General features: G+C 55.5%; 6 protein-coding genes and 1 long non-coding RNA gene across 12 annotated transcripts; 3 read left to right on the top strand and 4 right to left on the bottom strand.

Annotated features, from left to right (window-relative positions):
• Nucleotides 1-16,920: 16,920 nt before the first annotated feature.
• On the bottom strand, nt 16,921-18,923 carry ERICH4 (glutamate rich 4). The gene is made up of 2 exons (XM_045988134.1): nt 18,672-18,923; nt 16,921-17,602 (listed from the first exon to the last, which is right to left on the bottom strand). Exons 1-2 carry the CDS (start codon nt 18,843-18,845, stop codon nt 17,366-17,368), a joined length of 411 nt encoding a protein of 136 aa, XP_045844090.1. The 5' UTR covers nt 18,846-18,923; the 3' UTR covers nt 16,921-17,365.
• Nucleotides 18,924-20,815: 1,892 nt separating this feature from the next.
• Nucleotides 20,816-26,943, top strand: DMAC2 (distal membrane arm assembly component 2). Of its 4 annotated transcripts, XM_045987049.1 has the most exons (7): nt 21,069-21,110; nt 21,808-21,877; nt 22,289-22,485; nt 23,989-24,069; nt 24,934-25,070; nt 25,161-25,323; nt 25,766-26,943. In XM_045987049.1, the coding sequence occupies exons 3-7, from the start codon at nt 22,301-22,303 to the stop codon at nt 25,941-25,943; spliced, it is 744 nt and encodes a 247-aa protein (XP_045843005.1). In that variant the 5' UTR covers nt 21,069-21,110; nt 21,808-21,877; nt 22,289-22,300; the 3' UTR covers nt 25,944-26,943. The 4 variants fall into 4 exon arrangements, with proteins under 4 accessions (XP_045843002.1, XP_045843005.1, XP_045843006.1 ...); XM_045987046.1 differs by lacking the exon at nt 21,808-21,877 and having other exon boundaries at nt 20,816-21,110; XM_045987050.1 differs by lacking the exons at nt 21,069-21,110; nt 21,808-21,877 and adding an exon at nt 21,160-21,532.
• LOC123930773 lies at nt 26,560-28,931 on the bottom strand. The gene is made up of 3 exons (XR_006816141.1): nt 27,781-28,931; nt 26,936-27,661; nt 26,560-26,668 (listed from the first exon to the last, which is right to left on the bottom strand). It is a non-coding gene; the product is annotated as an uncharacterized LOC123930773 (long non-coding RNA).
• Nucleotides 28,932-29,580: 649 nt separating this feature from the next.
• On the top strand, nt 29,581-31,818 carry B3GNT8 (UDP-GlcNAc:betaGal beta-1,3-N-acetylglucosaminyltransferase 8). The gene is made up of 2 exons (XM_045987051.1): nt 29,581-29,712; nt 30,094-31,818. Exon 2 carries the CDS (start codon nt 30,126-30,128, stop codon nt 31,317-31,319), a length of 1,194 nt encoding a protein of 397 aa, XP_045843007.1. The 5' UTR covers nt 29,581-29,712; nt 30,094-30,125; the 3' UTR covers nt 31,320-31,818.
• Nucleotides 31,819-31,898: 80 nt separating this feature from the next.
• Nucleotides 31,899-51,170, bottom strand: BCKDHA (branched chain keto acid dehydrogenase E1 subunit alpha). 2 transcript variants are annotated; one of them, XM_045987044.1, is made up of 9 exons: nt 51,019-51,170; nt 42,669-42,851; nt 42,479-42,565; nt 38,575-38,683; nt 35,630-35,791; nt 33,837-34,043; nt 33,414-33,555; nt 32,970-33,141; nt 31,899-32,404 (listed from the first exon to the last, which is right to left on the bottom strand). In XM_045987044.1, exons 1-9 carry the CDS (start codon nt 51,130-51,132, stop codon nt 32,234-32,236), a joined length of 1,347 nt encoding a protein of 448 aa, XP_045843000.1. In that variant the 5' UTR covers nt 51,133-51,170; the 3' UTR covers nt 31,899-32,233. The 2 variants fall into 2 exon arrangements, with proteins under 2 accessions (XP_045843000.1, XP_045843001.1); XM_045987045.1 differs by lacking the exon at nt 51,019-51,170 and adding an exon at nt 44,618-44,770.
• A 374-nt stretch (nt 51,171-51,544) lies between these two features.
• On the top strand, nt 51,545-60,016 carry EXOSC5 (exosome component 5). The gene is made up of 6 exons (XM_045987052.1): nt 51,545-51,763; nt 55,857-55,970; nt 56,468-56,589; nt 57,769-57,909; nt 59,053-59,142; nt 59,840-60,016. The coding sequence occupies exons 1-6, from the start codon at nt 51,628-51,630 to the stop codon at nt 59,930-59,932; spliced, it is 696 nt and encodes a 231-aa protein (XP_045843008.1). The 5' UTR covers nt 51,545-51,627; the 3' UTR covers nt 59,933-60,016.
• A 1,471-nt stretch (nt 60,017-61,487) lies between these two features.
• TMEM91 (transmembrane protein 91) lies at nt 61,488-66,292 on the bottom strand. 2 transcript variants are annotated; one of them, XM_045988779.1, is made up of 4 exons: nt 66,131-66,292; nt 64,935-65,173; nt 62,571-62,720; nt 61,488-61,871 (listed from the first exon to the last, which is right to left on the bottom strand). In XM_045988779.1, the coding sequence occupies exons 1-4, from the start codon at nt 66,141-66,143 to the stop codon at nt 61,776-61,778; spliced, it is 498 nt and encodes a 165-aa protein (XP_045844735.1). In that variant the 5' UTR covers nt 66,144-66,292; the 3' UTR covers nt 61,488-61,775. The 2 variants fall into 2 exon arrangements, with proteins under 2 accessions (XP_045844735.1, XP_045844734.1); XM_045988778.1 differs by having other exon boundaries at nt 61,774-62,059.
• Between the last annotated feature and the right edge of the window lie 208 nt (nt 66,293-66,500).

Below are 66,500 nucleotides of genomic sequence, written 5' to 3'. Positions count from 1 at the left end.
TAGTCATAGGAAACAAACTGAGGGCTTCTGGAAGGGAGAGGGCTGGGGCGGGGGAGGGGGGGCGGGTTGCTAACTCGGTGATGGGCATTAAGGAGGACGTGGGATGTAATGAGCACTGGGTAGTATAAAACACCGATGAATCACAGACCGGTACCTCTAAAACCAATAATACATTAATGAATTAATTTTAAATTTTAAAGTAAAAAATGCTGAAGAAAAATATCTGGCTTGTCCTAAGAACTCAGAAAATGTGAACTGTTATTATTTGTCTTTCCCACACCCAGCTAGGAAGTAAATAATCGTGGGGAAGTAATGGAGAGCATGGCGACCGTAGTTCATCCTGTTGTATTGCATACTTGAAAGCTGCTAAGAGGAGATCTCAAAAGTCCTCACCACAAGACAATAAAACGTTACAAGGATAAAAACAAAACAAAACCAAAATCACCTGTGCTCTTATAAACCCATTCCATGGAGCCTCCCATGTAGATGCTCATATCAGGCGCTCTTGGTAAACTGCAGTATTGATTGGAAAAATATGTCGGATTCTTTTGAGTTTTCTATCCAGGCAATAATACTATGAACTGGGAACGGGGACGTCGTTTCTGCATTTTTCCTTCCTTGTATGTTTCTGTCTTGCTGCATGGCAAGGACCCCCTACAACCCCTACGTAGGGACAGTAGCCACCCGAGCCTTGCCCCTGATCTAAATATTATGTTGGCTATAGCATTTTGGAGATACTCTTTATCAGATTAAGGAAGGTCCTTTTCATTTTTGGTTTACTGAGTTTTTACCAGGAACATGAGGCTGAAGTTTAGGTAGCGTTGTGTGTTTTTTTCTCTGTTTGTTTTGGGGGAAAAAACACAGACATAAGGCTTTCCTCCTTAAGCCATTGATGCTGTGAATTACATTGACTTTCCAATAGAGTCAAACCAACTCTATTCCTGGAGTAAACTCTACATTTCATGCACATTATCTTTTCCATTTATTGCTGCATTGTGTCTCCTATTCGTGTCGGATGTTCGTATCTGCTGACGTTAGCCTGCTTTTTTCCCTTCTGTGTTTTCTCCGGTTTGGGGGTCAAGGTTTTTCTCGCCCCACGGTAAGAGTTGGGGCTATGTTCTCTCTCTCTTCTGTAGGAGTCGGAGTGAGATGAGAATGGTTCATGTTTCTTGTTTAAACATCTCTCCCACCAGTGGATCTAGGTTCCAAAATACTAATTCAGTTTGTTTGTTGGTTCATATGGCCACTCGTGTGTTTCTTCCTTTTTGACTCAGTCTGGTCCATTTTTAGAGGTCATCACTGAATATCGCGCTTATTCCAGGAATACAGTCAAACAGAAGACAATCAGTGTAATTTGCAGCATCAATGCCTCAAAGGAGGAAAGGCATGTGATCTTTCTTTTAAAAGATGCATTAAAACATAAGCGTACACAGAGAGAGAAACAGAGCCAAACTTGGGGCTCTCAGTCCCCCAGCATTATCACCCAGATAAGCCTTGTGTTTCCCAGCTTGCATTGCGAGAAACAAGACTGGACTTCCCCAATACTGCTTCCAGGTCAGCGGGTTGCTGGGACACGTACAACAAGCTGATTGGCCAGGAGCCCTTCCTACGGATGACGCTGTATGACTCACTGCGGAGGTTATAAAAGGCCAGGTCTCCGCTCGATAATCCTTTGTGCAAAGGAGTCAGACACACTGCACACGCCCTTGTCCTATAACAATTCAATTATGTCCAGTATCAAACATTGGGTCCTGGAATTAGCGGTGGAAATTGTAGCTACCTATGTCCTGTCTGAGGTACGAATTTCTGTTCCCGAATTGTTCGTGACATTACCAGAGAACCCATGGGACTTGACGGATTGGTTAAAAGAAGCGGGCCAGTTTCTGTTGAGGAAGACCGTTACTTATGTCCTGTGCGATCTTGCTTCCGTTATACACAAACGGATCGTCGGAGGAGTCGTCATACATAGGCCATATCGTTTTCGACACAAGAAGACGTTTTCTAAACCCACAGTAGTGGTTGTGGTTTAGCTACTCTTACGTGTAAGCGATCTGGGTGCTCTGGGGAGGACTTCGCACCAGGAGGAGAAGAAATTACTTTCCTAGCTTCTCTACGGCCAGAGGAGGCTTGTGTGTGTGCTCAGCTCTCCCTGAGGCTGGCCCCGTTGTGCCAAACTCACCGAGAAGACCGGCTCACAAGGTAACGAAACGGAAACACTGAATTTGAATCACTAATGTTAAGCAGTCCTAACAGGGCGCCCGGAGTCCACGCCCACCTCTGGACGTCCCATGAACTTCCAGCCTGTGCCTACCGCCAACGGCTCCATTCTGCCCTGGTTCTCTGAAGGAAGCTCATTCTGCTGAACTTCCCCCAGCGACTACCATCTATATATAGTACAGCGGACTATCTATGCTGCGCCAGTCATCATTCTGTCCCAAGAACTTACAGGAGCCTGTGGTTTTACCTTCATCCCCTTTTTCCTTCCCCGCCACCCCCGCCTCCCCCAGAGCCCATTTCCCGTTCCTCTTGAATCTGTGCCTCCCACATTTCCAAAAAGTTCTGTTTTGCTTTGCAGCCTCAGTTTCTTGTTTTGGAACACAAAGGAACAAATAAACTTCGTTTCAACAAATGGAGAGTGTCTTGGAGTCTTATTGCCCCATTCTAGGCTGACTTCTTTCTTCTGTGTGGTTTAGGGTCTGTGGCCAGGATCCGAGGAGGAGTAGGAAAAAGCCATGGTGATGAGAATGAGCGCTCCATGCCATGGGGTCGGGTGGGGTGGGGTGGGAAGGAGGGGTCCATAGCCCAGGTGAGATTTGCTGCGTGGTGGACGGGCGTGGGGGACTGGTTTCCGAGGCTGATATCCTGGGGCTCCCTCTTGGTGGGGGGGAGAGGAGGAGGGGAGATTTGAAGATGTCTCCCCTCCCCAGGAGAAGTTCACGGTGAGAGAAGTGCAAACCATGAACTGGTTGAAGGAGTTGTGGGCATGTATCCCAAAAGTGGCTCAAGTAGAGGCAGCTGTGTCAAGGACTGAGCCGAGGAAGGAATAGGGCTCCGAAAACTCATGTTCCAGGGGACCAACGTTGGGATGTGGGGGGTGGTGAAACTCAGAGGGCTCACAAGAATGCCGCCCTTGGGTCAGGAAAGACCCTGTGGAGGGAGAGACGGTATGAGTGGAACAACCCTCCCCGGGGGAACCCTGAAGGTCCTGGGGCTGACCTGGAAATGTGGAGCCTGCCTGCATCAGCCTCCCTGCTCAGCACGGAGTCTACTTCTCCCTCTCCCTCTGCCCCTTCCACCACTTGTGCCTGCCCCCTCTCTCAGACACATAGAAATACGTAAAATCTTAAAAAATAAAAAAAAGTTCATACCCACCAAGTGATGTACACATTTCATGCAATCCACCTTAAAATCCTAATGGCAGGGCGCCTGGGTGGCTCAGTGGGTTAAGCCTCTGCCTTCGGCTCAGGTCATGATCTCAGGTTCCTGGGATCGAGTCCGGCATCGGGCTCTCTGCTCGGCAGGGAGCCTGCTTCCTCCTCTCTCTCTCTGCCTGCCTCTCTGCCTGCTTGTGATCTCTCTCTGTCAAATAAATAAAATCTTAAAAAAAAAAATCTTAATGGCAGGGGTGCCCGGGTGGCTCAGTGGGTTGAGCCGCTGCTTTCAGCTCAGGTCATGATCTCAGGATCCTGGGATCGAGTCCCACATCGGGCTCTCTGCTCAGCGGAGAGCCTGCTTCCCTTCCTCTCTCTCTGCCTGCCTCTCTTGTGATTTCTCTCTGTCAAATAAATAAAAAAAATCCTTAAAAAAAACCAACCTAATGGCATTTTGGGCAGGAAGTAGATAAAATTCATCCTTCAAATCATATGGTATCTCCACAGACCCCAAGGAGCCAGAGCAATCTAGAAATGGACAAAGTAGGAGGCTTGCACATCCCGATTTCAAAACATATTACTGAGCCACAGGAAACAATAGAGGGAGGTCCCGGCACGGACACAGAGACACAAACACAGAAGGAACAGAACAGAGAGCCCTCAGATGAAACTCTCCACACATGGCCAAATGATCTTCTGCAGCGTGCCATTCCCACTTGAATGGGAAAGGACAGTGTCTTTAATGAAAAGGCTTGGGAAGACAGGGTATCCACATACAGAGAAGGAAACTGGACCCTTGTACCCCACACAAAGATTAATTGAAAACAGAGAATGCATCTCCGCAGAGGACCTAAGATCACGAAGCTGAGAGAGGGAAACAGGAGAAGAACTTCATGACCTGGGATTTGGCAATGAGGTCTAGGACATGACACCAAACAACACAGGCAGCAAAAGCCAACTAGAAAAACGGGGCCATTTCAAGCTTACAAACTGTTGGCCCCCTGAAGAATCAATCAACTCAGTGAAAAGGGAGCCTACAGAATGGGAGAAGGATTCGCAATTCCTATGTCTCTTAAAGGAGTCATAATTACAAGATGTAAAAAACCCTAAACATCACAACAACAAGGAAGACAAACTAGACAATTAAACAGTGGACAGAAGTCTTGAAAAGAGGGGCGCCTGGGTGGCTCAGTGGGTTAAAGCCTCTGCCTTCAGCTCAGGTCATGATCCCAGGGTCCTGGGATCGAGCCCCACATCGGGCTCTCTGCTCAGGGGGGAGCCTGCTTCCTCCTCTCTCTCCGCCTACCTCTCTGCCTACTTGTGATCTCTGTCTGTCAAATAAATAAATAAAATCTTTTTTAAAAAAAAGGCTCAACCCTTTGCCAATATTCTTTAGAAAAAAAAAAAGAAGAAGAAGAAGAAGTCTTGAAAAGACATTTCTCCAAAGATAGACAAAGGCCACCAAGCTCCCGAGAACAGGCTCAGCACCAGTACTCATTACAGAAAACAAATCAAATGACAAAGACAGATCATGGCATACCTGTGAGGATGGCCGCTAGCAACAACAGTAGCCCGAAGATCCCAAAACCAAACACCGTACAACAGCTTGTGTTGGCGAGGATCTGGAGGAACTGGAACCCTGGCACGGTCTTGGTGAAAATGTGAAATGGCCCATCTGCCTTGGAACACAGTGCCGTTTCCTCCCAAGGAGGAAACAGACTTACCCCGTGACACAGCCATCGCACTCCTGACTTGACATCCATAAGAAGCGGAAGCAACGTTACAAAGGGCTACTCGCACATCCCCGTTCACTGCAGGGTTCTTCTCCAGAGTCAAGAGGTAGAAGCACCCACATGCCCACACTGAGGAATGGAGAAAGAACGCCTGGCATCTACATACAATGGGACGCTATTCCATCTTAGAAAGGAAGGTCATTCTGGACTTTCTGCGAAGTGAAATGAGCATGTCACAGACAACGATCCTGTGATTCCACTTCTGCGTTGTATCTAAAGTAGTCAAATCTACAGAAACAGAAAGAACTGTGGGAGCAGTGTGGGCGAGGAGGGGGAAACACAGAGCTGTGGGTACAATGCGTCATACAACCATGAGAATATGTACATGCCACTGAACTATATGCTGGCTAATGGTTTAAAAGTAGTAAATGTAATGTATTTTTTAATATAATTTTTAACAGATTTCTTGAAGGGAGAAATTGGGGTGTAGAATCTTGGGGACTTTGAAACCTTCCCGCCTTCAAAGAGGAAGCTTTGGATGTGACAAATTCAGTGTGTTGGTCCGTGAGGTTCATTTCCTGTTCCCAGTCAGCCCATTTTACTCCTGATGGTTTCTTGTTGGGTCTCTGAGCCCCTCAAGAGCCCACAGTGGGGAGGAGGCTCGAACTCCAGTGATGATCGGGAGATGAGGGGCCAAGGTGGGAGGGGAAGGGGCAGTCAGGATGGAAACAAGGGTAGAGGAGGGAGCAGTGTGGAAGGGGGCAGATGAAAGGATTCAGAGAGCTGAAGAGTTCAAGATGTCACATTCAAAAAAAAAAAAAAGAAAGAAAGGAAAGGAAAAAAGGGGTGCCTGGCCAGCTCAGTCCATAGAACATGAGACTCTCGTGTCTCTGCAATGGGTTCAATCCCCACATAGACCTTTCTTTATTTAAGAAAAAGGGGGGGGGGGCGGTTTCCTGGTTGGCTCAGTTGGTTAAGGGTCCAACTCTTGATCTCAGCTTAGGTCTTGATCTCCGGGTTGTGTGTTTGAGCCCCCTATTCTTCTCCACACTGGGCATGGAGCCTACCTTAAAATTTTTTTAATTAAAAATAAAATACAAATTAACAGAGGATGTTGAGGAGGGAGAAACCTTAGGTGAGTTGGTTGGGAAGTTCCTGAGTCAGCTATGTGGCCTTTGACGTTCCCTTGTGTTCAAGAAAATATTTGCCTTTTCTGGAGACACTAAATGGAATTAGCACCCTAAAGGTGAAGTGTCTAGCAGGCAGCGAAGAGGAGAGAGGAGGAGGGTCACTCATGGTACTGACAGATGGTTAGGGCAAAGAGGACACTTTGCAAAAGAAAACGTATCTCTTGATGACATTCCTCCCACTCACGAGCTCCAGGACAGCCATCGAGGGAACCCTCCAAGTGGGTAGAGCTGCCATGTCATGGGAAAGGGGCCAGAGCAACTGCTTCTTAGAATATCAATCATCCTCACCCAAGAGAGCCAGATGGTGCCCTGGGGCCTGTCCTCATTCTGCACTCAGGAGTACCACTGGGCTTCATGTTAAGAGACGGGATTTCTTACCACGGTTTTTTACCCTCACGCAGCCCTGGGCCATGGCAGCCACACTGGTGAGCCCTGGGCGCGTTGGACGGACCTTCCCTTTTTCTAGGAGTCTTTGCAGCTTGGGACCACGAACCCCCAGCCTCCCTGCCTGCCGATGGCCTGAGAGAGCTTCCCTGCAGGGGCTGCCCTCCTGGGTACACACGGGCTGGGATGAAGGCACGTGATGAACCTGAAGACCCAGAGGAAGGATCCCGGCTTGAGAGAGACCACGGAGAGGAAAGGAATAAGCACCCAGTGGGGAGAGACATCTCTCCCGGGGCTCCCTGGACACATGCAGCCTGCCATGTTCTGGCTCTTTTGCCTCATCATTCTAAACAATTTATTTAACCATCAGCACCTTTTACAGCTACAAGAAGCTCTGTTACTTTCACACAAAAGACAGGGACGCAGTCCTGATGGTGCTTTTGCTCTCTTGAATCCACCGCTCCCAAGTGGCCGACACTTTACAGGTAGCTGTAACAGGAGGCCGCTGTTGAGGGTGAAAAGTCTGTACAACTGCACTACTGTGAGCACATCCACTTCATACAGATTCTGAATCTGAGTAGTTTCACATCAAACCCACTGACGGCGGGAGACATAGGCCCTCAATGGCAAGTCTGGTTTAGTGTTTGAAGTAGCACACACACTCTGAGAGCTCTTAGCGGATAAGGAAGGAGAACTGTGTGGGAACAGGTCTGATGCTCGGAGAGGTGCCCCCTCTCGGAGTTTCTCCCTCATCCTCCGGAGTGGCCACCTTTTCTCCCTTTTTGGGACTCCACACACTCTAAGGTCATCAGGCCCTCAGTCCCCACCCCAGCCCTCCCATTCTTGAATGGATCCATGGATCAGTGAAGCAGAAGAGCCCAGAAAAAAAACCCACAGATCAATGGCCAAATAACTGACAGGAAAGGAGCCACGAATATACAGTGGAGAAAGGGCGGGTCTCTCCAATAAGCGGGATTAGGAAAACCGGACAACCATATGCAAGAGAATGGAACTGGACCACTATTTTGCACCATAGTCACTCACTCACATGGGATGCAAGGCTGGGATGTAGGATCTGAAACCACAACACTGTAAGAAGATAGCACAAGCAGTGAGTTCCTTGACATCAGACACAGTGATGATTTTTTGGATGTCACAAGAAAAGTAAAAGCAGTAAAAAAATCAACAAGTGCGACGACATCAAACTAAAAACCTTCTGCACAGTGAAGGACACCGTGAGCAAAATGAAAAGGCAACCTACCCAATGGGAGAAAAATTTTAAATCATCTGTCTAATAAGAGATTGATATCCAAAATATAGAAAGCAGGGCACCCGGGGGGGTTGCTTGGATGGCTCAGTCCGTTGGTCATCTGACTCTCGATTTTGGCTCAGGGTCATGGGATTGAACCCCGTGTTGGGCTCTGCACTGAGCATAGAATCTGCTTGGGATTCTCTCTCTCTCCCTTTCCCTTGTCCCTCCCTCCCCACTCATGTGTTCTCTCTCTCTTAAAAATAAACAAATAAACAAATAAATAGCACTCCCAGTAGCCTCACTGTAGGGCCTCTGGGCTGTGGGGAGAACTTTGGATTTGGGTGTGACTGAGATGTGAGTAAACAGGAGGGTTTTCAGCAGCAGAAGAATGACCTTGGGCTTGAGAGGAACTGCTCTCTGAGGATCAGAGATCTTACAGTGAGGAGACTGTTGTATGGGAAGGTGGGACAAGGAGGCAGTGGGGAGACCACTCAGAAGACTAGGAATACCCTCATTTAGGAGTGATGGCGGTTTGGACGAGGGTTTATATTTATTTATATATTATTTATATATTTATATATATAAATTTATATATATATTTATATATTATTTATATATATATTATTTAGAGGTTGTAGGCAACTTGCAGGGTTTGTTGATGGAGCAGAAGCCTCCCGGATAAAGCCAAGTTTCCTGGACTGAGGCCCCATAGGATGCACTTGACTCTCTACCTGAGAAGAGGCAGACTCAGGGAGCATCAGGCTGGGAGGTGGCAGGAATAAAGGTCTCGGCTGAGATGCCCCAATGAGGTCTAGGAGAGATGCCCCAGCTTGCCTTAACTCATTCTCCTCCAGTCCCCTTGGAAAGTACCTGCTGACAAGCCACACACAGCAGTTTCTGGGCTCACTAACCACAGAGTCACACATGTGGAGTGTGGATCTATGACATGCTGGTTATGCCTCCCGGGCACTCAAGGCCATGGGGCCAATGGATCCCAACCTTGTTGCTACCAAGAGACTGCAGAGGTCTGTGGCACAAAGCCAACACAGTGTCTTGATTTCCTAGTGTTTCCCCTCCAGGAAGTAGTGACAGCTTTCTTACCAAGCCGTCTCTCCAATCCCACCTTGGTCATTCTGAAAGCTACAACTTGAGCCTGTGTCCAAATATACAAGTAAAAAATAAAAAATTCAGTTAAAGAAGCGATATTTCTCCAAAAAAAGGAGAACAGGCCATTTGCGGACTGGTGATGATCCTGCATCATGAATCAACCAAAGAGTATGAGTTTGTTTTTTTTTTTAAGATTTTATTTATTTATTTGACAGAGAGAGATCACAAGCAGGCAGAGAGGCAGGCAGAGAGAGAGGGAGAAGCAGGCTCCCTGCTGAGCAGGAAGCCTGATGCGGGGCTCAATCCCAGGACCCTGGGATCATGACCTGAGCCAAAGGCAGAGGCTTAACCCACTGAGCCATGCAGGCGCCCCGAGTATGAGTTTTTAATTCCGACCTTCTGATGGCAAGATAGAGACAGGGAAAGAAGTCAGCCCCCATCATATATCCGGTGGACAAAGACTGAAGAAGTTTGGGCTTCTTGAACGAATCTTAATCAGGTGTACAAGGCTGGCCCAGAGAAGGCATCTCATTTTGATGGGGATCACCCACCACCCCAGGGAGATGTGCCCTTGTGGTCATGCAGCCCGGCTGCCGGTCTAGTTGAAATGTACTCCAGTCCCGGTACTCACACTGTGAGCAAAATCAGTCTGGCTCGCTCCCGTCGGATGTTCCCTTTCTTATATTGGTGACGTGGCTGTGTGTTGTGTCTCAGATGATCCCAGGAAAGCCCCAGCTTCTCCGTCGGCGACCACACTGGGGAGATCTGCGGGGAGCAGCACCAGCGCCCTTGGATCAAGCCCGGATCATCTCTGCTCGACAGGCTTTGAGGCTCCTTAGTGAAGTTTCACCTTTAAGCGCTAAGTCTTCCCTCTTGGAAAACGGGGACTCAGACGGATCTCCCCATCCCCACAACATCTCCCAATCCCTGTCTCTGCAGGATTTTCCTGAGACCAATATTATGTGTGGACGTTATTATGTCTATTTAATGCCGTTCGTATTTGAGCCAAATAGTTGTGATCACCCGGCCCCCAGCCTTGGATTGTGGAGTAAAAAATGTATATCCCTCCCCCCCACAAAAAATGTGTATCCCTGAAGTACATCATGGCCGAGAATATTCCCTCTGTGAGCTGGGGAGAGAGAAGGGAAGGGGTGGAGACAGAGACCTATGAGGACCCAAAGAGGTGAAAAAGCCAAACTGCTGGTGCTCATCGCCAACCCTCCAGGCTACCCTGCGGTGGTACCGCCCTCTGGTGGCTGAAGTATGCATTGCAGCCCCTAGTGGCCTCATAACCTTTCTTTTTCCAAGAGGAGACTTACCTCTTACCTCACTGTCACTGCTGGGGCAACCAGCTACATCAACAGCAGGACCCCATGTAAAGTGAAAATGCAGCGCTCCTTGCTCAAAAATCGTTAAGAATTTCACGATGGCAAAAGCACAGCATTACACCCGGCCACAGGCCCTTGTAAGTGCTTTGAGTGGTTGCACAGATCGTCAGCCCGGGAAGCCAGCCCTGCCTCACAGGGCAGATGGGTATGTTCGTCCTCCATGTGAATTCCACACCAGCTCAAGCCACCAAAAACCTACAGAAATGCTGAGCCTTGAGTGCCTTTAATTCCACAGCAGGAGAGTTTTCTTTCTTTTTGAAATTTCTCCTGGTGTTTTGCTCTGGCCAAATCAATGACCAAATTGGAGATGATTCTAGGATCAAAAAAAAAAAAAAAAAATCAGTGAAACACATTGATTATATGAAGATCTATATAAACATAGATTATATGAAGATTATATGAAGATCTATAATTACCCTCAAAAAAGAGGGAGCAAGGGGCGCCTGGGTGGCTCAGTCGTTAAGCCTCTGCCTTCAACTCGGGTCATGATCCCAGGGTCCTGGGATTGAGCCCTGCATCAGGCTCTCTGCCTGACGGGTGGGAGCCTGATTCTCCCTCTCCCACTCCCCCTGCTTGTATTTCCTCTCTTGCTGTGTCTCTCTCTGTCAGATAAATTTTAAAATCTTAAAAAAAAAAAAAAAAAGGGGACACCTGGTTGGCTCAGTGGGTTAAAGCCTCTGCCTTCGGCTCAGGTCATTATCTCAGGGTCCTGGGATCGAGCCCCACATCGGGCTCTCTGCTTGGCAGGGAGCCTGCTTCCCCCCCCCCTCTCTGCCTGCCTCTCTGCCTACTTGTGATCTCTGTCTGTCAAATAAATAAATAAAATCTTAAAAAAAAAAAAAAGAGGGTGCAAAAACCATCCTCTAACCTGTCCCACACTGGAGGTGCCAAGAAGCAACTCTTCACCCTGAAATCCTGGGTCCTGTCCTTCCAGCAGAGACCAGGTTCCAGGGATGAGGGAAGCCCCTCTGCACAAAGGTGCCTGTGTCTGAACCCAGGAGGGATCACAGTGACTGTCCTTGTGCACAACGGGCTCGGGCCAAGAACAGGATGGAGGATCAGGGTAGGGGGTATGGGGGCGGGAGTCTGGGGAAGTGACATGCACAGGCATTAGGTGTCCCCTCAGGGTCCCGCAGAATCAGAGATTAGGGAGATAATGATGAGGAGATAGATCTTCCCATTCCTAGGGGGGATTGTTTTCTCGCCCTCAAGGGGGACGGTGCATCAGTTTCTTGTGGCTGCCATAAGAAATTACCACACCCTGGGTAGCTTAATACAAGAAAAAGTTTGTTCTACCACAGTTCTGGCAGCCAGAAATCCAAAATAAAGTATCGGCAGGACCACATTCCCTCCAGAGACTCTGGGAGAGATTCTGTTCTTTCCTCTTCCGGCATTTGGTGGCGGACAGCATTCCTTTGCTTGTAGCTGAGTTACTCCAAACTCTGCCTGTCTTCACGTGGCCTTTTCCTCTGTGTGTCCTTTGTGTGTCTTCTCTTCTGCTTCTTATAAGGACACTTCTTATCGAATAGAGGACTCACACAGATACCCTGGGATGATTTCATCCCAAGATTCGTTGTATCATCGAAGAAACATTTTCCAAATAAGGTCGCATTCACTGGTTCTGGGGTTTAGGACATGAACATATCTTTGTGGGGGGCGGGGTCAGCATTCAATCCACTACAGCCAGCCTGACTCTCTGGTCCAGTCCCAGATGGGAGTAGGAGTGCTGTTCAGAGCTGCACACATGGGGCTTCCCCTAAACTGCAATGAGTCCCCCTGAGTCTAGGCTTCCCCTACAGTCTAAAGGGGGGGGGAGTTGGAGAGGCAAGAGGGAGGTCCCAGGAGAAATCTGCCAGACAGACTCAGACATGGACCCCCAAAGACCACCAGCCACCCACACAAAGTCAAGCTTTTAGAAAAAGAAGGACTTTCTAAATATCACATGCAATATCACATGCAATGTGGGACCCTTGTGTAAATCCTGATTAGAGAAAAATGGCATGAAATATTCCTGGGGTCAAGCAAGAAAAGTGAAAATCATAAACTCTGAGTCATCCAAAGTGAACACTTTTTTAAAAAGATTTATTTGTTTGACAGAGATCACAAGTAGGCAGAGAGACCAAGAGAGAGGAGGAAGCAGGCTCCCCGCTGAGCAGAGAGCCCGATGCAGGGCTCGATCCAAGGACCCTGGGATTTACCCGAGCAGAAGGCAGAGGCTTTAACCCACTGAGCCACCCACGTGCCCCAAAGTGAACACTTTTGCGCTTCAGAGGACTTTGTCACAAAAGTGAAAAAACCCGCTGAACAGGTGAAAAAATTTTGCCAACCACGTATTGGATAAGGGACTCATATCTACAATACACAAAGAGCATACACAACTCAATTTAAAAATTTTTTTCATATTAAAAATCAGCAAAGGAGGGGTGCCTGGTTGGCTCAGTGAGTTAAAGCCTCTGCCTTCGGCTCAGGTCATGATCCCAGGGTCCTGGGATCGAGCCCCGCATCGGGCTCTCTGCTCAGCGGGGAGCCTGCTTCCCCCTTTCTCTCTGCCTGCCTCTCTGCCTATTTGTGATCTCTGTCAAATAAATTAATAAAATCTTTTAAAAAATAAGAATAGAACTGTTCATATATTTTAAACATACCCTTTCAGCAAGTCTGGGGCATATCCTTATCACTCTGTTACCAATGACCACAGACTTGTGGGGAAGTTTGAACATGGACAGGGTATTCGATATTTGGGAATTATGATTCCGTCAGGTGTCGCCAGTGGCATGAGGGGGACTGCTCGTCTTCGAAGAGAGACAGCTGGAAGCATTCAGGGCAAAGTGTGGTGACGTCTGTAATTAAGTTGTAAATGTTCCCGGAAAAAACTAATAGATGATAGATGGGTGGAGAAAGAGAGATGACAAATATGACCCAAAAATGATGACAGTTTTATCTCTGTGTGGTTATGTGACTGATTTTCTTTCTGTTTGTATGTGACACATTTTTCAAAATTAAGATACATACTTTCCCTTCTGTAAACAGCGACATCAGGCAAATGTATGTCTGTACCCTATTGAGAGAGGAAAACGGAATGGGAATTCCCAATTTAAGTAAACTCTGGGGAGGGCACCTGGGTGGCTCAGTCTGTTGAGCACCCCACACTTCATCTCAGCTCAGGTCTGCAGCTCAGGGTCATTAGTTCAAGCCCCACACTGGGCTCCACGCTGGGCCAAAGGAATAAACTTTGGGACTATCAGATGCCAAACTCCTAGCTCATGAAATGTAAGCTCTCCAAGAGCCAGAGTACCTGAAGCCCTGACTGCTGAGATCCACCCCCAGCCTGGCAGTGGCCCCTTCCCCAGGCAGTTGCCCCGGTCTCTCCGAGGGCAGCCGGCATCCAGGGCAGGCCTGGCACAGGGCGCGAGAGCCCAGAGGGAGGCGGGCTCGGGGCTGCACTGCGTGCTCCAGAGCCCCATGGTCAGGTGCAGCCTCTCTCCATCAGCCCTCAACCCTGCTGATTTCATTGCCCTGAGCTGTCGGTGTGGGCGCCCAGGTGGCCCACTGTGCAAGGATCTGCCTATCCACTAGAGCTGCTGTGTTTTATGACAGAATGTCTCCTGAAGTCAGTGGGATTTCCCTCGTTGAGGGTGAAGTGAAAACATCTGTGCATTCGAATACTGTTGGAGTTGGGGTCGCTGGGGCTGGCATCCCTCCAGGTCTCTATGAAGTCCTATGCCTTAGCTCACGCTGCTTCTCATATCCTGGGGACAAAGGCCAGCTGCAAGGCCACCTGAGGCCGTCTGAAGGGTCTGGGCCATCCGGCCCCCTCCTGCTGTGGACGCCAACTCAAGAGGGAGGCAAATTGGAAATGTGGGTTTGGAGGATGGAGCCAGATAAGGGAAGAGATTGGAAGATTTGAAAAGATGGCCAAGACGGACAGCGCGTGCAAGCTCAGCTACCGACAGGCAGGTCATCTCAGTAAAATCTCTACCAAAAAAGCAAAGAGGTGAGGAGGACTTTGATTCAAGGCCAATGCAACAGGTGAGGATGACTGAACTGAGCCCTCCTAAAGCACAGCTGCAGAGATTTTAAATTAGGGAGAGGGACTTAGAGACCATCTGCTGACTGATCAGCCTCACTTGAAAGAGCAGTGGAAAGTTCTCATAAAATCCTGGTGGAAGGTAGTTTTACATCGCCGCCTGGAAGGTAACCCTCGAAAATTAGGCTCCTGCTTTCCTTCAGAGCCTGGGAGGTAAAGGTGCTGTCTGCAGGAGGATTACATTTTGGAGGGATAGACTCCAGAGCCATTCCCCGGATCCTAAGACTGACATGAGGCTTTTTAAAAAAATTTTTAAAGATGTTATTTATTTGAGAGAGAGAGAGAGACCATGGGGGAGTCGCTGAGGGAGAGGGAGCAACAGACTCCCTGCTGAGAAGGGGGCTCGACTGGGGGGCTCAACTTGGGGCTCCATCCCAGGACCCCAGGTTCATGACCTGGGCTGAGGGCAGCTGCTTAACGGACGGACGGACGGAGCCACCCAGGCGCCCCTTCTCAGGAGACGTAGATAACATCTCAAAAGGGACAGAGAAAGAATCCGCAATTAGAAATGGTAATTCCAGGGGCTGGGGGGCTCTGGGTGGCCTCTAGCTTGTAACTGTTGAAACTGCTTTCTGCTCAGCAGGAGGGAAACTCATCTCCGTCTCTGGTCTAGACCCAGTTTGCTTTGCTTCCCCACGGTCTCCCCGGTCTCCCCGCAGTAGAAGACCTGCACAACAGGTAAGAGACGGCCAGTGGCCTGAGCCTCTCAGAACCCTGTGCTTGCTGGTGTTTTCCGTGGAGACACGTTTCCCTCTATAACCACTTCCCTTTGCTCAAAGCTCACCCCCAAGGCAGACTGTTCTTTTGTTTGTTTGTTTGTTTTAAGATTTATCTATTTGTTTGAGAGAGAGACAGCAGGGTGGGGTGCGGATGCACAGGGAGAAGGAGAGAGAACTTCCAGCAGACTCCCCACCGAGCGTGGAGCCCAACCTTGTGGGGCTCGATCCCACGACCCTGAGATCATGACCTGAGCCGAAATCAAGAGTCCGACGCTTACCCAACTGAGTCCTTCCAGGAGCCCCCCCACCTCTCGTCCCCCCGGGGCAAAACTATTCTTGATCCTAAATTCTGGCTGGTCTCACTGGCTTGGGCCTGATTATTTACGCAGGTACGGAAGGGCTGTGTAGACCCCACATGGATTGCTCTGAAGCAGGTTTTCTTACGGACTCTAACAGCCTCTGCCCTTTAAAAAGCCTCTCCCCTCAAATTTCGTCTGTGTATATATCTCTTTTCTCCTGGTCCCCGAAATACCCATCCAGTTGACCTTAGCTCCTTAAAGGATGGGGCCATATCTGATCCGCTGGGCGTCAGTCTCAACTGGGACATTGGAATCAGAGCCCTGATGATCTCACCGATGTTTCCAGTTTTGTCCTATTAATGAAGGGGAGTCTCACTGACCCCGTCATGCCGCGTTCTCTCCCAAGTGCCCCACCCAGTCTCCCACCTCCCATCTCTTTCCGCCCAAGAGCAACCGAGACCCTGTAGCACACAGCCACCCCCTCAGCCCTCATGGCGCCCGCAGCCTGGACACAGCTACAGCTGCAGGGAGCCCGGAGTGCAGCCGGCTTCTTTCTAGAGTGCCTCAGGAGGGAGAGGGACCCTGTCTCTGCGTGCCCCTTTGGTGTCTTTCTCCTTCCCTGGGTGCTGGGGTCTGACTTCCAACACCCTCCCGCACCCCCACAGCGGATCTCCCAGGGGCTGCAGACCTGGCTAAAATTGGCAGAGGAAGGCCAATTTGGGATGGAGCCTGAACCCCTTAATTCCCCTGCACCCCTCCGCTAGTCTTAGAGGACTCCCCTGGACAGAAAGCAGCAGGTTGTTTGTTGTTGTTGCTGTGTTTTCTTAAGATTTTATTTATTTATTTGACAGACAGAGATCACAAGTAGGCAGAGAGGCAGGCAGAGGGGCGGGGGGAAGCAGGCTCCCCGCTGAGCAGAGAGCCCGATGTGGGGCTCAATCCCAGGACCCTGGGATCATGACCTGAGCTGAATGCAGAGGCTTTAACCCACTGAGCCACTCAGGCGCCCCAAGTGTCTGACTCTTGATTTTGGCTCTGATCGTGGTCTCAGGGTCCTGAGATTGAGCCCCATGTGAGACCCCCTGCTCAGCAGGGGGTCTGCTTATCTCTCTCCCTCTGCCCCTCCCCCTGCTCCCTCTCCTTCGCCCACTCCCACTCATGCTCGCTCGCGCTCTCTCTCTCTCTCTAAGAAGGGGGACTGGGGTGTTGTTCAATGGGTCCAGTTTCAGGGTTATAAGATGAAGAGTTCCGGAGATGGATGGTGGTGATGGTTGTGCACAGTGTGGATGGGTCTAAACCACCGAACTGTACCCTTATAAATGGCAAAAATGGTAAATTTTATTATATATATGTTACCATGTCAAAAAATTTTCAGATGCTCAGGTGAAATTCGTTTTAGTAATATTTTTATTTATCCCATTATGCAGGAAATACTAGCATTCCAACAAAAGTCTTAGATTATCAAACCATTCTATATTCTTTTTATCACACTAAGCCTTTGGAATGTGCTCTGTGGTTCCACCCTAGGCAGCGGCCACCATGCTGGGTGGCCTTGGTCACCTATAGGTGACCCTCTCTGCAAAGACCCACAGGTCCCCTGCAACTCTCTTGCCGTTCCTTGGCAAGTACACCTGTAGACGGCCCACACGGGCTGCGGAGCTCCAGAGCTCACCAGCCAGCCCCTCCATCCAGATGCGGACAGACAGCTTCCCAGGGTGCATCTGCTCAGGCTGATTCCTGAGCCCCCTGGCAGGTCAGGTAGATCTAACTGTAAATGCTCTGTCCTTTGCATAAATTTGCATCTCATTCATGTGTCACTCAGAAGCTGTGGCAGGGCCTCAGATAGTCATCTCGAAGTCAGGGGGGTGGTGGTGCAGGGCTGAGCCGAAGGCCCCCAGGTGTCCCTCCTCCTGCTTCCCCTCAGGCTCTTCCTCCTCCTCCTCTTCTTCCTCCTCTTCCTCGATGAGGCTCTCCTCTTCCAGGAAGGTGACCAGTTCCTCCCGCAGCGCCCCCATCTCCAGCCCCAGACTGCACAGCTGGCCCAGCAGCTGGAGGTCCACTTGGCGGAGGCGCTCCTGCCGGTGAGAAGGTGGAGTCATGGGCATCCCACCCCGCAGGGGGCGGGGGAGGTGCGTGGCGTCAGGGTGCCCCCCACTCCCAACGCGCTCGAGTTCTGGCCAAGATTCTTTGCTTGACCAAACTTCAGCTAAGCTCCTAAACCTTCTCCTGGACCCATCTGTGCGCTTCCTTGTAAAATCCCATTTTACCAACAATCTTCCATCCTCCATGTCTGATCACCCCTGATATCTGATCTGTTTCCTCACCCCCCTCCACCCCCCACCCCGACCCCATCCCTGACCAGGCCCCACCTGGTGTCCCTGGCCTGCCTCCAGCAAGAGCCCTGAGCGTCCGTTAAGCCAGATGCCCGGCTTAGTGATTTCCCATCTGCTGACCCCTGCCCTCTCCTTCCACAGAAATCCCCACTTGCCCCTGCTGTGCTCAGAGCTGAGCCCATCTCTCTGTGCCACCCCCCCGACCCCGCTGCAGTGGCCCTTACACCTACAGTGTCACTGGCTAGGTGCCATAAGTAAGCCTCTCTCTAACAATCCGGGCCCGCAGCACAGCGGGGTCCTCACCAGGCCCAGACCTTGACTGCCAGCCGGCTCGGCTTCTCCCAGATGTTCTCTATCTCTGCCTGTCTCTCCCTGACTTTGTCTCTCCGTTTCTAGTCCCTCACTGGCTCTGCGTCTCTGTGCCTCCCTTCCGGTGTCTCTCTCTGCCCCGCTTTGTCTGTCCCTGCTTCTGTCTCTGTCTTTCCATATCCCTTTCTGCCACTACTTCTCTGCCCCTGCCTTTGACTGTCTCTCTCTGTCTCAGATTTAATCGGAGTCTCTGGTGTTACTCTCAACCTCTTTCTATCTCTGTCTCCCCCTGTGCGTCTCTGTCCCTGTCTCTCTACTCCTTGCTCTTACTCTTGGATCTAGGTCTCTGTCTCTCTCTGCTTGTTTCTCTTTTCTTGTCTCTGAATTGATGTCCTTCCGTCTCTGGCCCTTTGCAATTCCATTCGTTCCCATTCACGCACCCGTTCTCTCCTCCCACCCCCACCTGCGCCCCATCTCTTGCCCATCTGAACCCCTTACTCACCAGCTCCTCCCAGATCCACAGCACACACTCCCTGGCACCTGCAGTGTCTGCCTCTGGGGACAGGAGGGTCTGGCCAGCTCTCCCCACCGGGGGGACCTCCCTCAGGGCCCGGGGAGGGGGGCCCAGCCCCGGGGGCACCAGTCCCGCCTGCCTCAGTTGCCCCCACAGCTCCATAGTCTCTGAGCAGTGGCAGCCAGGAGCAGAAAATGGCAAGATCCAGAATGACCCAGTCCCTGAGGAGCCCGTGAGGGAAGTGGGGAGCAAAGGGCATGAGGGGGTGCATGGGTCAGCATTTCAAAGTCCGTTCTCTGGTGAGAACTGACAGCCTCATGAGGATTTTCTTCCTTCTAAAGTCTAACTTCAACTTGCTCACAACAGTCTAGCCATGGCCCCTCCCTTGACCCGTTCTCAGGCATAACCCCTCGTGGGGACTGGGTGTCTGTGGATGCCTGGCCTCACCTGTCCCGCCCTCTCCTGGGCCCCCCACCCCCTCCTCAGCCTCCCTTCTTCCTTCCTCTGCACTCTAGCTGGCCCCAGCTTAAAGTTTGTTTGTTTGTTTTTCATTTGAGAAAAAGAGCACAAGCAGGAGGAGCAGGAGAGGGAGAACCAGACTCCCCACTGAGCTAGGAGCCCGACGTGGGGCTTGATCCCAGGACTTGGGAGATCATGACCTGAGCTGAAGGCAGACGCTTAACCACCTGAGCCACCCAGACGCCCCACAGCTGGCCCAACTTAGACCTTGTCTTCTGTACCTGGGCCACCCAACAGCTTCCCGATTAGTGCACCGGAGGAGCCACGGTCCTCAGCTGTGGTACCTCAGGGTCCAGCTACTGGCGCACAGTTGAGCAGCCATTTCTGCTGAGCCCTGACCTGCCCACAGATACCATCACTGTCGGCACAGGGCCTGCCGCAGAAAAGACTGGGGTGTCAGCCTCCCTCCACATCCAGAAGCCACTACCGCCACAGGCCTTGGTTTATTGCCCCTTCCATGTATCACTCTTGCACCTACCATCATGTCTCCTACTGACTGACACCCTGCCTCCATCTAACAGGACCTTTGTCCTGGCCCTGGGCCCATCCTGATTGCCCACAGCTATCTCCCCAGCTCCTGATTCTTCACTTGATCACCTCTTCCTTTTCCCATACAGAGTAGCAAATTCACAAGTTCCAAGGATCAGGGCATGAATTTTGTGTGTGTGTTGGGGGTGGGGGTGGTCCACTATTCAATCCACCCACCTGCCTTTCAAACCTATTACTTTCCTAGTCTCCCTGTCTCCCTAGTCTCCCTGTCTCCCTAAGTGGCATCCCCATCCTCTTAGTTTGTGGAGTTATTGGCTCAACCTTCAAAGTAGACTCAACCTGAGCACTTCTCCCCAGTTCCTATTATCCCATCTCTGCTCCTGTTTCCATTCGTCTCTTGCCTGGACTGCTGCAGTAGCCTCTTTGCTGGTCCCCACTTCCACCCTTGCTTCCTAAGGTCTGTTCTCCACCTGGCAGAAATGATTTTTTTTTTAAAGATATTACTGAATTGGGCACCTGGGTGGCTCAGTTGGTTGGGCAGTGGCCTTTGGCTCAGGTCATGATCCTGGAGTCCCGGAATCCAGTCCTGCATCTGGCTCCCTGCTCCGCGGGGAGTCTGTTTCTCCCTCTGACCTATCCCCTCTCATGCTCGCTCTCTCTCTCTCTCTCAAATAAATAATCTTTTTTTAAAAGATTTTATTTATTTATTTGATAGAGATTACAACTAGTCAGAGAGGCAGGGAGAGAGAGGAGGAAGCAGGCTACCTGCTGAGCAGAGAGCCCGATGTGGGGCTCGATCCCAGGACCCTGGGCTCATGACCTGAGCTGAAGGCAGAGGCTTTAACCCACTGAGCCACCCAGGCGCCCCTCAAATAAATAATCTTTTAAAGAAAAGATTTTATTTAATTGACAGAGAGAGAGATGGAAAGCACAAGCAAGGGGAGAGGGAGAGGGAGAAACAGGCTCCCAACCGAGCAGATAGCCCGATGCTGGGCTCAAACCCAGGACACTGGGATCGTAACCTGAGACAAAGGCAGACACTTAACTGAGCCACCCAGGCGCCCCAAAATGATCTTTAAAAAAACATAAATCAGAGGCGCCTGGGTGGCTCATTTTGTTAATCCCCTGACTCTTCAGGTCATATAGTCTCAGGGCCGTGAGTATAGTGGGAGGGAGGGTACTCTAACGGGAAGGGCTGACCGCTCTCTCCCAGGGAAAGAATGCAGAGTCTCACTGGGAACCGCGCTCGGAGCAATCGCTCAAATAGTAAACAGTGCGGGTACCTTTTAGAGGAGCGTTGGAAAACGGACAGGGCGTGGCCAAAGGGAAAGAGGTCTCTAAGTGAACCGAGTGGGTGGACTAAAAAAACCCGGCCCCTTCCGGTTACGTAATCCTAGCAAGATGGCGGCACCCAGGGCGGTAAGTGACCGGAGCTCCTAGAGCCCCCAAATTAAAGTCCGCTCTGCTGCCTCCGCCTTCAGGGCTTTTGTCAAGACCCAGGGAGCAAGGGGCAAAAGGGAGCAGGAGGCCTCCCCCTTCAGCTCATGCTGGGAACACTGACATGCGACCTTCGCGGGAAGAACGATTGGGGCAGGTCGCAGACAGCCAGGGCGCTTTAGAGAGGACGCGGGGCGGGGACTTGGCAGAGAGAAACCAATGGGGAAGCAGAGTGCGGTTCCGAAGATGGCGCACCCAGCCAGTCAGAGGGAGGGACCCAATTGGGGAGCGCTGGGAGAGGGGGGCGGGGCGTGAAACAGAACCTGCAGGGGCAGAGGGTTTCGGGTGAGTTTGGTGGAGAAGCTGGAGTTTGAGGTCCAAGGGTAGAAGACAAAAGGATATAGGTGAGAGAAGCTCATGGGAAAATTATTCATTTTTATGGAAAACCAAAGGGAAGTTGGAGGTGGGGGACAGGAACCAAAAGATGAATATGAGAGTTCCAAGGTAAAGACTTAGGGGGAAATTAAGGGCAGAATTTGCGATATTCGTGGAGAGAATTTAAGAGGAAAGACCTAAAGTCAAGGAATAGATTTAGGGGAAGTTAGGGTGAGAGCTTGGGGAATTTTTGAGGGGAAAGTAAGGATTTGGACAAATTACCGAGAAAATTTGGTTGAAGCAGACAAAGAAATTGGAGCAGGCTATGAGAAGACTGAAGGGAGATTGAAGGAAGCATTTGGGGGCTTTAACGGGTAAGTTAAGGCTGATTTGGAGATAAATTAAGATATTTTGGGGTTAAGACATGAGTCATTCAGGAAGACTCCAGGGAAACTTGGATAAAATTAAGGGGGTACCTTGTGGGAAATTAGGAGGTCAAGTAATAGAGGTCTTAAAAATAAGGGTTTGGGAAAAGATCAGGGGAGAATTGGGAAGACCAAGAATGTTTGGCCAAATCAAAGAGAGAATTTAGGGTTCATTAAGGGAAAGAACTTGGGGAAATTTGAGGGATCTCGAAAGCAGAATTTGGAAATCCAGAAAGAATTTTGTCAGCCAGGAAGAAGCAGTGGGGAGGAGGGGAGGTTCATGAACCAGGAACAGGGGGATCTGGCTCTGGACCCTCACAGCAGGCTCTAGGCTCAGCCTCTCCTTTCTGTTCTCCCCAGCCCCTGCACCTGATGGCGCCAGTATGGAACCGGGGTACCAGGGGCATCCGTGGCCTAAGCAAACCAGTGGCCCCTGAGGGCAGTCATAGGAAGGGGAGGTCCCTGCTCCAGTTCCTGGCTGACCACTTCTATGACGTGCAGGCTCTCAGGGAGTACCTGCTCCGAAAGCAGGTATTGAAGGTGCACCAGAAAAATCGGTGAGAACTCCTGGTGGGCAAGACCCTGCTGCTGGGGCCTTACCAGGCAGAGCTCAGATCCTGCGCCTGCGGCCTCTATACCAGGCCCGCGGAGTTGCATCCTCTCCAGCCACGCCCTTCCCAGGGGCTCCAGCTCATATAAGTAACCCGCTGTCCACCACCTTAGAGGTCACGCTGGTACCTCAAACCTAACATGGCTAATGGCAAAGCCTTGATTTCCCCCTGAGAAAGTCCGCTCACCCCCGGGTCTTCCCCATCCCAGGAAACAGCAGCATTGCTCCCAGTTACTCAAGCCAAATTCTAAGGAGCCTTCCCTGATTCGTCTTTTCTGTCTTCCACATCCAGTCCACTAACACCAGACCACCCCAGATGTGCCCAGTTGTTACCTCCTGGCTGTAGCCTGGTCTGAGCCCCTTCATTTTATGGTTGGTTGAGCACAGTAATCAACTGGTTACCTTTTGCCCCCTCCAGTCTGTTATGGTCTATAAATCATCTAAGACTCTTAAAACTAAAACAGGGGCACCTGGGTGGCTGGGTCAGTTAAGTGTCTGCCTCCGGCTCAGGTCAGAATCCCAGGATCCTGGGATTGAGTCCCATGTCCAGCTCCTTGCTAAGTGGGGAGCCTGCTTCTCCCTCTCCCTCTGCCTAACACTCCCCTTACTTGTGCTCTCTCTCTCTCCATCAAATGAACACATAAAGTCTAAAAAACAAACAAACCCACTAAAATAGAAAAACACCACTTTGCTTAAAACCCTCAAATGCTCAAATTGCAGCCATTTGGTTGCTAGAATAAAAGCCAGACTCCAAAGCCTAAAAGCCGAGCTTTGAGACGCCTACCAGGGAGTCCCCTGACCCCCACCAGCATGGTATTCTCAGTGCTGTTTGTCCTGCCATTCTAAGTTGAGCCTCTTGAGTGTCTCCACCAGCTCATCCCTTGGCCTGGCAGGCTCCTGCCATGAGCTTTGTATTTCTTCCCAGCACTCTCTCAGTTCTGAGCTCTGCTCAGGTGTCCCCTCCTGCAAGAAGCTACTATTTTCTTTAATATTTTATTTATTCGACAGAGCACAAGTAGGCAGAGGCTTGATGCCAGAGTCATGACCTGAACTGAAGGCAGATGCTTGACTGAGCCACCCAGGCTAAGGAAGTATTTCTTGACACCCAAACTGAAGTAGCCTTCTCCATCCCCACCCCTGCCCAAGCCACTCCCGAGTCAGTCCCTCTGTTACTTCCAACATGGAGCTGCTGCTGCGGTTTGCTCTTAACTTCCCGGTGGGCCACTTGGTTCCTTCTGTAACTTTAACCACACAGAGCAGTGACCACTGTCTGCCTTGGTACCAGCCCTTGACGGACACTCAGTAAATATATGCAGCCTGTCTCCATCGGTCTGGCTGGCTGGCTCGCTCCTCCTGCTGTGAACTCTGACCCTCGTGGGGCCCGGGGGGGGGGCATGACAGCATGACACCGGGGTGCAGTGCTCAACCTCAGCCACTGTTCTCTCCACAGGCCCTTCACCCACATCAAGGAGCGCTTCGGTCCCCACGCCGCGGGTGCCTATTTCATCCTGAAACAGGGCGGCGCAGTCAAGTATGAGGGCTAAAGCATCAGCGCGGGGTCAGGGAGGCTGTGGAGCACTGAACCAGAGGCCTTTGGGACTTCTGAGCCCTGGGTTCTGTCCCTGCTGGCTCCGCTCGGACCTTGTTCCTGAGCTTCTGCTCTGTCACCTGTAAAACGGGGCAGTGGTTGTATGAACCTGCAAGGTTTGGTGGAAAGACTCAGAGACTTACTGCCATGAAGCGTGTGGCACGGGCCCGGTACAGCCCAGGAGCTCAGTAAACATCGCTGTTCCTTTTCCTTCCTTTCTCTTCCTTCCCTCCCTCCTCCTCTGGTTTTTTCCTCCCCTTTTCCCTCTTCTCTGAAAAATGTAGCTCATGCACCTACCTACCCCTCGCTTGGCTCCAGTTAAAATGTTCCCCTGGTCTGGGCACCTTCCTCCGGCACGTTCCTCAGAAACAGCGCACACATCTGAGTGGGTCTCAACTTTCGGCAGCCAGTGAAGATTCTGGCATTCTCGCCCTTTTCTCTGATGTCAGCCGAGTTTTTCTGACCCACAGTAAAAATAGCCAAACGGGGGTGGCTGGGTGGCTCAGTCCGTTGAGCGTTCGACTCCTAACCTCAGGGTTGTGAATTCAGACCACGCGTCAGGCTCCACACTAGACACGGTGCCTACTTAGAAAAAGTGGGGCAGGGGGAGGCCAAACATTGCATCTCTCATGAGAATGCCCGAGGCCCAGGGAGACCCGACACGGAAGGCCTATAGTGCAGGGCCTGCTGTGCAGCGAGCGCACCAGACGCCGTGTGACCAGGTCCTCACACGGGGCTGGGAGCGTGCTCCGGAAGCTGGAGGCCTGGGGAGGCGGGGTGCCCTGGTCACTGCCCGTCTCCGTCCAGGTTTCAGGGCAAGGAGTGGATCCGGCCAAACGCGCGTGGCCGCTTCTCTCTCGACTTCCTGACGTTCCCAGCGGTGCCTGTAGAGGCGGTCGATGCCAGCGGCAGTGCCGTCAACTACCAGGGCCTGGACAACCTCTGTGAGTGGGCCGGAGACGGGCGGGCTGGTGTGTTTGCCCTTCCGCGCAGGGCTCCAGAAAGGATCTCAGTGGCCTCCCCCTGCCTTGCAGTGGCCCTGAAGGAGCTCCAGTCCCTGTGGCTGCGGCACTGTCCCCACGTGGATGACTGGTGTCTCAGCCGCCTCCACCCGCTGGCCAACTCGTTGCAGGAGCTCTCGCTGGCCGGTTGTCCCCGGATCTCTGAACGGGGCCTTGCCTGCCTCCACCACCTCCAGTGAGACCTCAGCTCAGGCGGGGCCCCAAGCTGGGCGGGGGTGGGGAGGCACCAGACAGAGATGCGGAAGGCAGGGGAGTGGGCGGTCCCCGTAGCCCTGCCTCCACGACCAGCCTGGAGCGCCTGTGGGGTCCGCACACGCGAGCCATCGCGGTGAATCTGGGGCTTGAGGGGGAAGCACTCCTGGTTTTCCTTTTTAATGAAAACTTGATGACGTTGATACTGTTGCGAACAGGGGGAGCCAGAGTGTGGTCTGTAATTCCCATGGGGGAGGTCTGTCCTTGGCCAGCTCTCTCTAACATCTGGGTAGCTAAGGACTCTGATTATAAAGAGCTCAGGCTCCAGGGCTGAAGCCAGGCCTGTGCAACTCCCCTCCATGCCCTTCCCACTGCAGAGGCCCGCCCTCCTCACAGAGGCCTCACCCCTTGCTGCCTCCTCTCAGGAACCTCCGCAGGCTGGACATCTCCGCCCTCCCCGCCGTGTCCAACCCGGGCCTCACGCAGATCCTGGTGGAAGAGATGTTGCCCAACTGCGAGGTTCTGGGGGCTGACTGGACCCAGGGCCTCGGGTTGGGGCCGGAGGAGCAGTCTCGGGACACAGCCAGCCCCGTCCCTGCCTAGCCCTCAGCCTGCTTCCCATCGAGCTGGGCGTCAGCGGGGCCCCGTGGAGGGCTGACAGTTCTCAGTCCTGTGGCTTCCACTGGGATCACTCCACACGGAGGTGGGGCGCGGGGTGGGGGGACTGGCACTGCCAGCAGGTCAGGGGAGAGCGTGCGGCTGGCATACTTACTGCCCATCTCGGGGACTCTGGCTCGCTGCACCCTGGGCTGAAAGGTCACAGCTCCTGTCATCCTGTCTGGCAGCTCTTCCCATAGGCTTCGCTTTGGGTTCCAGCAGTCTCCCAGGCCCAGGGGAGATGAGCAGCCCCGGGGGAGCCACACTCTACACCTCCCCTGGCCCCGTGACTTCCCCACACCTCCCCTCTGGATTCCCCTACACTCGGTTCCTGCCGTGTCAGGAAACCCTGCTCTTGACTTGTCCCGAGCATCTTCTCAGCGTAGCCTTGTTTGAAGACATTGCTGCTCCCTGCCAGGACCCCCTCTGACACAGGGGTGCCACCAGCCTGGTTCCCTGTGGGACACAGCTCAGCTCTCCACCAGCTCGCCATCCCTGGACTCCACTCTCTGACGCCCGGCACGCCCCACGGCCCCCGGTGTTCCGCTTATCCACTCACTGACTCCGCTCCAAATCCAGCTTTCTTCTTTGCTCGGTGAAAACAGACCATGGGCTTTTGAAACAGTTTTCCTTGGCTGAGTGATGTGCTGAAGTCTGTCGGTAGAGGGCGCCTGAGAGAGGACAGGAGAAAAGCCTTTGCTTCCATGTGGGAGCTCTGCATGCTCTGGGCTGAGCCCTCAGGCCTCCCCAGCAGGTAGTTCCTGAGGTGCCACCCCCAGCAGTCTCAGAGAGCCCCCCGCCACCGAGACACCTCCCTGCAAGGGCTCTCCCAGCGACCCAGAACAGGGACTTCCAGGAAATGCCCAGACACCTTATCCGTGAGTCCCTGATTTCAGTTCGCTGTTCAACGTCAACAAATTCTTAACATTAAACTTTACCTGTTTGAGTTATTGTGTGGTTTTTCTCTCCTGACGGGATCCACACAGATCCAGCACTGGCCTCTAGAGTGTTCCAGGAGGCAGACTCACAAAGACAGGATTGGCGTCGGTCCAGCTCTGGCCAGGGGTTGGGTTGGCCAGGCTGCCCGCGGAAGCACATGCCTGGGAGCCCCGGGGCTGCTGCACCTGACGACTGTGCCAGTAACGCCAGTTCTAAAGATAGGTGCTGGAAGCTTCCGCGGAGTGCCCTTGAGCACCCACAGACAAGGACAGAGTCAGGGCTGTTGGCTCAGCTCAGGCTGCCTTCTTCGAGGGGGAGAGCTTCTGTGCTGCCCCTGAGATCCTTGAAGCGCTGAAAACGCGGCATTTAGGTTAGCAGGTTGCTGAGTGGCAGTGGTTGAATCCGCAGTCTTGATAAGTTTCTCACGTGCAGGTGAGGGTGCCGCCGTACAGAGAGACCCTGAAATTTGGGATGGGGCCCCCTGGTTGGACCTTGTGGGAACAGATGATCTCGGACCCCCTGATCACTTGAGCATCTGTGCCCAGTGGCTGAGGAATGCGCGAGCCTGCCTGTGCTGGGATTGCTGTGCTCCCCTCCCCGGGACCGATGCCCTTCCTCGGACTCACCACAAGCGCCCCTGCTCTCACCAGACCCCGGAGGCCCAGGCTTCCATCTCCACAGGCTCCGGGGTACAGCCGCCCGCGAGGACCCAGAGGGGACAGCCTCTACACCAGAGCCATGGCAAGATTTGCAAACAGAGTCAGAACCCGGGGTGTGGTGGGGGAGCTCCAGTCCAAGGGATTGAGACCAGCGAAGGTCGAGTTCACGGTCCAGGGCACTTAACGTGAGAGAATGGGGGAGCTAGCCAGTGCGGCTGGACGGCTCTAGTGGCTTTTTCAGGTTGCTGACTACAACGTGGACTCAAACGTGGCTTCCGGTTCCTGAGACAAGGAGCTGAGCCGCCCCGGCAGAAGCCAGAGGGGGCACCGAGAGCTCAGTGAGGTCAGCGCTGGACCAGGTGGCTCCCGAGGGAGCTGCACTTCCACCCGCAACTGTTCCACAAGAAGGCACCTCTCGGATCCTTCGCGATGATGGGCTGTCCCTGTTCCAGTTGCCCGGTGGTTTCGCCTCCTGATTGGACCCAGGCTGATACCCGTAGCAACCCAACCCGCACCCTGAGATTTCCAACCACCCCCAGGAGGAGCAGTGTCGGCACCCCTGGGAGCAGTGAGAGGAGCCGGGGGAGCTCCAGGGTGGAAGCGGGAGGGGGAGGCTGGGAGACCCTTCCCAGGTGCTCAGGGTCCCACCCGGGGCCCCTAGCCGGCCCTGCCCCCTCACGTCTGGTGCGCTAACACCCGACACACACTCTGCACGCTCTTCCTCCAGCTGCTCCCATGGGCTCCATCACTCAGACTCGGGGGTTGGAAATCAGCTCTGGACAGATAAATCAGCCACTGCTGACAGACAAGGTGCCAAAGATGAGATGGTCCAGACAGTCTTCCCAACCCAGGATGGAGCGAAGGGGGTCAGGCCCGGCTCAGTGGGGCCCCTGGTCCCACCCCAAGTTTCCAAGAGGTCAGGGATAAGGAGGCCCCGCCTGCCCACCTCCCCAAACAGCTGATGCCACTATAGCAGGAGGGGCCCCGGGGGCAGGGACGCAAACACAGGCAGACACCGGACACCCTCTCCTGTCCCAGAGGCCCAGATGGGCTGGGGTTGGGGGAGGCCGGGGAAGGGATGGATCCCCACCCCCGCAAGGCAAACACCAGGCACCAAAGGGGGCAGAGGAGGTAGGGGGCTCAGCTCAGCTTGAGGGCGGCCCCCTGTGCCCCCCCCCCCACCCTCCACTGGCCTCCAGCTTGGCACCGCCCTCCCCCTTCTCCATCTGGTCCCCTCCTGCTCTACCCTGGCTCTGGCTCCGCAGACGCCCTTCTCAGTCCCACCCGGCAGGTCGCCCACCTGCCTCTAACTTCTCTCACCTGCATGGGGCACAGGACATGGGGCACAGGACATGGGGCACAGGACACGGGGCATTGCCCCAACTCCACACTCCTTTCCCTGAAGCCCTCTCCTCCCCCCACCCCGTCCCTCCTCTCCCCCTGCCTGCCCCAGAGGTCTCCCCCAACCCTCCTTCTCCCCCCCATCCCCCACCCCCGCCACCCAGTCAGTCTCTCCTCTCCACCAGCCCCTTCCCCACCCCACCCTGACTCTGGCGGCTGCAACGCAGCCCAGCTCTGGCACTGCCCACCCATCCCCTCAGCACATTCACCGCCGCCGCCTCAGCCTGGTGCCAGCCAGCGCCCCCCCCCAACCTCCCCGCCCGGCTCTGCCACTTTGGGACTCTGCCAGTCCCTGGGCCACCTTGCCACTGCCCACCCCGGACTTGGGCCTGGCCCCTCAGCCTCACTCTCCCTCAGGCTCTCCCAGGCCCCTGGCTCTCCCTGCCACACCTCGCTGGGTCCCCCGTCTGTGTCTCTGGCCACCCCTGCACCTTTCCGCTGTCTCACCAAAAAACCAGCCCCAACATGCCAGAGCCCCATCCCTCAGGTCGGCCTCCTGCCTTCCTCTCCCATCCCCTCCCGTCCCTCCTCCCTCGGCCCCGCCCCAGCCCCTCCCGGCCCCTGGGGCCCTGGCGGCCTCCCTCCCCGCCCCTCCGGACTGGCTGGGCAGGGCTCCGACTACAGCACCAACGCTCGGCAGGGGCAGAAGGGAGGGAGCGAGGGAGGGCCTGACCGGAGGCCCCCGGACGCGGCGCGGGCGGGAGCTGGACCCAGAGGTAAAGAGGAGGGAGCAGGTCTCTGGCCCCCTTTCCCTTGGGTGAGGATCGTTGGGAGGAGGGAGGCTGGGCTCTAGAAGGTGAAAGGACTGACCCTACGATTCTGACTCCCGTGGGGGATGAAGGGGGGCCGGAATGGCCGAGGCCCCCGTCCCTGGGGTGGGGCTGCGGAATAGGTCCGTGGAATGGGCTGGGCTGGGCAGAAATAGCAGCGAGTTGGAAGAACTGAGCAGTGTTCCGAGCTCCAGGAATAGGGAAGAGCTGGGTCCTGGGCAGGGAGCCGGTTTCGGGGCTGGGGCTGAGAGAAGCGGTTACAGGGCCCGGGCAGGGACTGCTGGCGCCCATCCCTGCACCCCAAAGGCCTCTGTGGCTCCTTTGCAGCTCCCGTGGCCACCCCTTCCCTGGGCTGGGTCATGCGCTGCCCCAAGTGCCTTCTCTGCCTGTCAGCGCTGCTCACGCTCCTGGGCCTCAAGGTGTACATCGAGTGGACATCCGAGTCTCGGCTCAGCAAAGCCTACCAGGGACCCCAAGACACCCCACCAGGCCCCACACCCGCCAGCCCTGAGCCCACCCTGCCGGCTAACCTCTCTGCTCGTCTGGGCCACACCGGCCCGCTGCCTTCGGCTTACTGGAACCAGCAGCAGTGGCGGCTGGGGTCCCTGCCCGGTGGGGACAGTGCAGAGGCAGGGGGCTGCCAGGCTTGGGGGGCTGCCGCAGCCGCCGAAATCCCAGACTTCAAGTCCTACCCTAAGGGCCTCCGCCGCTTCCTGCTGTCCGCGGCCTGCAGGAGCTTCCCGCCCTGGCGGCCTGGGAGTGGCAGTGGCCAAGTGGCCAGCTGCTCAGGCACTGACGTCCCCTACCTGCTGCTGGCTGTCAAGTCGGAACCGGGGCGCTTTGCGGAACGGCAGGCCGTGAGGGAGACGTGGGGTGGTCCGGCTCCCGGAGTCCGGCTGCTCTTCCTGCTGGGGTCTCCCGAGGGTGAGGGGGGCCCTGACCTGAGCTCCCTGGTGACCTGGGAGAGCCGCCGCTACAGTGACCTGCTGCTCTGGGACTTCCTCGATGTCCCCTTCAATCGGACACTCAAAGACTTGCTGCTGCTGGCCTGGCTGGGCGAGCACTGCCCAGGCGTGAGCTTCGTGTTGCAGGCTCCAGATGACGCCTTCGTGCGCACACCAGCCCTCCTGGAGCACCTGCGGGGCCTGCCGCCCAGCTGGGCCCGAGGCCTCTACCTGGGGGAGGTCTTCACCCAGGCCAAGCCCCTCCGGAAGCCTAGAGGGCCCTTCTATGTGCCCCAGTCCTTCTTTAAAGGTCACTACCCAGCCTACGCAAGTGGGGGTGGCTATGTCATCGCCGGGCGCCTGGCCCCCTGGCTACTGCAGGCAGCGGCCCGTGTGGCCCCTTTCCCCTTCGACGACGTCTACACTGGCCTGTGCTTCCGTGCCCTGGGCCTGGCCCCCAGGGATCACAAAGGCTTCCGCACAGCCTGGCCAGCAGACCGAACAGCCGACCCCTGCACCTTCCGGGACTTGCTGCTCGTGCAGCCCCTCAGCCCCCAGAACAGCATTCGGCTCTGGAAGCAGCTGCAGGATCCCCAGTTCCAGTGCTGAGCTGCGGGGGTGCTGGGGAGAGGGAGGAGGGCGGACCTGGACATCACCTCTCCTGGGCCTCAGTGGGAGGGAGAAACCCTAGAATTGTGACTGCCTGAGCCCCTCCTCGGTCCTCCCAGGCGAGGGGGCTGGGCAGCAGGAGGTGACAGACTGTTTTTATCTACTTCTTGTTTTTGAAACATATGCACCCCCCCCCCCCCCCACTCTGAGACCTGGAGTCATCTTTGTGCCCGTGGGGCCCTGGAGGAGTTGACAGAGTGAGCGCAGCTGCACCCTGACCTTCGCAGTGGACACCCTCCCCCCACTTACTGGGCAGGGCCAGCTCTGGTGACCTCCTAGTCACTTTGCTGAACGGCAGCCTTGTCCCACCTAAGGGAGAACAGGAGACTAACTTGGGAGGATCCCCTCCCCACCATCCTCCAGCTTGCTAGAGTTTCCGGGGGAAGTACATGTCTCAACAGCCTGGACTTCTTTATCGGGGGGGGGGGGGGGTGTGAAACAAGGGGTGATCCCAAACCAGCCAGGCCAGGCTCTCCTCCCATCTCCCAAAGTCCAGGAAACAGACCAGCGGGGGGTTCAAGCCCAACAGAGTTTATTGGCCACCTGCTGACCCCTTCTCACTGAAGGAGTGACTTCACAGGCTGACCCACCACGCCCACCCCCAGGGGCTTCTAGTCCTGGAGGCGCCCCAGTCCAGCCCCTGGGAGAAGGCACTGTAACAGGCAAGGAGGGGTCAACCGAGCCCCACCGGGTAACAGCCTGGAGGAGGGGGGATGGGGGCTGGAGCCCTGGCCCCAGTGGCGTGGAGGGAGCAAACTGTGGGAGGAGGGTGGTGCCCCGCTGCTCCCTGGGCCCCCCCCAGAGTGGGGCTGCCCCTTGGGGTGGTTGAGGTGGGGGTCGGGGATGAGCAGGCCTCACTTCTCAAAGTGGTCCAGAGGGTAGTGCTCCCCATAGGTCTGGAGGTGCCGGGCCAGGGCCTCCTGCTGCTTGCGGAGCTGGGCGGGCATCTCCTGGTACACGTCGGAGAAGAGAAGGCTGGGGCTGGGCTTCGGCTTCCGCTCCGCCTGCTCGAAGGCCTCCATCACCTGGGGGAGGGGGGACAGTAGGCACGCAGCTGGCCCCCGACCCCGTACCTGTGGGACCCCGGCCGGAGTTCCCATCTGGGCACAGAGGAGAGGATGGGCAGGGGCGAGAGGATCCACGTGGTCAGCACCCCCAGCCAGGCCCCTCGTGCCCCGCGCGGTCTGGCACTGCACTAAATGCAGGGATCTGTGGGACCAGGAAGCAGCCATTCAGAGGTGAGGAAACCGAGGCCCAGAGGGCGGGCCCGGGCCAGGGCAGCCTTTCCCACTGGGTACACTGCCCCAGCTCCAGGCTGAGGAGAGTGGGAAACTCACTGCACGCGGATTAGGGCACCTACCCCTCGCACAGCCCCCGACGAGGATACCTGTATGTCCCTGCCGAGGACGCAGCTAGGACCCCACAAAGGCGCGTGCCCAGGCAGCCTGGCACCGCGGGCTGCAGCGAGACCCTGCTGGGCTATGCCCAGGTCTCCCAGCTCCGTGTCCCCCAGTCCTTCCAGGCTTCACCACACACCGCACCGGACCACGCCCCCAGGGGCATAGCCCTCCAGCAGAGGGAAGCCCCCACCTTCTTTCGGGACTGCTTCCTCCAGGCCTTCTCTTGCTCATCGTCCCACCAGCCCCGGCTCTGCAGGTAGTGGCGCAGCCGGGAGATGGGGTGGTCCTGCTTGTCCCAGTAGTTGACCTCGTCCACCGAGCGGTAGGCTGAGCTGTCATCGCTAGTGCTGTGGTGCCCGATCCTGCGGGCGGAGGGGGCCCAGGGTCAGGCAGGAGCCCCCCCCGCAGTGGATAAGGAGGGAGGGCAAGGACTAGGGGAGAAGGGGCGGCAATGGAATAGAGACCACAAAGGAGATCCAATGTGAATATCCAATAAAAGGGACGGGGTCGTATTCTGGGGACAGTGACCCATGCAGGGAAGATGGGGTCAAGGCCACAGGGGGAATGAGGGGGTCAAGGCCACAGGGGGAATGAGGGGGTCAAGGCCACAGGGGGGAATGAGGGAGGCAGGCACCTGTACGTCATGGCCTCAATGAGGAAGGGCTGGTTCTCGGCCACGGCCCGCCGCCGGGCCTCCTTGGTGGCGTTGTACACAGCAAACACATCGTTGCCGTCCACGCGGATGGACAGGATGCCGTAGCCTGGGCCTCGGGCAGCTGTGGGGACAGAGAGGCAGGTTGGGGACAGAGAGGCAGGTTGGGGACAGAGAGGCAAGTTGGGGACAGAGAGGCAAGTTGGGGACAGAGAGGCAAGTTGGGGACAGGCAGGTTGGGCCTGGGGGGGTGGGGAGCTCAGATGAGGACAATGAGCAGAGGGGAGAGTGGGGAGAGGGAGCAGGCAAGGCAGTGTTCCTGCGACCCCCTGCTGCAGACATGGCAGGGAAAGGACTTGGGGGGGGCAAGCACGCAGACTGGGGAGCAGCCCACTGGGCCCCTACCGATGCCGTCCCCACGGTACTGCTCTGAGGTGGGCGTGGAGATGGCATAGCCATTGTTCCGGCAGAAGAAGATGATGGGGCACTCGAGGGTAGCGGCGAAGTTGAAGCCGGCGTGTGCATCCCCCTCGCTGGCGGCCCCTTCCCCGAAGTAGCAGATGACAATCCTGTTGGCGTTGGCCCGCTTGGCCGCATAGGCCGCCCCCACCGCTGCAGGGGGAGGAGGGGGTGAGCAGGAGCACAACTGCACACTCCCCCCACTCGGCTCTGTCCTCTCGCTCCACCCCACAACCTGCCTCAGCGCCCCCACCCCGCTCTCGCCCCCCACCCCCTGCCGCTCTCACCCCCCACCCCCTGCCGCGCTCGCCCCCCACCCCCTGCCCCTGACTCCAGCTGCTCCCCTCGCCTCTTCCACCCTCAAAATTCTGCCAGAATCTGACCCCGTGTCCCCCGGCTTCCTTCCCGTCGGTCTGCTCACCTGGTCACCTTGCCTGAGCTCCCAGCAGCCTCCTCACTGGCTCCTGCTCCTCCCACCCCCACCCGTTGCCCAGGGTGCCCAGAGGCCAGTTAAAATGGTTAAAATGTGAACCAGGCTGCCATTCCCGCCTGACACCTCTCTCCCCTGCGGCTCCCACTGCCCTCAGCCTCCCCTGTATCCACAGCCTTCCCCCGCCACCGCCGAGCCCCTCCTGGCCTCCTGCCATGGGCTCCCCTGACCCTCAAGCCGTCTAGCACGCACTTGCCTCAAGACCCCACGTGGCGCCCTCCCCGGCTCCTTCTGGTCTGTAAGAAATGTCACCAGTGACACAACCCCCTACCTTCCTCCATCACTGCAACTCCCTCTCTGTCCCTGTGGGACTGCTCCTGCCTGATCTGCTCCCCGTGCTCCCCCTGCATGCTTCCTGCCTGTGTCCTCCACATGGAGGAGGACTGAGGCGTTTGTCTCTTGCTCACTGCGCCCAGCACAGCGCCCACATAGCAGGGATTCCAATGTCTGCCCTCCAAGAGGCCTAACGGTCAAACAGAAGGTAAGGCACCAGGGCTCAGCCTTCTGGAAATCCCACCTACCCTCAGGGAACATGCCACCTCCTCTCACAAAGCCACCCCACCTGCCTCCCACCTCAGAGGTGCCAAGGGCGCCTTATTCCAGGCACCTGAAGCTAACTGAGCTAAGGTGCACGGATGGGCCGGCGACCAGCCCACTGCTCAGCCCCACAGACACGGCAATGTGTGTCTCTTGGCCGTCGGGGTCAGAGACAGCCAGAGCCCAGCTGGCCCATGACTGGACCGCAGACCCGGAGGGCAAGGAGCGAGGGCAGGTTCTGGGGTCTCCATGCCGTGTAGGTGTGGGCCTGGCCCAAGGGCTCTGCTCCCTAAGCGGTCACTTTTGAGCAAAGCGATTCTCCTTGCTCTAGGCACTGGGCTTCCAGAGTAAGCTTCAGTGAAGTCAGACTCCGAGGACTGAGGGAGAGCAGGTTCAGGGGCAGGAATCCAGCTCAGCCCAGGCACCCTTTGCAAGAAGCTGGTTCCCGCTCAGTCGCGCACAGTCGCTGTGTGGATGAGCGGACCGACGGGACGGGCAGGTCAGGGAACAAGAGCGTGGTCACGCCAGCCCCAACCTGCCAAACCAGAGCCCTCCTCTGGAGACTCCCAGACGAGAAGGGTCTGTGCGTGGAAAGTCTCAAGCCTGGCACCTCTTCCCCTGGGAGCCCCCGGAAGGGCAGGGACGGAGAAGGACTGCGCCGTGCTGGGGAAGATGCTGGTGTGTGAGCCCCAAGCCCGGGACGAGTCCTCACCCTGCGGGATCTGCGTGGCCAGTGGAGACGAGATGGTGACGAAGTGGCGCTCCCTGCAGCCATAGTGCACGGGCATCTGGCGGCCCTTGCCCAGGTCGCTCACGTTGCTGTAGCACTGGGCCATGAACAGCTCCAGGGGGTAGTCCCGGTACATGAGCACGCCTGCGGGCGGGGGAAGGCAGGGTGCGCGTGAGCCTGTGGCCAGTGCAGGGTCAGAGCAACCCCTGGCCGTCCCAGGGCAAGGCCCCTGCCGCCTGGGCTCCATGTCCTCGTGGGTCCAGAAGGGAACTGGAGTTGGGCAGGGGAGGCAGATTCAGAGGCTCACGGGGAGGGGGCGGTGGCGCCAGACCACAGAGCGAAAGGGAGGCCTTGGTCCAAACACCCAACGGCTGCTCGGAGACACCCGATGGCTCATGGCTCGGCTCTTCAAAAGAAGGCAGAATCTGGCTTTTTTTTTTTTAAATGAGAAATTATCGATGTTTCAACTCATACATTACTTCCAAAATCGTTATGTGAACCAAATAAAAGTACAGGCCGCTAGCCCACAACTTCTGAACTAGAGAGATGATATTTGAACCTGCTCACGGCTGTAATAACCTTTCTTCCAACCAAACCTCGCCACCACATGGAAGCGCTCTGGGTGAAGGGGGCCTGGCCTGCGGAGTCGGACAGGACGGGGTCAAGGTGGTCCTGGGATGAGCAACGACCCGCTCTTGTTGGGGGACAATTGTCACGCCCACAGCCGAGGGGCCATGCTGGGGGTTCAAGGATGCCCGTGGAAGCACCCAGAACCTGAGCACTGCAGGGCAGCAGCTGGCTGGTGCAGGCATTTCCAGACCTCCTCCTTCACGTGATGATGTAATCGGGGTCCCACTGCACACCAGCCACCTTTTGTGCCGGCTGTGTCCACGCTCCCTGAAGGACTGCAATACGGACACAGCACTTGGGGTCGGGCGCCTTTCTTCGGATCACCTTCCAGAGATTAATTTAACTAATCCTCACAACCCCTGAGGGAGGGAGCGTTATTCTCCCCATTTACAGATGGGGGAAACTGAGGTGGGAGAGCTCCCAGAGCTGGCTCGAGGTCATACCGTAAGGCAGTGGATGGGGTGCAGGGGGCCACACAGAGCTCACCCTTCATGATCGGGGATGCAACGAGGCTGGGGGGTGTTTACCGGCTAACGGGGTGCCACCGCCAAGACACCCCGCCCAGGTGAGCACTGTCCCGACAGTCGGCTCCATAGAACTAGACGTGGGGTTTCCTGTCACCCACACACACTCACAGGGTGGCCACAAGGTACATAACACAGACCAAAGACGGGTGCCCCGGTCGATGCGGGATGGAGGGCCATGTGGGGGGGCTCCTTCACAGCCTGAGAAGCCACGGGCAGAGCTAGGAGAACTGGGCCCAGGCGGGCCTGACGCCCCGGAAAACCGCAGGCCCCGCGGCAACTACTGCTCTAGGTGGGAAAGTGCTGCCCGTGAGCTCCCTGGCGAGGGTCCCTTCCCGCCGGTGCCATGGTCGGGAGGCCACGTAATCCTTGGTTTACACCAAATGGCCCCACGTGGGCAGCACCACAGAGGGCACCACCCCTCAGGAGGCTTGTGGCCTGCACCCTGGGCCGGAACCTTCTGGGCTGCCTGCCGCCCGGCTCAGACAGGAAACATGGCTGCTGGGAGGCTCCTTCTTCCCATGGGATCATGGCAGGTGAGAGCAGGTATCCAGCACTTAGCACAGCTCGGGGCGGGGGCAGGGGGAGGCTGGCTACTGCTCCAAGCACCCTTGTTCTCCACACCCTACAGGCAGGGACTGAGAGAGGGGAGCAGCCGCCTGGGCGAGGCCGAGCGCAGGTCTCCGTGGCTCCCATCCCTCGCGGCTGCCCAGACGCAGGCTGCCTTCTGTGGGGGCCTCGGCGCGGTAGGGCTCCCTCCTGCAGGGCGCTCAGGGCCAGCCCCCCACCCACTGTGTGGAGAGCCCAGTGGCTGCCCACGGCTCCAAGCCCCTCGCTCGCCCCACCCGGAGTCCTCACCAGAGAGGCCCCTTCCGCGAAAACAGGCAGGAGGTGGGAGGTGCTCAGTAAATCTGGCTGGGGCCCACAGCTCAGAGTCTGGGGACACCCAATACACAGGACCTCTGTCCCCAGAGAGCGCGGGGGACAGGGAGTCGGGTGCAGCAGGCACGGGAGCAGACAGGAATGCCACGGCTGCCTGCCCAGCCAGACTGCCCGCTGCTGAAGAGCTGTCCCAGGTGAGCGCTTACCCAGTGCCAGACCCTGTGCTGCAGGCTTTGTGTCCCCTGCCCCGTGACTCCCCTCCACAGCCCTTACCCAGTCACTCCTCCATGCTCATCGACCTTCACACCTCGTCTGCCACCCTTCCGTCCTGTCACTCCCTCACTCAGAAGGGGCCAGCCCCGGCTGCCACTGCCAAGGCCTCCTGTTTGCTCTGCTCCCTGAAGGACACAGCTCCTGGAGAGGCCAGGGGAGCCGCACACTCTGGACGGGGGTCCCAAGTGGGGCCCCTGAGGCCAGGCCTGCCCTGACTGCATGCTGCCAGCACTCCCCAGGCAGGGGTCACAGTGCCATCAGCAGCTCTATGTTGGAGATCACAGAACAGAGGCTCACAGAAGGGAAGCAACTTGACCTGAACTTGACAGTGGCAGCCGGCAGAGCACAGAGCGACCGGAGCACAGGCTCTTCTCTACGAGCCTGCCTGCCTGGCCTCCAGACAGAGGAAACCTGCCGCCACACGCCCCTGGCCCTGGCTTGGCCCTTTTTTGCTCAGAAAGCTCTCCCTGCAGTTCCTTAATCCTCTCTGGCATCACGCTGCTCCTAGAAGAGCATCCAGGGTAGCTAACACGGGCCTCCCCTCCCCGCCCAGAGGGACAGAGCCTGACCTGCCTCCACGGGGACCAAAGCTGCAGGCCACCAACAGGGCAGACATACCTGCTTCCCGGTACTGGCCAAACACCAGGTCCGTGTTGTCTAGTGCCGCTGCACTCCCCACGTGCGTCCCCTCCTCACCATAGTTGGTCATGTAGAAGGAGATCCGGCCCTGGGGGTGTAGGAGGGCCCAGGGGCCCGGGCTCCATTATGCTGGGCAATGACAGGGAACTATCCAGGTAACTGTCCAACTTCTGGAGACTTCACTCATCCCCAGACACACTTCCTGCGCCAGGTTCCCACCTTCCCGGAGGAACTGCCAGATCGGTGAGAGGTAGAGCGCCAGGGCTGTGTGATGGGAGGCCGACGTGTGTGTGCAGCCCACCACAGAGGGGCGGCAGGGAGAAATGCCTGAGCCGGGCAAAGCTGGGGGAGATGCAGGTCTCCAAGGAGAGATAACAGTCAAGGCCATGAGGCCAGAATGGCTGGGACAGAAAGTGGGAGGGGTAGGGACAGACCAGGCAGAGAGGCGGTACCCAGGAAGGCCATGAACCACACACCAGGACTTTACCTTGAGAACTGCGCCCACGGCTCTTCCCAGAGCGACAGTTCAGGAACAGCTCTCTGGCTGTCATGTGGGAAATGGATGGTGGCAGCAGGACTGAGTGCAGCCCACCAGGCAAGAGGGGTGGTGGCTGGGCCTGGTCACGGCAGGAGGCAGGCAGAGAAGTGGAGGGGAGAGGCTTAAACCGAGTGAGAGTGCCAAGGAGCGGCAGACCCTGGCCACACCGATGCCCTGGCCGACTCCCTTCTCCTGAGCCCCCAACTCGAGAGTCTGGAAAAGCCAAACATTCTCCCAATCTCCCTTATAGCCAGACATGGCCGCAGACACTTAAGAGAAGACTTAAGTGGAAATCTGCTCTGGCTTTCCTGATAAAAGAGAGGAGTATAGGGGCACCTGGGTGGCTCAGTGGGTTAAAGCCTCTGCCTTTCGCTCAGGTCATGATCCCAGGATCCTGGGATCGAGCCCCGCATCGGGCTCTCTGCTGGGCAGGGAGCCTGCTTCCTTCTGCTCTCTCTCTCTCTCTCTGCCTGCCTCTCTCCCTACTTGTGATCTCTGTCAAATAAATAAAATCTTTAAAAAAAAAAAAAAAAAAAAAGAGAGGAGTATAGCTGGCCCCAGCCCTTCTTCTGTCTGGCACACCGCTGGAAGGCTGGACCTGTGGCAGCCATCTTGCGAAAATGAGGCAATACGTGTGGGATGAAAGCCAACTCGCCCACGATGGTGAAGCAGAAATGCAGGAAGTCTAGGCTCCTGGCGTGGTGCTGAGCGGCAGAATGGATTTCTAACTAAACAAGAGGGACAAAATAAAGTAGCCGGGAGAAAGTGATGCGAGGAGGAGAATGGAGACAGGGAGGAGATGCAGGTCTCCAGCTTGGGCAGATGGGTGAATGGTGGCACCCTCCGCTGAGAAATGGCCCAAGAGAGGAAGATGCCGAGGTCAAGTCTGGACAGGCTGAACTTGGTGTGGGACAGCCAAGGCAAGAAGCCAAGTAGATCTGGGGCTAAGAGGTGAAGTCTGGCTGGGTATCTGCGGCACCGTTGGCACACAGCCAGAACTAAGTTCCCTGGCACCATGTGTAAAGTGAGAGAGCTCCGGTCAGTATCTGAGGGATGCCCCCTGCCCAGTCCTCAGCCCAGGCTTTCTGTCATGGTGGGAGAACTAGATGAATAAAGCTTTCTCCTAAGTGGGGAGCCAATTAAAAGTTAATTGACCTCCCACAGTCACATGGGCTGATGCTGGGAGCTGGAAGCCTGGGAGGGCTGTCGAGGGTGGTGTGGGAAGGAGCCGGAGTGCCCTCCTACCCACAAAACAGGACCCGGCTCAAGGCAGAGGTGTGGAAAGACCACATTTCGGCCTCCCTTGCAGCTGGGAGCAACGCATGCAGTGTCTCAGAGACTACTGGGTGGGACTGCCTGCAAAGTTCTAGAACGGTGGGCATGAGGAGATAGCTGGGACATGCCAGGTCTGACCTGTCACCTTCCTTCCGCTTCCCGCCTGGAATGAGGCAAGATGGAGGGAGCTCCGGTGGCCATTTGGCTCATGAAGGACCCTCGAGGCTAGAAGCCAAAGCTGGGTATCCAGTGACATCGTGGGGCCACCATACTGGCCCCACGCCCCATTTTCAGATTTCCTCTCTGGAAGATTAAAAACCCTCCTAATCTATTTAAGCGACTGCATTGGTTTCTGTTAGGATTTGGGGGGCACCTGGGGGAGGTCTGTTACTTACAGCTGAGCAGAAGCCTGGCTAATACAAGCTGAGCCTTGACACAGGAGCGGATCTTACTGAGGCCTGCTCTGATCCTACGGCCTCCTCAGCCAGGGGACAAGGTGTTTTGTGCTCTGGGCATCACAGAATTCCTACCTCTACCTTGCTATCCCCACTTTTTAGCATACTGAAAAAACTGAGGCAAAGCCAGGCAAAATGCTGCCCAAAGTCACGGCTGTGACCAGACCCGCATCTCTTGGATTCCAAAGCTCCTGTCTGCGCAGCCAACTCAGGCGGGGAGGAGCCCAGGCATGTTGAGAGCGGGGGAGGGGTGGCCCGGCCCTGGTGGTAAGGCTGCAGAGAGGGGAGCAGAGAGCCCAGAGAGCGGAAGCCACAGGGGAATGGGAGATAGTGGAAGAGGAAAGGCCAGGCCTGCCCCCTGTGGGGTGCAGGGGCCAAGGGAAGTTTCTGGGCAAGTTTCAGGGTGGAGGTACAACCCTAAGCTGGAAAACCCAGAGGTAGTGCCCTGTGAGTGGGAGTCTGCTCAGTACTGTCTCGTAGGCCAGGGGGGCTTCATGCTTTAGTCCACAGGAGGATGGCCTGGGGGCTTGATTCTCAAGCCCACCCCTACTCCTGATCCAGCAGGTGCCGTGGGCACCCAAGGACCTGCCCAACATTCATCCCACCTTTCCCACAGGAACCCTGGGCCCTGGGAGGGAAGGATTCCACTGCTCTCTTGGATCCTGGGGATGGCACATGGTTCTCCTGGCCAGGGGCTGACTGAAGGCAGGGTCTGTGACCAAAGCCCAGACCTCGAGCACTTGCCCTGGCCTTTCGCTGGAACCTCAGGGAGCAGACATTCTCTTTCCACTACTAAGCAAAAAGGTTGTGAGCCTGGCAGGACTATGATAGCTAATATTTACCGCATGCTGACTAAACACCAGTGTCACTCTTCCTAAGGCCACGACATACGCCACTGGCGATCCTTAAGACAACCGGAAGACCTGACAAATGAAGGGATTCCCCCAGGGCACAGCTACAAAATGGCAAAATGAAAACTTGGGTTGTAAAGTTCTGCCCCGAGCCCGTGCCCTGATCCTCTCTCCGCCACCTGTCCTCGAGCCTAGACCTGCCAGAGACCACTGCAGCCTGGGAAAGCAGGAAGCCAAGAGCACAGAAAAGACACCCGGTGAGATAAACAGGTCTGATTATACTGAGCTCCTGGGATCCGGCCACACCTGAAAACAGGACCCTCTGAAAGTTAAGCTACCTGAGTCCATAAATTGCCTCTTTGTTGACACTGCTCTGACAGGGTCTCTGTCCGCGGCCACAAACATGGCTGAGGCTCAGAGTCCGTGTGACACAGGCACCCAGGAGGCACAGAGGGGCACCCTGGTTTCTCGGGACTGGGAGCTCTCTAGGGGAAAGCCGGTCAGATCTTCCTGCCAGTTCGCCCCCAGCACAGACACGCCCCTGGCCAGGAGCATGGGAGGATCTGGTCCATGCTCCCGCCCCGGGGGCAACACCGGTCCCACTCTCCTCCTCCACCGTTCTCTATCCTTGAGAACCTCAAGGACTCTGAGGAACCCAAGACAAAGGACCTCCATCCCCCACCCCCTCCTTGGGAGTCATCTTCTGGCTCAAACACAGGCAGGGTGACCTAAGGAACCCCCCTCCCCAGGCCGAGCGCACGCACCTGGCGCTGGGACTCATAGAGGATGCGGTCCATGGTGTTGAGCAGAGTCATGCTCCTGTACAGCTTGAGCACCTTCTCCTGGGGCAGCTGCGGGCGGAGCAGACAGACGCGGGGCAGTTGGGACCAGAGAGGAGACAGACAAGGAGCCCGGGCATGGGAGACACAGTGGGGGAAGGAGAGGGCCTCTCACGTGGGGATCCTCGCTGGGGTTGATGATCTGGCCCTGCCGGTCCATGACGCGGTAGACAGGGATCCCAGAGATGACATTGGGCTGGATGAATTCTAGCTTGTCTATGAACTCCGCCGAGGCCCCTGGGAACTGGGGTTTGTCATCCAGGGACGGGAAGTGCTGTTGCTCCTGTCTCTGGGGGAGCTGGGGAGAGAGGAGGGTGGGGGCAGGGGTGCTCATGTCAGGAGCAGCAGAGGCTCACGGCGGCAGGCAGTATAGCCTGCTAGTTAAGCTCCCCCAGACCCCAGAGGGCCCCGTGGCCTGATACACTGAGTACGGATCGCAGTTTTCTTGATGTGTGACCTTGGGCAAGTCACCAGAACTCCTCTGCGTCTCCGTTCCTCATCTGTAAAACTGGGGAGCAGATACTATCTATCCCACAAGGCGGCTGTAAAGATTAAACACCCTGCAGAGCAGCGGTCAGTTGGCTCAAGAACCGGGAGTTGGGGGCGCCTGGGTGGCTCAGTGGGTTAAAGCCTCTGCCTTCGGCTCAGGTCATGATCTCAGGGTCACATTGGGCTCTCTGCTCGCAGGGAGCTTGCTTCCTCTTCTCTCTCTGCCTATTTGTGCTGTGTCAAATAAGTAAATAAAATCTTAAAAAAAAAAAAGAAAGAACCGGGAGCCGTTCTGTCAGAGGCCCCGATGCCTCACCCTGGCATTCAAAGCCTCTCCAGTCTCGCCAGATACCCCCTCACTGTCTCCCACTGCCACCGCAGGCTCACCCGCCCTCAGTACCCTCCAGACGGCCAGATGGGCTCTTCACTGCCCCCATACAACCAGGGTGGCCGCCCAGGATCGATGAAATCTCTGGGGTCTTAGGTGTCAGCCTGCCTGGGTTCAAATCCCTTGCTAGGTGACCAGAGGAGAGTGACTTCCCCTCTGCCAGCTGCCCCTTTCTTTTTTTTTTTTTTTTAAAGATTTTATTTATTCATTTGACAGAGAGAGAGATCACAAATAGGCAGAGAGGCAGGCAGACAGAAGGGGAAGCAGGCTCCCCGCTGAACAGAGAGCCCGATGCGGGACTCGATTCCAGGACCCCGAGATCATGACCTGAGCTGAAGGCAGAGGCTTTAACCCACTGAGCCACCCAGGTGCCCACCCCTTTCTTGTCTGTAAGAGGGAGAACACCTCGTGGAAATGTCATGAGTCTTGAACAACATCCTGCACACAAAACCGGTTAACAGAGTACTTGGAAGTCATAGGGCAAACGCTCAGGAAATGTCGACGGTCACTTCTGCCACCACCATACAGCTGTGCCTATCTCTTTATTGAACATCTGTTCCCCTCTCCCCCAGCAAACGTCCATGCTTCGATGGCCTCTGTGCTCCGGTCCCAACCCCCACCCCTCCAGGCCCAGACGGACTCCTTCAACAAATATTTGAGCACCTGCTTTGTTCCGAGCCCTGAGCCGGGTTCTGGGGACCTAAGAGAAGCAAGACATCTGTCACTGCTGCCCAGTGAGGAAGCTGGCAGCCAAGCAAGTGCAGCTGAGGCTGAAGCTGGGGCTGATTCATCCTTGCCCAAGAGAAGCCTTGAGCATGGGAGAGTGGGAGAGGCTTCCTAGGCTTCCTAGGGAAGCAACCTGAGAGCGAAAGGGCAGCTGGGGGTCAGGGAAGGAGCCCCGGCGGCCGGGGTCACAGAACACGCCAAAGACAGAAAGCAAAGGATGGGATGTCACTTGTGGAACCTGGAAGAAGATGGATGGCCAGAGGAGCCCTGGGGACTGGGGGGCATGGCACCCCCTCTGCTGGCAGGGAAAACCCGGGAAAAGGCCACTGGTCAGCCTCTGGGCGCCAACCCCATTTCTCAGCCTGACCTGGTCTCAGCACTGCCAGTGCTCCCCTTTAGCAAGCCCTGGCCAGCTGCCGGCGGAGCTCTGCACCCACAATCTCACTGGGTCCTCAGCCTACCTGCTCTGGCCCAAGGAGGGAGGAAGCGGAGATACTTGGGGTAACATCACCCGCACCACAGCTACAAACAGGTCAGTCAGCTTCCAACGCAGGCCGGGCTGACAAGCAGACCCCAAAGCCCTGCTCGTGCCCCCAGCTGCCGTGGCTGACCCAGCTTCTGCCCGCCCATCTACAGGGATCACGGCTTCGCCTCCAGGAGGAACTCAACGAACAACCAGCTGGCTCCCCAACACCCCTCAGGTGCTCAGGTGTGCGCCCCACTCCCCCTCCTTGAACTGCTTGGCAGAGCAGCCAAGGATCCAGGGGGAAGCATGAGCACAGGGGCGTTTATCTGCGTCTGTGGCATACGACATACGCCACTGGCAGTCCTTAAGGCAACCGGAAGACCTGACAAATGAGGAAATAAAGGAAATGACACTCCCCACGGCAGGGCAGGTCCAGGCGTGACCACAGCGGCAGACTTCCCCTGCTTATGAGGGAAGCCACTGAACTCCGGCCACCCGCACGCCCCCCTCCTGAGCACCCACACTGGCCGGACCTTTCCGGCCCCCCCACCCCCAGGATCAGCAGTCTGTGTCTGCCTCCCACACAGATCACAAGTTCAGGAAGGGCAGGGAGCGTGCTGGGCTCGAATCTCACAGCAGGCACTCGGCAGGCCATTACCAAAGGGACAGAGGGATGAGTGCATGGGGTTGCTGGCTTTAGAGGCCAACTGATGTGGGTGCCAGGATCTGAGCTCACCACGTGGCTCTTTGCAAAACGCCCTGTGCCCGCAAATTTCCTTGTGTGTAGAAAGGCTGCACAGGGCTGAGACAGAAAGTTCCTGCCACGAGGGACACAAAGCACAGGGACGGGATGCATTCATCAGCTCAAAACTTGGTAGAAAGGAAAACCACCCCAAAACCTCGGACGGGTGGGAAATGGGAAACAGAAAATGGCTGGCCCTTCAAGAAGAGGACAAGAAAGAGCGGGGGGGGGGGGGGGGGGGTCTGGCAGCAGGGCACCCTGGAGAATAACAGCAGGCGTGCAACAGGCCCGCTGGGGGTTCGGGGCTGGCAGGGGGCAGAGGACGAGGTCACAGGGCTGAGAACAGACTGGGCTGTCAGGACAGGGCTCTGCCTGCCTCTGGCCTTGCCTTGCGGGGCGGAGGGGGAGGAATTCCTTCCTGGGCCTGTGATGCTGGGGTGCGGACCCCAGGGCTACTGTGCTGACTCGGTGAGTGGCCAGCCCAGAGGAAATGTCCCCCCCCGGGGGAGGAGTGTAGAATGGCCTAAGGAAGGATGCGACACCACCCTCTTTTTCTTCCGACTGGGGGGAGGAGGGGGATGGGTTTGCCGCGGTGGTGGCCGGTAACTTACCATGGCTGCACAAAGCCTGACTCCAGCCACACAGGAAACAGAGAGGCCTGCTCTGGAGGGTGCTCAGCCCAGCAGGTTCTTGGTACCTGGCTCCCTGTGGAGCCACTCCCTCTGACCCCAAGGTTAATTAAGACTCCCCGCAGAGCGGACTCCAGCACGAAGCTACTGAATAGCACCCCACCGGGCCCTGAACTGGCTGGAGAGGAGAGGGGCAGCTGGGTGACCAACACCGAACACGAACACGCAGGTTACAGGCTGCAGCAGGTGCCAGGTGGGCGCCCACTAGGCGGGGGAGGAGAAGGGACTCCAGTGCTAAAAGGCTTGGTCAAGCCTCTGTCCCTATCCAGCAACGCCACCAGGTCTCCCTGAACCGGTGTCCCCTTGTGGAAAGGACGAGAACTGCTACTCCACAGGCCCAGGGTGAGATGGCTCCAGGGGGATCTTCTGTGACCAGCATCAGAGGGAACATGAGGGAAAGCTTTCTGGAGAAGAGAGAGTTACACTGAGGCCTGCTGAACCAGCAGGGGTGCGGCAGGCAGAGGCTGGAGGAAGAAGGCGCCAGTCCCCGGCAACCAGCAAGGCCAAGGTGAGAGGAGAGAGCAGAGAACGAGTGAGGCTGCAACACGTTAGGAGGGAGAGCTGATACCGTGCACTTCCCCACCTTCTCTGAACCCAGGGAGACGGCAGGACCATCTCCATTCTGGCCTGGGGGCTGGGGCTGGGGAGTGACTTGCCCCAGGGCAGGGAGATCATGACAATGTGGTGTACAGAGCTGCCCAAGGAGGCTGGAGAGAAAGGGGGGTCTGGCCATGGACGGTTCTGTGGATGCTGCCAGCAGGCTGAGTCCTCTGTATCTAAGACAGTGAAGGCCATGGAACACGGGCGATGCGGCCCAGGGCACCGCTAGCGGGAAGTCCCAAGGGAGGACACCCTTTCTGACCGCCCCAGACTTACTGTCCCTGGAGAAAAACTGTAGCCCCCCGCCACTTCTTGAGATCCTACCGAGTACTCAGGACAAGTGCCTCCTAAGGACCATTTGCTTTCATCTTCATGTCTGAGGGAAGTGCCACCGCTGTCCCCATTTTATAGATGGACAGCAGTCAGGAACGCTTCTCCCAGGAAGCAGCCCGTCAGCTGACACCTAAAGGATCATATTCCACAAAGGCCTCCAGGTGGAAGGAGCTCATTCAAGGGAGGGCAAACGGGCCCACGGGGCTGAAGGGCAGGGAGGGAAGGGCATAGTGGGGGCTGGGGCCGCAACGCCCCCAGCTTCTCATCAGCCCCTAAGGCCCCAAGCAGAAGCTGCTGATTGACACCAAGACCAGACCAAGCATGATGTTGCAAGACTTGAACTGAAGCCCTATTATTGCTTCTCCTAGCAGCCTGGTACTATGGAGAGACACTGCGCTTTAGGGTCCAGAAGTCCAAGTTCAGACCTCACATTCGTAGGCCTCAGTTTCCCCACTCATGATAGGAGAAAACTGCCAGTACCTTGCAGTGTGGCTATATTAGATAGAACAACAGAGTGAGTTGGTGACGTAACTAAGTGCTTCCTGATTTGAAAAAATGAGGCCTCGGACCTCAAGCCACCAGCCAAGAGGGCAATGGACCCATACGGTGAGGAGACAAGCAATGCCCATCTCCCTTCGTGCCTCCACGCACACTGGGCACCGCCACCTGGAGACAGCACATGGGGCGCTGGGGCCCCAACAGTCAGAGAAACAACATCACTGATGACCCACACAGAATGAGCTCTAGGGGCATCCTCCCTCCCAGAGGAGGGATTCAAGTCACCGCACCTGCTAGGCTCACAGAAGTGAAGTGACTTGGCTGGGGTCCCTCTTGCTTCTTGGGGTGGTGGCCGAGAAACCAGCTCAGGACTCCCTGACAATTAAGTTTCCTTTCTCCTCTTCTCCCGGAGCACTAAATGTCTGCTATCACCCGCCCGGAGGCAGGGGAATCAGACGAACGCCTCCTGAGCAACAGAACATGGTGAAAGGAGAGGCAAGCAGGCAGAGATGAAGTCAGGCAGCCGGAGCCTCTCCTCCAACCACCCACCTGTCAGGTGCAACACAGCCCCTCTCCCCTCTCCCAAAGCAGGATCTCTGCACTTGGCCCTGCACCACCACCCAATACGGCAGCCACCAGCCCACCTGCGGCTATTTAAACCGATTAAAATGAAATAAAATGAAAACTTCAGTTCCTGGGCCATACTGATCAGAATGAGAGCTCAGTAACCAAGTGTAGTCAAGTGACTACTGTACTAGGCAGCACAGACCTAGCACACCACACTATTGCAGAATGTTCTAGCAGACAGATCCTGGTCTGCAGTCTTTTTTTTTTTTTTTTTAAAGATTTTATTTTTTTATTTGACAGAGAGAGATCACAAGCAGGCAGAGAGGCAGGCAGAGTGAGAGGGGGGAAGCAGGCTCACTGCTGAGCAGAGAGCCCGATGTGGGGCTCGATCCCAGAACCCTGGGATCATGACCTGAGTTGAAGTCTTTTAATCCACTGAGCCACCCAGGCGCCCCTGCAATCTTCTTTGACTAGAAGGCGCCTGGGTGGCTCAACCAATTAAGCGTCTGCCTTCAGCTCAGGTCATGATCCCAGGGTCCTGGGATCGAGCCCCCGAATCAGGCTCCCTGCTCAGCGGGAAGCCTGCTTCTCCCTTTCCCACTCCCCCTGCTTGTGTTCCCTCTCTGTGTGTGTGTGTCTCTCTCTGTCAAATAAATAAACGACGACAACAACAACAAAATTGTTTAAAATATTATTTGGCTAAATCCCACTACTCTTTCCCTTCTCTCAAAAACAGTCTCCTTTTTAATCTTAGAAAATACGAGTGGGAGAGGGATGCCTGGCTGGCTCAGTGGGTAGAGCATTCAACTCACAATTTCTGGGTTGTGAGTTCAAAAGTCACACTGGGTACAGAGATTACTTTGGAAAAAAAAAAAGTGAGAGTAATAAAAGTGGGGAAAAGCAAGCAAGGACTATATAAATGTATAAACTTAAAAATACACAAATAGGGACGCCTGAGTGGCTCAGTCGATTAAGAAGCTGCCTTCGGCTCAGGTCAAAGTCCCAGGTCCTGGGATTGAGCCCTGCATCAGGCTCCTGGCTCAGTGGAGAGCCTGCTTCTCCCTCTGCTTGTGCCCTCTCTGTGTCAAATAAATAAATAAATATTTTTTTAAATGCACAAATAAAACATAAGTACTATGAAAGACTCCCTCCAAAAAAAAATCTCCCTTTCACATCACCCACCAAAAAAATGAAGGAGGAGAGTCAAGAGGGAAATGCAGCAGGGAGTCTGAGCCCGGAATGAAGCAGATTTAATCAGCCATAAATGACCTTTCCCTGCTTTCCACCCCAGTCCTACCCACCTCCCGCCCCACAGGCCCAGCCAATGGACTCTTGGGACTAGGATCAGGCATAGATCTGATTGCTCCAAAAACAGCCACAAAGAACAGCCCAAACACAGGAAGCTGCCCCACCCCCAGCCTCCTCCAGAAATCTTTCCAGAATTACCTGCTTCAAGTGTCTCCTTTTCCTATCTACGTCCCCTCTCCTTACGCCAGGCCCACCCTCTTCACCCTCCTCCCCTGCTTCTCTCCTTATAGAGTGTCCTCCTACAGATTCTACCTTACTTTCCTAAAGGATTAGGGATCAGAGGGCCAGACTCAGCCCCAGAAGACCTGGACAGTTTTCCTTCCAAGAGCCTTCACCAATCCAGGTCCTGCCAAGGTCACCTCCTTTTTTCTCCTGATCTCCAAGGTCAGTTTCTGTCCCTTCCCTCCACCCTCACTTTCAACGGTGACTAACATTCCTATTGCCCTTATCAAATATCAGGTCCAGATCTCACTTTACATTTTTTAATTTTACTACAACCCTACAATGTAGTCAGTTAGCATTTTAGAAAGAGGAAAATGCACCCCTCTGTAGAGGTCCAGAGGAGCAGTCCTTTGCCCAAAGCCACATAGCTGGAAAGCAGCAGGGATATGAGCTCACCTTCCGAAACACCACTCTCTGGTCTGTGAAATTTAAATTCATGGCTCTTCCACAGCCCAGTGCCTCCTTCCCTCTAATCAAACTTCCAGCTAGACTTGTGCTGTGTGAACTTACCGTTAGCAGCATCAACCCAAGAGGATTCCGACCCTTTTGATAAGAATTAAGCATTTCTTGGGGGCACCTGGGTGGCTCGTTTGGTTAAGCATCTGCCTTCGCTTAAGCGGCTGCCTTCCAATCAGGTCATGTCCGAGTCCTACCATCAAGCCCCAAACCCAGCTCCTTGCTCAGCAGGGAGTCTGCTTCTCTCTCTGTCACTCAACCCGGCTTGTGCTCTCTCTCCCTCCCTATCTCGCTCGCTCTCAAATAAATAAATAAAATCTTAAAAAAAAAAAAATTAGGCATCTCTCAAATGTTACTCAGAAATGTGGACAGGGTGCTGCTCCACCTGGACCTCTCTACCTCTTTTCCCCAACAATTTTTTATACGTTATCTCCTCTGTTGAGTGACCAAAACAGACAAGGTCCTTTTTCTGACATTCGATCCGGGACACAAGATCAAACGACTTTGTTACGCAATTCATTTTAAAATCAGAACAGCAGTAAAGGAACAAAGAAATGCAGGGCACTTTAAAAGCCCGCGCCGGAGAACCCTTTCTCTTTTCTTCTCCTTTTTGAAGGAGGAGAGGGAATCTTTACCAAGAAGAAAGTCTCTCCCTTGGGCAGTTTCACTCTCCAATGCCTGCGAGGAAATGTCTCGCCTTCCTCCCGTGTCCAAGCGGCCTCCCGTGGGGATGAGTAGCAACTAAAAAGGAAACCCCTCCCTCTCCCCAATTGTCTCCCTCCCTCCAGGCCCACGAAGGAGCTGCCTCACTTCTCTCCTGAGGAAGTGGAAGTCCTTCCCGAGTGTCCTCTCCAAGTAGTTCTCTCAGCCCCTGTCCCTTCTGTGACAGCCCCCCATTCACTCCCTGCACAGACCTCCACATGGGAAGACGGCGTTGACATCCCTATTTTCCCTCAGGGAAGACTTCCCCCAGGTACTCACAGATCTAGCCAGGCTCCGAGCCCCAGGCCGCCGCAGGAGCAGGAGGCCAGCCTGGCCCAAGCCTCGACTTGAGCCCCAGACCCTCGCTGCCGCAGCCGCCACCGCCACCGCCATTTTAGCTAACAACCCCTCAGCGCTCCGCCCCTCTCCTCAGCTAGGCTGGGGGCTGCCCCTTTATGAACCTGATTCAACTGCTAGCACCGCCCTGCCAAGAAACCACAAGCTACTAATCCTGCGGTCTCTAGGCCGCGGGTATGGGAGGGCCAAACAATCTAGCTTTCCAAAATCAATCTGACCGCCTCATCTTAGTTGTTTCTGGAACAGGCAAAGAGGAGGACAGCCTGACCGGAGCCCCAGGGCTTTAGGGCCCGGGGCCTCGGGTAGGATGAGCCCACGCCAATGCCCGCCCCCTCTTCTTTACTCTCCAATGGCTTTCCTGGAGTAGGAGGAGCCAGATTGTTAGTAAACGCGGAGCCACGTGCGCGCACGGGTCCTGACAACCGGAGCGGCGCGTGCGCAGTGGATACGCAGCCTATGCGGAAACGCGCGCTTTAGGGCGGAAGCAGGAGTCCCCGGCTGCACGTGGGCTCTGGGGCGGTGGAGAGGGCGATGCAGGCTGACGCCAAGATCCGCACTGAGTCCGGGACAGAGTCCCGCCCACGGGGCTCGAGCTGCAGCCTCCGGCACTTTGCTTGTGAACAGAACCTTCTGTCTCGGCCTGATGGATCTGCTTCATTCCTGCAAGGTAAGAACTTAACCTAGGTAAATAGTGCCCGGGCCAGGTTCGCCACGTTGTATTTGTTTTGAAGGTCACGGTGCATCATGGAAAGCAGTGCCACCAGCTGATAAATGTCCCTCCTGGACTGGTGCATTTCCTTTTATCCCGGCCAATGCTCTCTCTCCCTCCCGACTACAAGAGAGACAATCGGTATCCCCCACCCTGGCAAATACTCGGCTGGAAGAGGGGCAGATCACCACCAGCGGCCTCATTACTCTCTAGACGGTAGCATGTCTTCTCCCCCAGTAAATACTTTCAGATTGAGAGTGATGTCCCCCTTTCTCCCGACCAGTGGGGTAAATATCCCTTTGACTGTGATACACATCTCTCCGTATGAGTCTCTCATACGGAGTTTGGGGCAGGTCTTACCTGCTGGGTAAATATCCCCTTCCCCTAGCCATATACATCTCAAATTAGACTCAACTCCCTGACCCAGGTATGTATTCCTCTGGAGATAGGCCTAACACTTGCCCCCATAAATGCTTCAGTTTCCTCACTAGGGGTATCATCTTCTACCCAGGTACAAAACCTGTTTTCATTCGTTTCTTCATTGAACACACGTGTATTTGTGCTAAGTACTGTTCTGGGCACTGGGAATACCTTAATAAAAAAAATATTTTAATTCCTGACCGAACATTTTATGTTCTGGTCAGGGAGACAGACCAAAGATAACTAAGTAAAATATACAGGAAAACACTGTGGAGAAAAATATAGTAGGGAAGGGAAATATTTCCTGCCAGAGGGGGTTGACCATCAGCAGGATGGTCAGGAAAAGCCTTGATGAGATGGTAAAGGTAAGGGAGCAACCTGAAGATTCCAGGAGGAAAAACATACCAAGGATGGAGAACGGCAAGGACAAAGACCCTGAAGCAAGGACCTTCCTGGTGTGTTTGAGGGATAGTCTGGAGACAGTGTGGCTGGAGCAATGAGGAGGCTGGGGAGAATTAAGGGGGATGGTATGTCATTTGAGGCCTGGTGAATAAGTTGTGGGCCACTGCTCCCAGGTTTTGCTCAGAGTGGTGGCATGATCTGAATATATTTTAACAGACTCTCTCCAACTGCGGTGTTGACTGTAGAGGTAGGGGAAAGAAGGGGAGATGGTGGTAGCTCAGACCAGAGTAGAAGCAGTGGAGATGGTGAGATTCGGGGTATATATTGAAAGTAAAACTGATATGGGGTGCCTTGGTGGCTCAGTGGGTTCAAGCCTCTGCCTTGGGCTCAGGTCATGATCTCAGGGTCCTGGGATCGAGCCCCGCATCAGGCTTTCTGCTCAGCAGGGAGCCTGCTTCCTCCTCTCTCTCTGCCTGTTTCTCTGCCTACTTGTGATCTCTGTCAAATAAATAAATAAAATCTTAAAAAAAAAAAAAAAAGAAAGTAAAACTGATAAAAATCTGCAGATGGTTCAGTGTTGGCGTGTGAGAAGGAGAGGGATAACACTGAGGTGTTTTTCCCCAATCAGCTGTACTGAGAGACTCTGAGTTTATTTTGGAACAGTAAGTTTGCAGGGCCTGGTAGACATCACAGCAACCATATGGAAAGGGCAATAGGACCTACAAGTCTGCATTTCAGAAGAGAGACCCCATCTGGACATACAATTTGGACTTCTCTGACTATAGGTGGTATTTCATTGGATTGATGAAATCAAGAAAACGACCGTAGACGGAAAAGAGAAGAAGTCACAGGACTTGACCTTGGTCCTCTAACCTTTGAGGGGCTAGGAGAAGAGAGAAGAGCGGTCAGGAAGGTAGGAGGAAGGAGGTAGGAGAAAAACCAAGAGAGGCCACTGACCTGGGGCCTGGAGAAGTGTTGTAAGGGCCCACCAGCTGCATCTGTCCTCCAGAGCTGTGGCTGGATGGTCTGGACACATGTCATCCCTGACGCTGTCAAAAGCTGCTCTGATGGGAGCGGAGAAGAAAAAGCAACTTAGAGATGTGTCTTTAGGAGCTTTGCTGTATGGGGCTCAGATACATGGGAGAGGAGTTGAAGATGGATGTGGGTCCAGAGACGAGAGAATTGCAGGAGCCACGTCCATGAGAAGGTGACAGGGAGGGTCTGCCTAGGTTCATGGGGGCCACAGGCAGGTCCTCCAGAGTAACAAAAATGAAGACCACTGTGTGGTTAAGTTCCCCTCTGAGGGCAGATTCCCCAGGAGCTGAAGAGAATCCCTGCAGCCTCCTCCTCCTCCCCAACCCAGGAAATGTGCCCTGATGCTGGGGGCTTTCCCAGGCCCTTCCTGAGACTTAGTTCTGCTGCTCCATTCACATGGAGTTTCTTCCACATCAGAAATATTGAGGAGGGTAGCCCCTCCCGTGCTCTAAAACTCCCAAACCCCCAGGACCCATGCAGACCGTGGGAGAGTGTGTCCCACCCCCTTATGTCCTCCATGGGTTGTTAAATAGGTAGAGCCCCAGAATGCACCTTGCACCTGCCAAGGCTGTCATCATGTGTCTCCCCGCCGCCCCTCCCCCCCGCCCTGCCCCAGGCATTTGTAACCTCTGTGGGGATTCCATGTTCTGTGTTTAGAAGCCTGTGCTCCCACTCTGTGTTGCCCACTGCAGACTGTGGGCCCAGCTGCACGCTGGAATGACCCATGGAGCTCAGATGCCCCCAGTGCCCACGCCCCACCCCAGCAGTTGAGTTAGGATCCCTGGGGGAGGGGCAGGGTGTCAGGATCATCTCACGCTCCCCGGTGATTCCAGTGTGCAGCCTGAGTTGAGAACCACTGCTGCGTTCCGTAGTCTTTTTTTTTTTTTAAAGATTTTATTTGTTTATTTGACAGAGAGAGAGATCACAAGTAGGCTGAGAGGCAGGCAGAGAGAGACGAGGAAACAGGCTTCCCTCTGAGCAGAGAGCCGGACGCAGGGCTCGATCCCAGGACCCTGGGATCATGACCCAAGCCGAAGGCAGAGGCTTCAACCACTGAGCCACACAGGTGCCCCTGTAGTCTTTTTTTATTTAATGGAATAGAGGAAGGTACCAGGCTGGCTCTGTCAGTCCGAGGAGCGTGCGACTTTATTCCAGGGTGGTGAATTCGAGCCTCACATGGGGTGTGGAGATCATTTAAAGATAAAATCTTAAAAGTAAATAAGTAAAAAGTAAACTAACTGGAATAAAGTAGAAAGCATCAGAGTGTGTCAGAGCAGCAGTGGTAAGAGTTGTTTAGTGAGGCCTTTGTTCTGTTTACACACACAGATGTTTGCATGAGTTTGGAGTGGTGCCCATGAAATGTATTTTTTTTTCTTGGGACTTTCGGTGAGAGAAGTTTGGAAGCCACGGGTGTAGTCCAGTCTCTTCATTTTGCAGATGGCAAAACGGAGGCCCGGAGAAGTGAGCACCATCAGCGGAGTTTACAAAGCCAGCAGGAGGCAGATAGGTCTAGAAGCCAGGCTTCTTTTTTTTTAGATTTTATTTATTTGACACAGAGAGAGAGAAGGAGCACAAGCAGGGGGAGCACTAGGTAGAGGCAGAGGGAGAGGGAGAAGCAGACTCCCCGATGAGCAGGAGCCCAATGCGGGACTCAATCCCAGGACTCTGAGATCATGACCTGAGCCTAAGGCCAACTGGGCCCCCCAGGCATCCCAGAAGCCAGGCCTTTACTCCCAGGTCTTACCTCCCTGGCCGCTGTTCATGCCCACTCGGGACCACTCCCAGGTTATGTCTCACTTTCTCAGAGGTCCCGACTGCTGCAGAGTTGGGGGATGTGAGCCTGAGGGAAGACAGGTTGGAGGAAGCTTTGGAAGGAGTTGAGACCAAGTAAAGGGGAGGAAGATTAGCTCACGGGAAGAACTTCCTGATCAAGTCAACAATAGCTAAAGTTGGTCACGTGCTGGGCATGTGCCAGTGTTCGCAGTGGCTTACGTGGATTACCTTACCTAATCCTCATGATGCCGTGAGGGAGGCGCCATTATCATCCCCATGTCACATATGGAAACACAGCAAATGCTCAGAATCACTGCCGGCAAGTGGCGGGCTGGACCGGGAGTGATGGGGGCTTGGCGCTTCACTGGGACCCCCCAAGGAAAGCAGGATGTGCCTGAGGCCGCCTCTGCTGTCTCCCCAGGGGATACGTCGGTCCTGGCGGGCGTGTACGGGCCAGCTGAGGTGAAGGTCAGCAAAGAGATCTTCAACAAGGCCACCTTGGAGGTGATCCTGAGGCCGAAGATCGGGCTGCCTGGTAATCGGGCCCAGCAGGATCTCTAGCTTCTTCCTCGCCACTGTCCCCAGGGTGTCCTCTCTCCCTTCTCGCCTCAACCCCAGCTCTTAGTGTCTCCCCCCAACCTTTGTCTGTCCTACCCCTTCTTTCCTGGCTCCATCTCCCCTCCTTTCCACTAACCTGTTGTTCCACCAGGTTCCTCACCCCCTCACTCCGGGGGCTGGGTTCATGGGGGCAGGAGTGGACAGCAGTAGGGGACAAGGGAACTCTGGGGTTTTCCTCCCCCAAGAGGCTCCCTTGCTGGATGCCGGAGGGGGCAGGGGTGAATTGGGTATTGGTCAGGCCCTGCCCCCTTCCCACTGGGGATCCTGTGTCATCCATGCAGGGTCCAGCACTAACCCTGGCGGACACAGGCAGGCCCTTTCCAGAGGGCTTGGGTGGGGCACATGGAGGAAGGTGAGCCAGACGGAAGGGAAGAGGCTGACAACCCCACCCCACCCCACCCCTGATTTCCCCAGGTGTCGCAGAGAAGAGCCGGGAGCGGCTGATCAGGAACACGTGTGAAGCTGTGGTCTTGGGAACACTGCACCCACGCACCTCCATCACTGTGGTGCTGCAGGTTGTCAGTGATGCTGGCTCTGTATCCTTTCCCCCAGGGCTGCCGCCTCCAGGAAATCCTCCAGAAGCTTACTGATGGCCTCCCTCGCTGTTACCCTTAAGGCCTCAAAACACTCGACAGTCACCCACTTGTTGAAGAACAGCAGACACAGCTTGAGCGCTTACCCCGTGTCAGGCACTGCTCTGAGTGCCTGACTTGTATTAACTCACTTAACGAACAGCACAATAGGTGCCACTATAATCCCCATGTTCCAAATGGGGAAACTAAGGCACAGCTAGGTCCATTCCTTTGTGCCCAAGCCATCTGCTCCCAGAGCCCAAAGGCTCCTGGCAGATGGGTGTTCTTGTGCTCCCATGTTGGAGGTGAGGAAGCAGGCCCCGAGAGGGAACGTCACTTGCCCAGGGTCACACAGCTAGAAGGCAGCATTGGCAGAATTGCAGCCCAGGCCTGACTGCCTGCAGAGCCTGTGCCATTGACCTCCACTCTGACCTGGGGTGATGCTAGGCTGTCCTGAGCAGCAGAGTAGTTAGGTCAGCAGCCTGGCCTAGCAAGATCCCTGTTTGGTGAGAGGTTAGGCCCAAGGACCAGAATTGGGCATTTCTAGAGGGGCTTCTGAGAAGGGAAGTAATAGAGTAACAGTGGCGGAGCTGGAACGGACTGACCGTGAAGCTGGACCCTTAGCCACTGTGATGGGGCTGGGGACAGAGACTAGAGGAAACTGAGGCAGGACTGGTTGTCTGGCTCCTGGCCGGGGCTTGCCTCCGCCATGCTACAGCCACTCCTCTCCGCTAAAGATGACTGCTCCTCCCTGTGTCACCTGGTGGTGGCTACCTCCAGATCCCCAAGCTTCAGGCCTGGCGCTTCCACTACGTCCCATGTGATTGTGGGAGGTTCCTCCCCTCCTGCCCTCAGTTTCCTGAAGGTGCTTGGCACGTGCTTCAAGACAAATCTGTTGAGTATCATTAGGACCCCTGATTGAGGCTCAGAGAGAGTAAGTCACTTGCTCAAGCTCACACAGCTGAGAGGTGGCAAGAGCAGGTCAGGAGCCCAAAGCTGCTTGGTCCCAAAACCCCTTAGAAGCACTGTACCCTGCTGCCTCCCTGTGATCAGTCGGTGGAATCGGCCACAAACACTGGCAGGGTGCTCTGCAGGCCACTCCCATCGCGGGAATGCTTCTTAACCCTGCCCTGTGGCACCCAGCTCCTGGCCTGTTGCCTGAACGCCGCCTGTATGGCATTGGTGGACGCGGGGGTGCCCATGCGGGCCCTCTTCTGTGGTGTCACCTGCGCTCTGAACGCGGACGGGACCCTTGTGCTGGATCCCACGGCCAAACAAGAAAAGGTAAGTCTGAAGGCCGGGGCGGTGAACGGCTGTGAGCAGACACTCCTCCTCTCGGCCTCACTTCCCTGAAGCACTTGGCTCCTATCACATCGGTCCCGGTTGGCAAGCTCTGGTCTGTTCATCAGCACAGGTCCTAGAACCCCAGCTCGGACCCACTTAAGTGGAAAGGGAATATATTGACCTTCAGTACAATGCTCAGAACAGAGGTCCGGCTGGAGCCAGGGTCTCAAACACCATAAGGATTTCCTCATCTGGCTTCTCATTCTCTGCAGTCTTATGCATTTTGGTTCTGTTCTGTTCCATTCGCTAGCCAGCACCTTGCCCAAGGCTGGGACGAGCCCCTAGAACTCCATGCTTTCCTCACCAGCTCAAGTTCACAGCGCCCAGGGCTCAGGCTCTTCCCAGATACTCACCCTGTACTGTGATGGGCGCGTCCTATCAGGAAAGCCGAACCCACCTGAAGTATTTCACACAGAGAATTTCCTGCAGGAAATGGGTCAGGATCTTGTTGGAAGAGCCAAAGGGGCAAACAGGAGGGAGGGCGATACCCAGAGACTAGCGGCCCATAGGGCGCTCGCCCTCTGCGCTGTTGAGAGATATTGTCAACAGTCGGGTCTGGGTGCACACAAGGCGTCCTGGCTTGGCTCTGGCAGCGGAAGTCTGGAGACAGCCACCTCCCCACCAGCCTCCACGGCTACTGCGGGAACTGCCACAGCCCCTGCTTCTGTCAGAGTGAGGACAGGACACAGCCCTCCCTCCCTCGGCCTCTCCCCCAGATTATCAGGGGCACATAACAAGGAGAGTCCGGGGAGTGTGGGAAACAGTCTGCCAGCTTCCAGCCCTGGTGGGACAGAGGCGGGAAGGGGAGCGGGGGGCCGAGAAGTATCCACTGATGACTGGCTGTGCAGCTGCCCCCCTGTTGGAAGCCCCTGTTGGAAACATGCAGGTGACGTCGGAGGATGGGAAGCAGTTCCACAGAAGGAAGGCCCAAGGGCACTGCCCCGGGAAGCAGGTGGTGCACAGACAAAACACCTACACCTGACACCCTAGAGACTGCGGGCTGGGGGAGGGGCAGGTCCCCTCCTTGGGACCCGCTGAGACTGCCTGATGCAAGAGTCTGGGCATCCTACCCCTCATCCATAGGAGGCCCGGGCCGTCCTGACCTTGGCGCTTGACAGCGTGGAACGGAAGCTGCTGATGTCCACCACCAAGGGGCTCTACTCCGATGCTGAGGTACTGAGGTGGAGACGGGATGACCAGATCCTCCTTCCTGGATGTGAGGTCTTGTCGGGACCCTGGGAGGGGGAAGGAGAGCCTCTTCCTTATATCCCTTCTGTATGTAGAAGGGGTTTTTAGACGTTGTAAGCACAGAAACCCTTGTGGGAATTTAAAAGGGAAGCCCCAGTCAGGAGAGCAGAGGAGGAGAGCGCTTAGGCTGAGATCGGGAGGTGAGGCATCTCCTGCTCAGAGCCGGGCGCTCCCAGAATCCCGGAGCTCTGCTCTCCCAGACCACTTCGACCTGTTCCTCCTGTGAGCCTAGGAATGTGTGGTGCGTCCCAGATTCCACAGCTTCCAAGATGATCTGGCATCACTGGGCCGGTGGCTCAAAAATTCTAAATATCCAGCTGGAGCTGGGCCAGGCTGAGGCCTCTCGCGGGGGTCAAGATGCCTGATCCCACCTGTCCACGCTACCAGAATTGGACCCCTGAAGCCCTCCCCTTTTTCTCAGTTCCGCCTCTCAGAAAGAGCCCACCAAGTAGGGAAGAAAGAAAGACCTTGGAAACAATCCCCTGGCCACTTGCCCCACTGCAGGGGAAGCAGGAGGTCTGGGGGCTCCGGGAACAACCAGGGTCAGGGCAGGCTGTGGGGTCGGTGGGGGGGTGCGGGAGCAGGGAGGCCCCAGTACCACCAGCTCTCTCCCCGCCTCCAGCTCCAGCAGTGCCTGGCTGCGGCCCAGGCTGCCTCGCAACACGTCTTCCGCTTCTACCGGGAATCGCTGCAGAGGCGTTACTCCAAGAGCTGAGACAAGCCAGGGCAGGGCGCCCTCCCCGCCACCGCCACCCACTACCTCCATGGAAAATAAACCAGCAGCCGGCCTCGCCTCTCAGTCCCTGTGCGCCCGGATGAGCTTGTGGGCCTTGGGGCACGGACCCACCCTGGCCCCCAGGAAAGCATTTCTGACCTGGGAACCCCTCCCTTCCCCACCTGCCAGTCCCACAGATACCTGTGGGGCACCCGCTGTGTGCAGTCCTGCTGGGTGCAACACTCCGAGGGGGATGACGCCCCCCCCCCCCGGTCCTGGGTTCAAGGAGCAGTAGAGTGAAGGGCAAAAAAATCGGTGTTGGCCGGTGGTGGTAAACGCTAAGAAGGAAGCAAAAAGCAGGGAAGAGGGGTTTGGGAGGACATCTGCAGGGGGTGGGGTGGGGTGAGATGGGGGTGCGTCTAAGGAAAGTCCTCGGAGGAGGCCTGCAGGACGTGCAGCGCCAGCAAGGCTCCCCTGGGCTCTGTGATGGTGGCTGGAGCAGGGAGATGGGTCAGGGACAGAACAGGCACAGTGGTGAAGCCTTGTGGGTCTTGGCATCCCTGTCCTAACATGAAGAAACCAGCTCAGAAGCCAGTGAGCTGCCCCGTGTCACCAGCTAGTCCGTAATGGGGCAGGGTGGCCTCAACTTGAGTCTGGGGAGACACCAGCACGGTCCTGACTGCGGTTCCCCACTTGTAACCGGAAGTGGCCGAGGCCCATTTCTTCTCACCGGGTGGTAGCACCCTGCAGGGTGTATGGAAATATGGAGGGGGGTGTGGTTTAGTTGCCCTTTGACCACTGGGTCCCCCACCCCTGTATTTAGCGGGAAGGAGCCAAAAACATGAGCACACCGCCTGAGGAGTGACTGTCCCACAGCTGGGCCACGTGGTCGCCGGATTCTGTGGGGCACTGACATTGGGGGCTTTACAGTGAAAATTATATGTCTGGCGGGCCCTCTGCTGTGCGCTTCACATGCTTGAACTAGTTCACACAGTTCCCACAATTGCCCCTTGGAGCCTGTGTCATTTTCGTCCCCAGTAACCAAGGAGAAGCATCAGAGTCTAGCTCGAAACTCTGCTCCGTGAGACTCAGGAGAACACCCAATGAGAAAGTGTTTTCTTCTAGTTAAGACCCACTGGAGTGGCATTAAACAGTGAGAGTGCTAAGCTGCCTGTCACGTCATTACTCCGTCATTTCTCAGGCTGCTCTGTGAGCACTCCTGTGCCTCTGGGGAGCGCTCAGGGTCTGTCTGGGGGGCTTGCACCCCAGTACCTTAAAGCTCCAGCCTTCCTGGTCTCCGGCCAGCCGTGTGATTCCCATGGGGTACCTCAGCTCCTGGGGCCATCTTTCTCCCCCAGAAGCCTGCACAGAATGAGGCCAACAGGAAAGGAGGGTCAAGAGCTGGAGAGACCAGACTGCTCATTTCATCTGAGCCCCTGAGTCTGGTTTCTGCCGCCAGCCGTGGGAAGAGCTCAGAGGGATACTGCCCTTTACAGGTGTCACCCATCTGGTCCTCCCCAGGGGTGGAGAAAGTCCCATTTTGGAGAAGGGAAAATAGGAGGCTCAAAGAGAAGTCACTTGGGCCAATTGCAGAGCTAAGGAGAAGTAAACCCTTGGAACCTGGGGTAATTCTCCACAGGCCACAGTGCAAGGAGAACATTCTGCAATTTGGGAACCCTCTACCCCACGGATTTGCCCTCTTCCAGCTCCAAGGTCTCTGGAGATAGCCTGTTGTCACTGGCCGCGTGTCCCTTCCTGGTCTCCCTGAGCTCCCTCCTTCCCCCCACCCCCAGTACACACACACACACAGAGGTTTGGCTGCGAGAGCGTCTGGAGTTTAATCTCACGCTGCAGTGGCCAGGAAGGAGGGTTCTGCCGCTGCTGCCGCCTCATCCACCCAGATTCTCCACGTTGCCAGCGGTGCGCCCGGGTCCGGCCCCTGATTCACAGTGGGGGCGGCAGGGGCAACTAGGGCGGCTCCCGGGAGGCCAGGTAGGCGGCCAGGGTCACCAAGGCGGCCGCATATGTGCACACGCCCAGCCCGACGGCGAGGACCCCCAGCAGGAAGGCGCGGCGGGAGGCAGCCCCTGCCCCCTGGACGTCCCCCTTGGCCCAAGCCTTGTTGGTCTGTGGAGGCGTTGGGCAGCGGTGACTCAGGCGTCCCCTCTTCCCACCCTGCTGCCCGCAGCCCCAGACCCTTGCCCTGGACCCGCCCCCACCGGCACGCCCAGAGGCTCATTCAGAGATTCCAAAAACAGGGAGCAGCCACTGTGGGCCACGCACAGGGGTGCCCAGGTGGCTAATAAAAATAGACCTCTCACTCGGTGCTACCGTTCGAACTCTCTGATCCTCACGATGACCCAAAGGTAGGAATTATTCCCGTTTTACAGGTGAGGAAAATGAGGCCCAAGGAGGTTAGGTGGCTTGCCCAAAAGTCTAAATGGAGTGTGTCAGACCTAGGAATATGAGCCCAGGTTCCTAACCACTGCTCTGGGCTTCCACTCTGAAACACTTGTTCTACCTTTCCATGTTTCTATGCAGGTCCTTCTCTCCACTTTTGCCCCCCACCAACGCATAGCACTTCTGTTTTGTTCTGAATACACTTTCCCCTTAGATCCAGCCCTATCCACAGACTGACCTTCTGGGCCAGGCAGAAGGCTGCGATGCCCACAGGCCAGAAACAGCAGAGCATGGAGAAGACAGCCAGCCCGAGGTGGTCGTGGGGTAGGAGCGGGGAGAGAAGGCTGCCCGTGTCCCAGTCTGAGTCGCTGTCGCTGGATGATGGGTCCTGTGGGTGGGAAAGGGCCTGAGTGGGCGTTCCACACACCTTCCCTGCCCCACCACTCTGCTCCCCATTACCCCCAAAGACCAATACCAGGGCCTCCTCAGAAACACCAAAAAGAAGAAAACATTCCAGGAGATAGGCTCTTAACTTTCTACAGCCTGGATCCCCTTGAGGGGAAGCTGTATATCCTCTCTCCAGAGAAGAACCCCCATCCACACCCAAAGTTTTATGTTCAATTTCAAAGACTGCACAGGTCCCATCATGGTAGTATAATTTCAGAGTTACGAGTGGAGGCAGATGGGGTGCCTGGGTGGCTCAGTGGGTTGGGCCTCTGCCTTCACCTCAGGTCATGATCTCAGGATCCTGGGATCAAGTCCCGCATCCGGCTCTGCTCGGCAGGGGGCCTGCTCCCCCCACCCCCGCCTGCCTCTCTGCCTACTTGTGATCTCTCTCTCTCTGTCAAATAAATGATTAAAATCTTAAAAAAAAAAAAAAAAAGAGTGGAGGCAGACACCAACGGGGACAGGAACTGGCAAAAAGTTGGAATCCAAGAGAGACGGCAAAAACTTGGAATCCAAGAGAGACGAATCCAAGAGTAATGGGGCCTACGTTACTAGGGAAAATCTACCAGCTCAAAACTAACTCTAGATTTAAAAAAAATTTTTTTTAAACCTCGCATTAAACAGCTCATAAGATTTTAAGCAATTCTTATAAGGCCCAAACTGCAATTAAAATCCAAGTTAGCAGAAAGATCAAACAAACAGAAAAGGCCTCTTTTACCCTGAAGCCAACTGCCAAGCCCAGAAAAATAACCTCTCAACCCAACCATGAACTAGATGAAAACTGATCTCTAACTACCGGTAGTATCCACAGGCAGATGGCAAGCAAACCAACTCCTCTCGGAGAAAGGTACGTACCTTCAGTCTAGGCCTCACAACAATTTTTCCTAAAAATAGCTTTTCGACTGTGATGACCAGCATACAGTCCAAAGATAACCAGGCACACAAGAAACCCTAAAAGACCAGAAATAATAAGGCCCTCCCTCCAAATCTTCAAAGAATGGAATTTTCAGACACAGAACGATGTCAAAGTGACCCTGTCTCGCTGTGGCAGACGGTGTTTCCAAAAATGGCCACGACCATCTCTCATCCCACATTGCTCCTCTCACAGTGTGACTGATACACTCTTGCCACCAAGGGGTGAGGTCTGTGTCCCCTCTCCCTGAGTCTGGGCAGGCTGTGACTCACTCATAATTGGTAGAATGTGGTGGAAGTAATGCCACATGACTTTGGAGCATAAGTCAAAAAAGGTGAGGCAGTTTCTGCCTTGCCAAAGCACTCGTGCCGGAGGCTGGAGGGACAGAAGGACGCAGACCATGCTGCAGCTGCCATGTTGTGAGGAGGCCCAAACCAGCCCATGAGGGGAGCCCCAGGCAGAAGCCCCAAGACTACATTAAGAGAGAGACACCCACCCAGCCCCCAGCTCCTTCAGCCCCCGGACTGTTCCAGCTCCAGCCACCGGCTGACCGCAACCTCATGAAAGACCCTGAGGCAGAACCGCCCAATCCAGGCCCTCCCAAATTCCTGCCCCATGGAAACCATGAGCCATAATGATTGTTGCTGTTTTAAGCAAGTGAGTTTTGGGGTGATTTTTTATGCAGGAATAGTAACCGGAAAACCACGTGTAAGAAATAAAAGACGAGTGGGGGGAGTCTGGCCGCCTCAGTCCGTGGAGTGTGCAACTCTTGATCTCGGGGCCGTGAGTTTGAGCCCCATGTTGGGTGTAGAGATTACTTAGAATCTTTTTAAAAAATAAATACATAAGTATGACAAACTTCACAGTGTATATAAGGAACAATAAATTATACAAGTTAACACAATAATTTGGAAGGAAAAAAAAAAAGCAGGAGCAACACAGAGAGAGAGAGGTGGAAAGACAAGAGAACAGAGGAGCCAGAAATCAGAGGGAAGACAGAAAGCCAAAAGTGCGGGAAGAAAGATGAGTGACAAATCTGGAGAGAAAAGTGAAGAAACCAGAGGAGGCACAGAACATGCAAAACCACCACTGGACATCTAGGAAGTCCCCATACAGTTGGGAAGTGAGACTCCAGGCTGAAGGTAGATACCCCAGCCTCCAGCCTACCTGGGGTTCACTAGAGCCCCGTTCACTCACCTCCAGCCCCTTCCCCCAGATCCCACTAAGGCCTGCTGCTCCTACCTCCAGGTCAGGGGTTCCCAGCTCCCCAAGACCAGCGCTCACAGAAGGAAGAGCTGGCGGTAGGAAGTGCCAACCACCCAGGGACTCTGCAAAGGCTGTCTCTCGAAAGGGAGGCCCCAGCTGAGGTTCCCCAGGCTTCTGGATGGGGGGCCCACAGCCCACGCCTGCCAGCAGAGGCTGTTGGAGCTCTCGAAGACTGGGGCTGTCCATGGCTGGGGAGAGGCTCCCGAATGGGTTTCCTGGAGGTAGAGGAAAGAAAAAAGACACATTCCAAAAGTCTCACCACCTTTCCCCTGACTCCTGACTCTAGAGAGATTGCTGGCAGAGGCTAGTTAGTCACTGACCCTCAGACTCGTTTGCCAGAGACAAAAACTGAGGCCCACAGAATAAAAGAGGGCCAAGCTGTGAAGAGAATTCGCAGGGTCTAGACATTCAATTCTGGGATTCTGAATTTGCACTCCTGAGGCAAAACCACATACCTGAGGTGCACTTATTCCAAACCACGCCTTGCACACTTACTTGCCCCATGAACTACACATCCCCCGTGTCAAGTCTGCACCCTGAATACCCACGTCCACAGCTGCACATACTCAACCAGGCAAGCCCAACCCCCACCTCCAGGCACTCATTTCCCAAAGGGCTCCTTGCAAACTTGCCCTGAACAACATCAGTTCCCATTAAATACCCCTCTGGAGCCCCCAACCTTCTTACACACTCATTCTGAATGACTCCTTGCACACCCCGAATCCCCCCAGCATCAGATCCCCTATTTGCACACATAAGAACAGGCTTCCCACGCATACACTCCAGACATTCTCCCTTGTTCCCATCACTTACTTCCCTTGCACACCTGCCCCCAATCACCCTGTCTACGCATCCCTCTCCTACCCCACCCACATCCACCCCGGTACACAACTGCCTGCACCCCCACCAGCTCCCCTATGCCTCCTGCTTTACCAGAACCCACCTCTACACCATTCCCCCATAACAAACCCCAACCCATCACACTCACACATGCTCAACCACAAGGAATGTTGCCACCCCACGATCCCCCCCTTCCTGCGGGGCCTCCCAAGCCTCCCGCCCTCATTCCAAACCTGGCTGGAGCCGATCTCCTTACCAAGGGTTTGCCTCCCCATCCCCAACACTAAGAGCCAGTGGAGGGGCCGTGCTGCCCACCTGTGCCCCTCACTCACCGCCCACGGCCATATGTCGGGACTTCCTGGGCCCCTGCACCGACACCCGCCCCGACCCTGCGGCCCGCAGGTGACACGGAACTCAGCTCCCCGGGACCCCAGGCCTGGGGGCGCGGGGTCTGCGTTTTCCGCTGAGCTCCCCTCTACACGCCCCAGGCCCGCAGCGCGCGGGGGCGGGGATGGGGGCGGGGCGGCGGGCTCCCGGCTCCTCCCTCCGCCGCGGCCGGGGAGGGGGCCTTGAAGGCCGACGTCAGTGCCCAGCGCTGAAACCCTGCTACCCTAGGTGTGCCGGAGCCAGCGTGGGGCTCCGAGGACGGCGGACCCTGACCGTCCCCCCACCCCAGCCCAGGCCCAAGAGCAGCGGGGCGGA

Source organism: Meles meles, chromosome 19 (genome assembly GCF_922984935.1).
Source record: "Meles meles chromosome 19, mMelMel3.1 paternal haplotype, whole genome shotgun sequence".
NCBI lineage: Eukaryota > Metazoa > Chordata > Mammalia > Carnivora > Mustelidae > Meles > Meles meles.
The sequence above is the reverse complement of the archived record's forward strand: the minus strand, read 5'-3'. Positions and strand labels throughout refer to the sequence as shown.

What these genes read in the sequence shown, in the direction of transcription:
- EXOSC5 (XM_045987052.1), top strand. Translation starts at nt 51,628, where the DNA reads ATGCAGGCTGACGCCAAGATCCGCACTGAGTCCGGGACAGAGTCCCGC. An exon ending in GCCGAAGATCGGGCTGCCTG is followed by an intron (nt 55,971 to 56,467) that starts GTAATCGGGCCC and finishes TGATTTCCCCAG; the next exon opens with GTGTCGCAGAGAAGAGCCGG. An exon ending in GGCTCTACTCCGATGCTGAG is followed by an intron (nt 59,143 to 59,839) that starts GTACTGAGGTGG and finishes CCCCGCCTCCAG; the next exon opens with CTCCAGCAGTGCCTGGCTGC.
- ERICH4 (XM_045988134.1), bottom strand. Translation starts at nt 18,845, where the DNA reads ATGGAGCTGTGGGGGCAACTGAGGCAGGCGGGACTGGTGCCCCCGGGG. An exon ending in TGTGGATCTGGGAGGAGCTG is followed by an intron (nt 17,603 to 18,671) that starts GTGAGTAAGGGG and finishes TCTCACCGGCAG; the next exon opens with GAGCGCCTCCGCCAAGTGGA.
- DMAC2 (XM_045987046.1), top strand. An exon ending in CCAGGGCCTGGACAACCTCT is followed by an intron (nt 25,071 to 25,160) that starts GTGAGTGGGCCG and finishes CCTGCCTTGCAG; the next exon opens with TGGCCCTGAAGGAGCTCCAG. An exon ending in GCCTGCCTCCACCACCTCCA is followed by an intron (nt 25,324 to 25,765) that starts GTGAGACCTCAG and finishes GCCTCCTCTCAG; the next exon opens with GAACCTCCGCAGGCTGGACA.
- BCKDHA (XM_045987044.1), bottom strand. Translation starts at nt 51,132, where the DNA reads ATGGCGGTGGCGGTGGCGGCTGCGGCAGCGAGGGTCTGGGGCTCAAGT. An exon ending in TCTATGAGTCCCAGCGCCAG is followed by an intron (nt 38,684 to 42,478) that starts GTGCGTGCGCTC and finishes CTACACCCCCAG; the next exon opens with GGCCGGATCTCCTTCTACAT. An exon ending in ATTGAGGCCATGACGTACAG is followed by an intron (nt 33,142 to 33,413) that starts GTGCCTGCCTCC and finishes CTCCGCCCGCAG; the next exon opens with GATCGGGCACCACAGCACTA.
- B3GNT8 (XM_045987051.1), top strand. Translation starts at nt 30,126, where the DNA reads ATGCGCTGCCCCAAGTGCCTTCTCTGCCTGTCAGCGCTGCTCACGCTC.
- TMEM91 (XM_045988778.1), bottom strand. An exon ending in TGGGAACCCCTGACCTGGAG is followed by an intron (nt 62,721 to 64,934) that starts GTAGGAGCAGCA and finishes TCCCACCCACAG; the next exon opens with GACCCATCATCCAGCGACAG. An exon ending in CCTTCTGCCTGGCCCAGAAG is followed by an intron (nt 62,060 to 62,570) that starts GTCAGTCTGTGG and finishes ACGCCTCCACAG; the next exon opens with ACCAACAAGGCTTGGGCCAA.